The following is a 72,089-nucleotide window of genomic DNA, read 5'->3' on the forward strand; positions in this document are numbered from 1 at the left end:
TAGTCCCAGGTAATAACCAGACCGCTTTATGCGCAGGTGGTGGAAGCTCTGGTGGCTAGCCGGACTAATGAGTTTGCCGAACTAAAGCGGCAACTGGATGCAGCAGATGCCGACATCGAGCTTGTTAACAAGCGGCTTGACGAGGCACAGGGTAAGTAATGTTTTCTGGTGAATGTCACATAGTAAGGGCAGCGTGATGCCAGTATCTTTAATATGTTGTGACTGCAGACGGAGCTGCCGCGGTGGAGACCCTTCGGGCGGAGCTTGCCCGAGCCAAATAACAAACAAGGATTAGTAATGCGGCCGCTTTAAAGGCGGCCGAAGAGTTAAGAGCTGAAAAGGCTGCACATTGCGAGAGCAAAGGTTAAATGGCAAATATGGCTATAAAGTTAAAAGACACTGCCGACCGTTGCCAGTTCCTCGAAGAAGAAAACCGGGCGAGGGCGACGGACCTTGAGAAGGCCACAATGGCGACCAAGGACACCCGTTCTGCCATGAGAGAGAAGAAGGAGGAACTGCGTGAAGCCGGGGATATTGCGTCTGGGAAGCCCTTTATGCTGCGAAGGAAGTTCAGAGATCCGCGGTATGCCCCTCTGGATCGGCTATGGAGTTCGGCGGACGCATATATGGACTTGGCGGCGAGCGCCGTCGATGCGGCGGAATACTTCCGAGATCAAACAGATCGTGAAGTGGACAAGCTGTTCTGGTTGCAGTTTAACGTTCCAGAGCATCCGCTTCCATTGACTGATCAGCTAGCCGAATGGGCCAAACTCAATAGATTGTCCGGACTTGCCATGAGGTCCGTCGTAGATCATTTGTGGCCAGAAAAGCCGAAGCCGAACAGCTATTTCAGCTTAGTGCAGCAGTTCCTTGGTGCGGTGCCGTGCATCAATGCGATGAAAAGGTCGGCGTGTATAGAAGGCTCGCGGATGGCCTTTGCCCGTGTCAAAGCATACTGGGCGGAGATGGATGCTGCCACTGTTGCTACGCAGGGTTCAACCATAGGCCGAGTGGCTGCCGAGCACTATTTTGAAGAAGTTATTGAGGGTGCTCGTTTGATAGAGTCCCAGTGCTCGAAGAATATTATGTTTGAGTGACATGTATTCCCATTGTGAAAACAATGTTTATGAAATTTATTAAGGCTGTATTTATACTTTTGCCTGAAAGTGATATGATGCCTCCTGTGCGGCCGTTTATGTATATAACCTGAAAGATTGCAGTCGTCGGCTTCAACCCCCATGCATATAATGCGGAGGTGTTCGTAGAAGACGTGTGTTCACACTTAATCCAACGTCTTGATCCTATTAAGGAGGTGATAGCGCAGCGAACGAGACAACCGGACTATAATGCTTTAACACTTTCACTTAGCCATAGGAGTTTGACGGTGGGGCTACTATATAGCCCCTGGTGGCTCCGCACTCTCCCAAATTCGGAGTGCGTACATGCCTGGCCGGGAAACGACCCTTCATTAAGGCGGAGGAATTATAACATTCCAATAGGTCATCGAGTGGTTGACCAGTCTCACGCTATATCATGACAGTCAGTTTTCGGCTTTCTCTACTAAGGTGCTCGTCCGGATGAACCGGGGCACAATCGCAGTAGTTCTCCTGGTGCCGCCTTAGCCGATAGAGCGGAATGTAAGGCAGCAAAACACAGGAGCTGGGCAACCCCAACATTTGACCAAAGGCATGATTCAGAGCTGATGCATATAAGGCCAAATTCGCGACGCCGAACACTCCCTAAGGTATTTGGTCTTTATGGTATAAACCGGGCCTAAACAGTGCCCTTTGTAAGAAGCCCCTGGTGTCCAGGTACGTGCATTATTCTGACGTGGCCACATGCCAAGACGTCAGCATCCTTCTCAATAGTACTGAGAATCCGAGGGATGTGTATCAACAAGAGACAGTAAGAAAGGTTTAAAGCAGGGTCTTAATCTAAAAAGAATGCTTGGAACAGGTCCCTGCTGCACGTCTGCACCTGTGTCTCCGTTGTGCCGTATTCTGGACGGGTGTAGCACGATGGTCATCTGTAAAAGAGAGGAACTTAGGTGAAAAGTTGTTGTGCAAAAAGGTAGGTTTAAAGAAACCATGTACAGTTCAAGATGAGTAAAAATTGCCACTTGTCTGCGCGCGTTGAGCCCCTTGTATTTGTAATAGGGGTGTGGCCATCAAACCTGTATGAATTACATATAGCTGCGCCGAACTCGTCTAACCGTGTCCGTGGTCTTGACGACCTATCGAATGCTTTAGTTGGTGAGGCCGTTTTAGTGTGCGGCTGCCAAGGCCGCCGCACTCTCTTTGGCGCGCAGGGATCGCTCAATATTTCCATTTACTGTAATGATGCCACGTGGACCGGGCATCTTAAGAGTGGGGGAAGCCAATGCGGTATTGCATTAAAGCGAGCGAAAGCTTCGCGTCCAAGTAGTGCTTGATAGCCACTTTGGAATGGCGCAATGTGGAAGGTTAAATTTTCGCTACGGAAGTTATCGGGGAAGCTGAATATAACCTCTAGTAGCAGGGAGCCCGTGCAATGAGCCCCTGGGGCCTGGCGTTACTCCTTTAAAGGTAGTATTGCTGTGGCAAATTTTCGTTGGGTCTATCCCCATTTTGCGGACTGTATCCTGATATATCAGGTTTAGACTGCTGCCACCGTCCATCAGGACTCGTGTGAAGCGGTATCTGTCTATTATTGGATCTAATACCAAGGCAGCCCATCCTGCGCGCCGAATACTTGCCGAGTAATCCTGATGGTCGAAGGTGATCGGTTGAGACGGCCAGTGGCAGAACTCTGCGGTGATAGGCCCTTGGGCATATTTATCTGGCAGTGCCGCTTTGTTTCTCCCTTTTATCACGTGTAACACGTTTACTGTTTTGACTTCTAGTGGAAATTTCTTCTGTTCCCCAGTGCTTTGCTTGTGAGGCTCATCCTCATCTTCGCTTGGTGTATCCTACCCCTTATGTTCGGCGTTGAGCTTGCGAGACTGCTTGAAGACCCAACATTCTCTGTGGGTATGATTTGCAGGTTTATCGGGGGTGCTATGGATCTGACATATTTGGTCCAGAATTTTGTTTAGGCTGGACAGTTCATCTCTGGCGCCTTTAGAGGGCGGCTTTTGCTGACCTGGCCGAGAGCTTCTGAATCCGGCGTTTACCGCCGTGCTCTTCGGGCTGTCTTCTTTATTCCGGTGCTTATTATTTTTGCTGCGTCGTGATTTCCCGTTTCCATCTCTAACTTCGGATGTACTTGGGTCGCTGGTGCTGCATCGGGCTAGCCAGCTGTCCTCGCCCGCGCAAAAGCGGGTCATGAGGCTTGTTAATGCTGCCATTGTTCTCGGCTTTTCTTGGCTGAGGTGTCTGGCAAGCCATTCGTCTCGGACGCTGTGTTTAAAAGCTGCCAAGGTTTCGGCGTCCGGACAGTCGACTATTTGGTTCTTTTTAGTAAGAAACCTGTTCCAGAGCTTTCGGGCTGACTCTCCGGGCTTTTGAGTTATATGACTTAAATCGTCCGCATCAGGAGGTCGGACATAAGTCCCTTGAAAATTTGCCCGAAAAGCGTCTTCGAGCTCTTCCCAGCTTCCAATGGAGCTTTCGGGGATGCTTTTAAGCCAGTGCCGAGCTGGCCCTTTGAGTTTGAGGGGTAAATACTTAATGGCGTGCAGATCATCTCCTCGAGCCATATGGATATGGAGGATATAGTCTTCCATCCAGACCCCCGGGTCTGTTGTTCCGTCGTATGCCTCTATGTTTACGGGTTTGAATCCCTCTTGAAATTCATGGTCCAGCACCTCGTCGGTGAAACATAGGGGGTGTGCGGCACCCCAGTATCTGGGTGTACCGCGTTGTTCGGATGTTTGTTGTGTTGCATCGTATGCTGGAGCGCGCTTGCGTGGTCCATAGATGGATCTGGTTGCCACGTCCTTTTGATGTGAGCCCTCGCGTGGATCGCGTATTGGCTTATGTGTGGCGTTGTCTGACGCTCTATGTTGGCCGTGAGGTCGTCTATCCGGCCAGATGGCCATTTTAATTTTTGGTTGCGGGGGATCTAAGGCCTCCTCATCAAATTCAGGTAGCAACTTCCGCTTTGGGTAGCTCTTGGTGGGGCGATTACTACCGTACTTCGCTGTTGTGTTGACTACTTTACTCCATCTGATTCTGAGTGTGTCTTCCGCGGCCTTGAGCCTTTGCTTCTACTTTTTTAGACTCCTCGCGGTGGCAACAAGCCTTTGACGGGCATTCTGTTGCTCCGGATGTCTGTCCGGTGTGATGTTGTCTGGACTATTATCTTAGACAGAGTCGGGTTGTTTGGTTTGATTCTCCGTGTTGCCGTGGTCCGGCGATGGTTCACCCTGCTCTAACGCTGGGTCTATATTATCGTTGTTTCTACCGAGGCGGGATTTGGAGTGGCGCTTACGTCGCCGCTTTGACTGCTTCTCGAGGGGACAACCCTTCGTTGCGTCCTTCCGTTCCTCGTCGTCGTTTTCTTTTGGTGTGTCCACCATGTATACGTCATGTGATGAAGTGGGCGTCGAGTGCCCTGTGGGCAGTGGTTCCTGTTTGTCTCCTGCATCATCGTCCATACCGTTGATGTCTTCGGAGTCGAAGTCGAGCATGTCGGTTAAGTCATCGACAGTGACTACTAAGTGGGTGGTGGGTGGGCGGCGAATTTCTTCGTCATCCGCATCCCAATCCTGCCGGACATAGTTCGGCCAGGACTCTCCTGACAAGGAGAGAGACCTTAATGAGTTCAGTACGTCGCCGAAGGGCAAGTGCTGAAAAATATCCGCGGAGGTAAACTCCATGATCGGCGCCCAATCGGATTCAATAGGAACAGGCGCAGGCGGTTCGGAGTCCGTGGCTGAAGAAGGATCCGGCAGTTTGACAACACGGCTCTCGTGAAGGGTAAGGTCAATATTCGGCTCGATCGCCGCTAAGGATACGACCTCCGTGACGGGGTCTATCCACCCATCCATGGATGGCGCAATTGCCTCCGAATTGAGGCTCGAAGCAGCTGCTGGTGCGATCTCCTGAATATGGTCCGATGTAGAGCTAAATCGTACTCATCGTGACCGCGTGGCGACAAGGCAGGGGCTCGAATCCGTCGAAGATCAAGTCTCCGCGGATATCGGCCGTGTAATTTAAGCTTGCAAACCTGACCTGATGGCCAGGGGCATAGCTTTCGATCTGCTCCAGATGGCCAAGTGAGTTGGCCCGCAGTGCGAAGCCGCCGAACACAAAGATATGTCTGGGGAGAAAAGTCTCACCCTAGACTGCATCGCTATCGATGATAGAAGGAGCCATCAAGCCTAACGGCGACGACACAGAGGAACTCTCAATGAAAGCACCAATGTCGGTGTCAAAACCGGCGAATCTCGGGTAGGGGGTCCCGAACTGTGCGTCTAAGGCGGATGGTAACAGGAGGCAGGGGACACGATGTTTTACCCAGGTTCGGGCCCTCTTAATGGAGGTAAAACCCTACGTCCTGCTTGATTTATTCTTGATGATATGAGTATTACAAGAGTTGATCTACCATGAGATCGGAGAGGCTAAACCCTAGAAGCTAGCCTATGGTATGATTGTATGTTGTCCTACGGACTAAAACCCTCCAGTTTATATAGACACCGGAGAGGGTTAGGGTTACACAAGGTCAGTTACAAAGGAGGAGATATCCATATCCCTACTGCCTAGCTTGCCTTCCACGCCAAGTAGAGTCCCATCCGGACACGAGATGAAGTCTTCAATCTTGTATCTTCATAGTCCAACAGTCCGGCCAAAGGATATAGTCTGGCTGTCCGGAGACCCCCTAATCCAGGACTCCCTCAATAGCCTTAACATTCTAAAGGCATTCAAGCTGGTCAAGCAGACTCTTCGGCGTTTCTCTGAACCTAAGCGACAAGCCATGGGAGAGGAGCTAGCCAAGTTACCGGAGGCCGGATTCATTAGAGAAATAAAACATCGGGACTGGCTAGCAGACCCGGTGATGGTACCAAAGAAGGACAAATCCTGGCGCCTATGCGTCGACTTCAAGGACCTTAATAAGGCTTGCCCAAAGGATCCCTTCCCCCTCCCTCACATCGATCAAATTATCGACGCCACCGCAGGACACGACTCATTGTGCTTCCTCGACGCATACTCCGGTTACCACCAAATTAAGATGGCGGAGTCCGATCAAGACACAACGGCATTTATCACTCCATACAGCCCCTTCTGTTTTAACACAATGCCCTTCAGGCTCAAAAACGCCGGCGCAACGTATCAACGCATGATTCAGACATGTCTGGAAAAGCAGATCGGCAAAACAGTAGAGGCATACGTAGACGATGTGGTCGTTAAAACCAGACACGTCGACTCCTTAATAGACAACTTGAGGCTCAAGTTCGACAATCTCCGAACATACGACATTAAGCTCAATCCGGAAAAATGCATTTTCAGCGTGCCCGTCGGAAAGCTCCTGGGCTTCATCGTCTCCAGTAGAGGAATTGAAGCAAATCCGGCTAAAATCCGAGCTCTGTCGCAGTTGGCTATCCCAACTGACCTCAATAAAATCTAGAAGTTAACTGGATGGGTGGCGGCCTTACGCCGCTTTATCTCCCGATTAGGAGAAAATGCACTCCCCCTTTATCGCCTTCTTCGGCGCACCGAACATTTCGAGTGGACGGACGCAGCCATGATCGGATTGGAAGAAATAAAAGCCATCCTGGCCACCAACCCAATCTTGGCCGCGCCAAATGTCAGCGAACCAATGCTGTTATATATAGCGGCAAATCACCAAGTTGTAAGCGTAGTGCTCGTCGTCGAACGAGAGACGGACGGACATAAATTCCCACTTCAAAAGCCGGTATATTATGTATCCTCTGTCCTCACTCCATGCAAATCACGGCACCCACATTATCAAAAGATAGCATACGCGATATTCATGGCATCCCGGAAATTACGACACTACTTTCAAAAGTGTTCAATTACGGTGGCCTCAGAATTACCACTCAACGACATAATAAACAACCGCGATGCCACGGGCCAGATTGCCAAATGGGCTATCGAGCTCCTCCCGTTCGACATAACATATAGACCATGGCGAGCCATTAAGTCACAAGTACTGGCCGATTTCGTCGCCGAGTGGACAGAAGCCGAACTCCCTAAAGAGTACGACGCGTACTCCAATTGGATCATGCACTTTGACGGCTCTAAAAATTCTGGCTAGTCTGGGGGCTGGCGTCGTCCTGACGTCCCCCACCGGAGATACAGTCCAATACGTACTCCAAATACTATACACAGACTCCAACAACGCGGCCGAATACGAGGCCCTATTACATGGTCTCCGGATGGCAGTTTCCATGGGCATTCAACGCCTGGAGGTGCGTGGGGACTCGAACCTCGCAATATCTCAAAAAATAGAGACTTCGATGCCAAGGATCCGAAAATGGTGGCATATCGCAACGCCGTCCTCAAAATGTCAGCTCGGTTCGAGGGGCTTGAATTCCATCATGTGGCTCGGGAAAACAATCAGGCGGCGGATATCCTCGCCCGTATCGGCGCTAAGCGCGACCCTGTCCTACCTAACATCTTCTTGGAAAGGCTATTTAAGCCATCCGAGGTATGGGAAGGGGACATCGGTAACAATAGTCCGGACCCGGCCACAACACCAGATACCGAACACTCTGACACAATCAGAGGCTCTGCCATCAAAATAACACCTTCAGCCCACATGATAATGGCCGTCATCGCCCCGTGGACAGAACCATTCCTAGCCTACCTAACCAGGCAGGAACTACCCGAGGACCAAAATGAGGCACGCTGCATAGTGCGGCGATCTAAAGCCTACAAGGTCCACGAGGGAGAGCTTTATAAGAAAAGCACTACCGGAGTCCTTCAAAGATGCATCTCCGAAGAGGAAGGGCAGAAGCTTTTGGCAGAAATCCATGCTGGACTCGGCGACCACCACGCCGCAGCCCGGGCCCTTGTAAGCAAGGCCTTCCGTACAGGTTTCTATTGGCCGACGGCCCGAGGAGATGCACAAGATCTAGTCCAACATTGCGTCGGTCGCCAGCTTTTTGCAAACCAAAGCCATATGCCGCCTACCGCTCTCCAAACAATCCCCATTACTTGGCCCTTTGCGGTCTGGGGGCTTGATATGGTCGGACCCCTCAAAGGGGGAACCCATAAGAAAAAAAATACTTACTGGTCATGGTGGATAAATTCACCAAATGGATAGAAGTGAAACCCGTTAAAACGGCTGAATCCGGACCGGTGATAGATGATACGTCTCCAACGTATCTATAATTTTTGATTGTTCCATGCTACTATATTATCAACCTTGGATGTTTTATATGCATTTATATGCTATTTTATATGATTTTTGGGACTAACCTATCAACCTAGAGCCCAATGCCAATTTCTGTTTTTCCCTTGTTTTAGGGTTTCGAAGAAACGGAATATCAAATGGAGTCCCAACAGAATGAAACCTTCGAAAAAGTTATTTTTGGAAAGAAAGCAATACAGGAGACTTGGAGTGCATGTCAGGGGATCAACGAGGAAGCCACGAGGCAGGGGCGCCCACCCCCTGGGCGCGCCCTCCACCCTCGTGGGCCCCTTGTGGCTCCCCTAATGTATTTCTTCTGCCTATATATATCCATATACCCTTAAACTATCGAGGAGCACAATAGATCGGGAGTTCCGCCACCAGAAGCCTCCGTAGCCACCGAAAACCAATCTAGACCCATTCCGGCACCCTGCCGGAGGGGGGTATCCCTCTCCGATGGCCATTGTCATCATCCCGGTGCTCTCCATGATGAGGAGGGAGTAGTTCTCCCTCGGGGCTGAGGGTATGTACCAGTAGCATGTGTTTGAGCCCTCTCTCTCTCTCTCGTGTTCTTGAGGTGGTACGATCTTGATGTATCGCGAGCTTTGCTATTATAGTTGGATCTTATGATGTTTCTCCCCCTCTACTCTCTTGTAATGGATTGAGTTTTCCCTTTGAAGTTATCTTATCGGATTGAGTCTTTTAAGGATTTGAGAACACTTGATGTATGTCTTGCGTGGGATACCCGTCGTGACAATGGGGTATTCTATTGATCCACTTGATGTATGTTTTGGTGATCAACTTGCGGGTTCCGCCCATGAACCTATGCATAGGGGTTGGCACACATTTTCATATTGAGGTTCTATGTGTTGGTTGAATAGATGAATCTGAGATTGTGTGATGCATATCGTATAATCATACCCACAGATACTTGAGGTGACATTGGAGTATCTAGGTGACATTAGGGTTTTGGTTGATTTGTGTCTTAAGGTGTTATTCCAGTACGAACTCTAGGGTTGTTTGTGACACTTATAGGAATAGCCCAACAAGTTGATTGGAAAGAATAACTTTGAGGTGGTTTCATACCCTACCATAATCTCTTCGTTTGTTCTCCGCTATTAGTGACTCTGGAGTGACTCTTTGTTGCATGTTGAGGGATAGTTATATGACTCAATTATGTTATTATTGTTGAGGGAACTTGCACTAGCGAAAGTATGAACCCTAGGCCTTGTTTCAACGCATTGCAATACCATTTGTGCTCACTTTTATCATTAGTTACCTTGCTGTTTTTATATTTTCAGATTACAAAAACCTTTATCTACTATCCATATACCACTTGTATCACCATCTCTTCGCCGAACTAGTGCACCTATAAAATTTACCATTGTATTGGGTGTGTTGGGGACACAAGAGACTCTTTGTTATTTGGTTGCAGGGCTGCTTGAGAGAGACCATCTTCATCCTACGCCTCCTATGGATTGATAAACCTTAGGTCATCCACTTGAGGGAAATTTGCTACTGTCGTACAAACCTCTGCACTTGGAGGCCCAACAACGTCTACAAGAAGAAGGCTGTGTAGTAGACATCAAGCTCTTTTCTGGCGCTGTTGCCGGGGAGGTTAGCGCTTGAAGGTATATCTTTAGATCTTGCAATCGAGTTTTTTAGTTTCTTGTTTTATCACTAGTTTAGTTTATAAAAGAAAACTACAAAAAAATATGGAATTAAGTTTGCCTCATACGCTTCATATTTTTAATATCTTTCGTGAGTATGATGGAAAGGAAAATTGTGCTCAAATGCTAGAAGAAGAATGCATTAAAATGTTTGGCACTAAATCTTTGAATGATGAGCATGATTGCAATGTTGTTAGTATGAACTCCTTGAATATCCATATTACTAATGATGATTGCACTAGTTATGATGAAAATGTCTCCTATAAACATGTCAATTTTTGTGGAGTGCATTGGGTTTGCAAGTACACACCAATTAGGGAAGATAGATTTTGCAAGAGGCATAAGTACTTAGAAACTAAATTATTGCAAGAAAGGCTAGATGTTTGTGCTGAAAATATAAATTTTCTTGGACATACTTGTGAGCTTTGCAATGAACGTGGTCATTTAACCATCCGATGCAAATTGTTTCATGATCTAATCGTTTCCAAAAATTGTGATGACTTGATTTCTCTTGCACATCATAATGAACTTAGTTTGCTTATGGGTTACGAAGAAATGAAACGTATAACTAACTATCTTCTAGTATTTGCCCGTGATAAACTTATTGGCTTTGATCTAGAGGAAATTTATATGTATTGTGCGGTGAATTGTTTGAAAATCCTTATATTGCCAACTACATAAAGAAAAGAAAACAAATAGAAGATGAAGGGAATACTAATGAAAGGGAAGAGGCTTCCCAATACCCTCCTATTATTTCTTATGATGAATCAGGTAATGAGGAGGAGCCTCCTATTCAACCAATCTCATTAATAAGGAGCTCCAAAAAGAGGATTGAACCCACACATGATGTGGTGAAGAAGAAGAAAAGAAAAAGTTAGAGAGGTAAAAAGATATCTCTCCCAAATAATGCTGCTCCTATTACTATTGTGTCTCATGAAAATATAATTGTGGAAGATAATGATACTTCTTATGATCTTGAAAATCTTTTTGGCACTTGCTTGGAAGAATATGATAATTGCTATACTATTGGTGCTATCCATACTATCGATGATGAGAGTGATTATGCTTATTATATGAAAAGGCCCAAGCTTGGGGATGCTATGTTTGAAGAAGATGATGTTTTTGAGAATATATTTGCTGCAATTAATGTTTGTCCCAAGCTTGGGGATGCTACGTTTAATGAAGATGATATTTTTAGTCTCCCAAGTTTTGATATGCAAATTTATAATGATGATAGCATGCCTCCTACATATGATAATTATTGTGATGATACATATGCTATAAAAAGTAGTGACGATTATATTTATAAAACTTGTCATGATTATGATTACCCTTTTTCTGAACATTACTCTTTTAATGTGGAAACAATTTATAGTATTCGAGTCTCTTATGATACTCCCACTATACCGATTGAGAAGAATTTTGCTTATGTAGAGAGTAGTAAATTTTCTATGCTTGTAGATCATGAAAAGAATGCTTTAGGTGCTGGTTATATTGTTGAATTCATTCATGATGCTACTAAAAATTATTATGAGGGAGGAATATATGCTTGTAGAATTGCAATAATATCAAATTTCCTCCCTATGTGCTTAAAGTTTTAAAGTTATGCTTGTTTTACCTTCCTATCCTAGTTGATTATTGTTCCCATAAGTTGTTTGCTCAAAAAATCCCTATGCATAGGAAGTGGGTTAGACTTAAATGTGTTAGTCATATTCTTCATGATGCTCTCTTTATGTTTCAATCCTTATCTTTTATGTGAGCATCATTGAAATCATCGTGCCTAGCTAGGTGTAACGCCCTCGATGCGGCTATATCTCCCACGTGTCGAAGCACTACATAGAGGCATAACTGCATTGAAAGCAATGTCGCAAGTGAGGTAATCTTCACACAACCCATATAATACATAAGGGAAAGAGATACATAGTTGGCTTACAATCGCCACTTCACACAAATACATGAATAAAGCATTACATCATCCAAATACAATCAAGGTCCGACTACGAAACCAAAATAAAAGAAGAACCCCAAATGCGACAAAGGTCCCCGATCGACCCCAACTGGGCTCCACTACTGATCAACTAGAACGAAACAACACAAAGGACAAGATCTTCATCGAGCTCCTCCTGAGCTTGGTTGCGTCACCTGCTCGGTAACATCGGCACCTGCAAACTGGTTTTGGAAGTATCTGTGAGCCATGGGGACTCAGCAATCTCGCACCCTCGCGATCAAGACTATTTAAGCTTATGGGTAAGGTAAAGGTAAGAGGTGGAGCTGCAGCAATCGACTAGCATATATGGTGGCTAACATATACGCAAAAGAGAGCGAGAAGAGAAGGCAAAGCACGGTCGAGAAAGTATGATCAAGAAGTGATCCTATAACAAGCTACGTCAAGCATAACTCCAACAACCGTGTTCACTTCCCGGACCCCGCCGGAAAGAGACCATCATGGTTACACACGCGGTTGATTCATTTTAATTAAGGTCAAGTTCAGGTTTTCTACAACCGGACATTAACAAATTCCCATCTGCCCATAACCGCGGGCACGGCTTTCGAAAGTTCAAATCCCTGCAGGGGTGTCCCAACTTAGCCCACCACAAGCTCTCACGGTCAACGAAGGAATAGACCTCCTCCCGAGACAGTCCGATCAGACTCGGTATCCCGGTACAACAAGACATTTCGACAGGGTAAAACTAAACCAGCAACACCGCCCGAATGTGCCGACAAATCCCGATAGGAGCTGCACATATCTCGTTCTCAGGGCACACTCAGATGAGACTAGCTACGAGTAAAACCAACCCTCAAGTTTCCCCGAGGTGGCCCCGCAGGCAACTCAGTTCGGACCAACACTCAGAGGAGCACTGGCCCGGGGGGGTTAAAATAAAGATGACCCTTGAGTCCGTGAAACCCAAGGGAAAAAGAGGCTAGGTGGCGAATGGTAAAACCAATGTTGGGCATTGCTGGAAGAGCTTTACTTAGGGCGAACTGTCAAGGGGTTCCCATAATAGCCCAACCGCGTGAGGAACGCAAAATCCGGGAACATAACACCGATATGACGGAAACTAGGGCGGCAAGAGTGGAACAAAACACTAGGCATAAGATCGAGCCTTCCACCCTTTACCAAGTATATAGATGCATTAATTAAATAAGATATATTGTGATATCCCAACAAGTCAACATGTTCCAAAAGGAATGGTATCTCCATGTTCCAACAAGGAACAAACTTCAATCTTCACCTGCAACTAACAACGCTATAAGAGGGGCTGAGCAAAGCGGTAACATAGCCAAACAACGGTTTGCTAGGACAAGGTGGGTTAGAGGCTTGGTTCAACAATATAGGAGGCATGAAAAACAAGTGGTAGGTATCGCAGCATAGGCATAGCAAAAGAGCGAGCATCTAAGCAAGCAAAGATAGAAGTGATTTCGAGGGTATGGTCATCTTTCCTGAGATCCCGCGTGGAAGAAGAACGAGTCCATGAAGAAGACAAACGGATGTTGTCGAACGAATCCTCACAACACGACGTTACCGGATTACCGAGACGAAGTACACCGGAAATAAAGCAAGCAACATAGTAAACAACCACCACAACAACATGGCATGATGCACAACAAGTATGATGCATGTCCGGTTTAATAAGGCATGGCATGACAAAGTGCAACAAACAATACTACAAATTAAGTGGAGCTCAATATGCAACGGGTTGCATATTGACGGAACACCACGACAAGTTATTTAGTTCGATCTCGTTTATGTACAGAACAATATTAAATGTTGTTAAGCATGGCAAGAGGGTGAAGCAAAGTAAAACTACCTATCTAGTCAAGTTTAAATGAGGCCGGAAACAATGAACAACAATTCCGTTAAATCCCCATGTGCATATATTAGGTTTGGTCCTGTTCTGCCCTAAACCATATTTTATAGTTATTAAACATGTAAGATGATGCCACCATGTTAAACTAGGCAAAATTCTACCCCATTTACATATAAAGTTTATTAAAATCCGAGCTACGGTTAATTAGTTATGAATTAAAGCATTTTAACATGGCATAGGAGCAAATTTAAACGAACATCATTTTAGACATTTTAAACATGGATGGAAATGACATATTATGAAACTACACAAAATTCTAAGCAACTTTCATATATAAATCATTTTAATCCGGTGCATAGATGATGAGTTATAAAATGCATGAAGTTAAGGGTCTGAACTGTAAACATGCAGTTTCAGGATTAATAGAAAAAAACGTTCTGCGGAAAAAATATGTCCCGGGCCGAATCTGGCCTACCGGGCTGCAAAGGACAGTGGGCGCCGGGGGTGGCCTCGCGCTAGTGGGCTGAGGCCCAGTTGGTAGGGAGGAGGCCGGGCAGGCCGGCCCGCTTGCTGGATCGGGTCGAGGCAGACCCAGCGCGGCCAACGCGCTCGTGCGCTCGTGCGTGTACAGAAGAGACGCGGGGCGGGGGCGTCCTACTCGAGCAGAGGCGAAGCAGAGCAGGACGACAGGGGCGCAGCGGACACGATGCAGAGTAGCAGATGAACTCCGGCGAGCGGGCAAGGCGGAGGGAGAAGGGCGGAGACGAGGACCACTTGGGGCTCCGGCAGCGCCGGGAACACGCAGACGGGTGGATCCGGTCCGCTGGCGCCGGATCCGGGCAAACGGCAGCGCGGACAGAGGAGCTTGGGCGCGGTGGCGCTCAGCGAGGCCATGGCGCAGTCTCTTGTCGACAGAGAAAAAGAGAACAGAGAGAGATGAGAGAGGGGTAACGCAGGGAGGAAAAGGGGAAGGAGAAGAAGGGGGCGACGCTCATTTGGTTGGCTGCTGGGCATGAGCGAGGCCGAGAGGCGGCGGCAGGAGGGCTCCATGGGCGCCATGGCTAGGTGCTGCAGTCACCGACGCGGACGGCAGACGCACGACGGCGCAGCAGGGGCACGGCGAGAACGGCGTGGGAATGGAGGCAGCGCAGCAGGGGCACGGCGGGAACGCGTAGGCCGGCGGAGACTTCCATGGCGCCGGTGTGCTCCTGTGAAGAGCAAAGAGAGAGACGAGGTGAGGGGAGAACCAGAGAGAGAAAAAGAAAGACAGAGGGAGAGAGAGGAACAAGGAGGGTCCACGGCAAGCAATTCCTGCTGGTGCTCGGCGTCGAGGCTCGCTGGGGCAGAGAAGGAGCTCCTCTCCTTTGGACTTGAGCGAAGCAAGGAGGAAGACTCATCGGGAGGGAGAAGAGCTCGGGCGCGGGGCTGCATGGATGGATTGGATCTGGGTGTGGGTGCGGCTCTGGTTGGCTGGGCGATGGGATCGAGGGAGATTGAGTGAGGGGATCCCGAGAGGATTGGAAGTGGCGGGGGGCGACGGGACACCTCTCCTAGATTTTAGGGTTTGATCCGATTTGGGTAGGGGTTGGTCTATATATAGGGACAAAAAGATTAGGTTTGGATCCTCCGACAAAATCGGACGGTATCGGATAAATAGGCTAGGGAGCCCAATGAAGAAAACGGAGACGTTTTGTAGATGTCTGGGGATGATCCGGATCCAACGGTGACGACTGCTCGGGTCGGGTCCGGGACAATTTTCGGACGCGTGCACGAGGGGTCGGTTGGAACTTGTGGGCTGTGCAGAAGGGCTCGAGCTGAGAGAAGAGAAGAGAGAGAGGCCCGGCGACTGTTTTCGGAGACCGAAAACATCCGACGAAAAGACCGGCTATACTGCCGCTATAGTTATCCGTTGGGGCGTCAAACGGACTCCGAACGCGATGAAGCTTGGCAGGCGGTCTACCAACAACAAAACAACACCGCACGCCAACTTTCATCCCATTCCGAGAACATTTTCCAGCCACTTATAAAATAATATTTCGGACATGCCGCGGGCGCGTGTAAGTGTGTCTGGGCTCAGGACGGACAACGGACGGAACGAGGAGACCGAGACGGATGCAAGTTTCGAAAACATGATGATGCAATGCGGATGATCACATTACAAGATGCAACACGCAAGCAAAAGACAAGGCAACAACAGTGAATAACTGGAGGACACCTGGCACATCGGACTCGGGGCGTTACACTAGGGGCGTTAAACGATAGCGCTTGTTGGGAGGCAACCCAATTTTATTTTTGTTCCTTGCTTTTTGATACTGTTTAGTAATAAATAATTCATCTAGCCTCTGTTTATATGTGTTTTATGCTTTTAGTTAGTGTTTGTGCCAAGTAGAACCGTTGGGAAGACTTGGGGAAAGTCTTTTTGATCTTGCTGTAAAAAAACAGAAACTTTAGCGCTCACGAGAATTGCTGCCAGTTTTTATTGGAGAGTGCTATTGATTTAATTATTTTTTAAGATGATTAATATACAAATTACTCAGGTCTACCAATTTATTTTATAATTTTATGAGTTCCAGAAGTATACGTTTGATACAGATTACTACAGGCTGTTCTGTTTTTGACAGATTCTGTTTTCTATGTGTTGTTTGCTTATTTTGATGAATCTATGAGTAGTATCGAAGGGTATGAACCACGGAGAAGTTGGAATACAGTATATATTACACCAATATGAATTTAGAATGAGTTAATTACAGTACCTTATGATGGTGATTTGCTTTCTTATACTAACGGAGCTTACGAGTTTTCTATTAAGTTTTGTGTTGTGAAGTTTTCAAGTTTTGGGTAAAGATTTGATGGACTATGGAATAAGGAGTGGCAAGAGCCTAAGCTTGGGGATGCCCAAGGCACCCCAAGGTAATATTCAAGGACAACCAAAAGCCTAAGCTTGGGGATGCCCCGGAAGGCATCCCCTCTTTCGTCTTCGTTCATCGGTAACTTTACTTGGAGCTATATTTTTATTCGCCGCATGATATGTGTTTTGCTTGGAGCATCATTTTATTTTATTTAGCTTTGATTTCTGTTTGAATAAAACACCATGATCTGAAATTCTTAAATGTTAGAGAGTCTTCACATAATTGCAAAATTATTCGACTACTCATTGAGCTTCACTTATATCTTTCGGAGTAGTTTGTTGTTGCTCTAGTGCTTCACTTATATCTTTTTAGAGCATGTTGGTGGTTTTATTTTGTAGAAATAGATGAACTCTCATGCTTCACTTATATTATTTTGATAGTCTTTAGAACAACATGACAATTTTCTTTTTAGGCATAATAAAAACTTTCATATAAGTGCATTGAATACTAAGAGAAGTTTGATACTTGATGATTGTTTTGAGATATGGAGATAGTGATATTAAAGTTGTACTAGTTGAGTAGTTGTGAATTTGAGAAATACTTGTGTTGAAGTTTGCAAGTCCCGTAGCATGCACGTATGGTAAACGTTGTGTAACAAATTTGAAACATGAGGTGTTATTTGATTGTCTTCCTTATGAGTGGCGGTCGGGGACGAGCGATGGTATTTTCCTACCAATCTATCCCCCCTAGGAGCATGCGAGTAATACTTGGTTTTTGATGACTTGTAGATTTTTGCAATAAGTATGTGAGTTCTTTATGACTAATGTTGAGTCCATGGATTATATGCACTCTCACCCTTCCATCATTGCTAGCCTCTTCGGTACCGTGCATTGCCCTTTCTCATCTTGAGAGTTGGTGCAAACTTCGCCGGTGCATCCAAACCCCGTGATATGATACGCTCTATCACACATACACCTCCTGATATCTTCCTCAAAACAGCCACCATACCTACCTATTATGGCATTTCCATAGCCATTCTGAGATATGTTGCCATGCAACTTTCCACCGTTCCGTTTATTATGACACGCATCATCATTGTCATATTGCTTTGCATGATCATGTAGTTGACATCGTATTTGTGGCAAATCCACCATGCATAATTTATCATACATGTCACTCTTGATTCATTGCCCATCCCGGTACACCGCCGGAGGCATTCATATAGAGTCATACTTTGTTCTAGTATCGAGCTGTAATCTTTGAGTTGTAAATAAATAGAAGTGTGATGATCATCATTAATAGAGCATTGTCCAAAAGGCCAAATAAATAAAGGCCAACTAAAAAAGGAAAGGCCAACTAAAAAATAAAAATTAATAAAAATAAAAGGGACAATGCTACTATCCTTTTTCCACACTTGTGCTTCAAAGTAGCACCATGATCTTCATGATAGAGAGTCTCTTGTTTTGTCACTTTCATATACTAGTGGGAAATTTTCATTATAGAACTTGGCTTGTATATTCCAACAATGGGCCTCCTCAAGTGCCCTAGGTTTTAGTAAGCAAGCAAGTTGGATGCACACCCACTTAGTTTCTATTGTTGAGCTTTCATATATTTATAGCTCTAGTGCATCCGTTGCATGGAAAACCCTACTCCTTGCATTGACATCAATTCATGGGCATCTCCCTAGCCTGTTGATTAGCCTCGTTGATGTGAGACTTTCTCCTTTTTGTCTTCTCCACATAACCCCCATCATTATACTCTATTCCACCCATAGTGCTATATCCATGGCTCACGCTCATGTATTGCGTGAAAATTGAAAAAAAAGTTTGAGATTACTAAAGTATGAAACAATTGCTTGGCTTGTCATCGGGGTTGTGCATGCTAGAGCATTCTTGTGTGACGAAAATGGAGCATGACCAAACTATATGATTTTGTAGGGATGAACTTCCTTTGGCCATGTTATTTTGAGAAGACATGATTGCTTAGTTAGTAAGCTTGAAGTATTATTATTTTTATGTCAATATTAAACTTTTGTCTTGAATCTTATGGATCTGAACATTCATACCAAAATGAAGATAATTACTTAGAGAAATATGTTAGGTAGCATTCCACATCAAAAATTCTGTTTTTATCATTTACCTACTCGAGGACGAGCAGGAATTAAGCTTGGGGATGCTGATACGTCTCCAACATATCTATAATTTTTGATTGTTCCATGCTATTATATTATCAACCTTGGATGTTTTATATGCATTTATATGCTATTTTATATGATTTTTGGGACTAACCTATTAACCTAGAGCCCAATGCCAGTTTCTGTTTTCTCCTTGTTTTAGGGTTTTGAAAAAAAGGAATATCAAACGGAGTCCAAACGGAATGAAACCTTCGAAAAAGTTAGTTTTGGAAAGAAAGCAATACAGGAGACTTGGAGTGCACGTCAGGGGATCAACGAGGAAGCCACGAGGCAGGGGGCACGCCCTCCACCCTCGTGGGCCCCTCGTGGCTCCCCTGATGTATTTCTTCCGCCTATATATATCGAGGAGCACAATAGATCGGGAGTTCCGCCGCCAGAAGCCTCCGTAGCCACCGAAAACCAATCTAGACCCGTTCTGGCACCCTGCCGGAGGGGGGTATCCCTCTCCGGTGGCCATCTTCATCATCTCGGTGCTCTCCATGACGAGGAGGGAGTAGTTCTCCCTCGGGGCTGAGGGTATCTACCAGTAGCTATGTGTTTGATCTCTCTCTCTCTCTCATGTTCTTGAGGTGGTACGATCTTGATGTATCGCGAGCTTTGCTATTATAGTTGGATCTTATGATGTTTCTCCCCCTCTACTCTCTTGTAATGGATTGAGTTTTCCCTTTGAAGTTATCTTATCAGATTGAGTCTTTAAGGATTTGAGAACACTTGATGTATGTCTTGCGTGGGATACCCATGGTGACAATGGGGTATTCTATTGATCCACTTGATGTATGTTTTGGTGATCAATTTGCGGGTTCCGCCTATGAACCTATGCATAGGGGTTGGCACACATTTTCGTCTTGACTCTCCGGTAGAAACTTTGGGGCACTCTTTGAGATTCTATGTGTTGGTTGAATAGATGAATCTGAGATTGTGTGATGCATATCGTATAATCATACCCACAGATACTTGAGGTGACATTGGAGTATCTAGGTGACATTAGGGTTTTGGTTGATTTGTGTTTTAAGGTGTTATTCTAGTATGAACTCTAGGGCTGTTTGTGACACTTATAGGAATAGCCCAACAGATTGATTGGAAAGAATAACTTTGAGGTGGTTTCGTAACCGACCATAATCTCTTCGTTTGTTCTCCGCTATTAGTGACTCTGGAGTGACTCTTTGTTGCATGTTGAGGGATAGTTATATGACCCAATTATGTTATTATTGTTGAGGGAACTTGCACTAGCGAAAGTATGAACCCTAGGCCTTGTTTCAACGCATTGCAATACCGTTTGTGCTCACTTTTATCATTAGTTACCTTGCTGTTTTTATATTTTCAGATTACAAAAACTTTATCTACTATCCATATACCACTTGTATCACCATCTCTTCGCTGAACTAGTGCACCTATACAATTTACCATTGTATTGGGTGTGTTGGGGACACAAGAGACTCTTTGTTATTTGGTTGCAAGGCTGCTTGAGAGAGACCATCTTCATCCTACACCTCCTACGGATTGATAAACCTTAGGTCATCCACTTGAGGGAAATTTGCTACTGTCCTACAAACCTCTACACTTGGAGGACCAGCAACGTCTACAAGAAGAAGGTTGTGTAGTAGACATCAATAGACTTCATATATGGGGTTGTACACCGTTATGGCATCCCCCACAGCATCATCACTGACAACGGCACGAACTTTACAGCCGACGAGGTAAAACTTTGGTGCAGCAACATGGGCATCAAGCTCGATTATGCTTCTCTCTATCACCCACAAACTAACGGTCAAGTCGAGCGAGCAAATGGTCTTATCATGAGCGGCATCAAACCTAGATTAGTGCGGTCCTTAAAGGAATCAAACACGCACTGGGTAGAGGAGCTCGACTTCGTACTATGGGGGCTGCAGACCACGCCGAATCGCACTACCGGATACACGCCGTTTTTATGGTGTACGGCGCAGAGGCGGTTCTACCTTGCGACATAATTCATGACTCACCTCGAGTGCGCATTTACGAAGAAAAAGAGGCCGAGCTCGATCGGCAGGACATTTTGGACACCCGGAGGAGGAGCGCGGTGTGGCAAAAGCCCGTTCCGCATTCTATCAGCAACAGGCTCGAAGGTATCAAATCAGAGAAGTACGGGCCAAAACCTATAACGTTGGCGAACTAGTTCTACGCCTGCCGAAGAAGAAAAAGAACAAGCTCAATGGGAAGGTCCCTTCATTATTGACCAGGTTCTGACTGGTGGAGCGTACCGTCTGCAGGATGCATCGGACAATCGACTCAAGCCAAACCCATGGAACACAGCCAGACTCCGAAGATTCTACGCCTAGTGCCGGACTCTATGTTCGTCTCCTTACCCCCGTCAATTTTTTGCATATTCGTTATATGTATTTTCTCTCTTTCTCTCTTATTTTTTCTTCTCCTCAAGGCCTTAAAAGGCTAACTTGTGTCTTGACTACACAATCTTGACGCGCTAACTGTGCTCATTATACCTGGGGGCTTCTTATACAGAAGCTTAATATAACTATTTTTCTGGGCTTTATGCCCCACACATGTGTTATTCTTCCACATGTACCTTTTTTCGCCATTATATGCATCGATATGACTTAAGTTTTGGCCAAGTTGGGTTTCTTGGCTCTTGTATTTATGCCCTACGTTTCCGTTAATTCGGCTAGGGCATAAGGGGAGCACCTCTGCGATTGTTACTGCCGGGTCAGCCGGATGTGTACCTTAGACTAGGTGAAGCCGAAAGCTAGCGTTCTTAAGGGAATATTCGGTCGATGAACAAAAGATGACTTCTATTTATTTTGATACATGCCCCCAGATGTTTATAGCCTGTGTCTCTTTTCGCAGTTCGGACATGCACATTAGGGCATGCGTACCCAGGGAAAGGAACCCTTAACAGAACTATTCTCCCTGGAAGATGTTTCTTACTATCCATGTAATATAACATAGCTAGTTGGGTGCTTTTCTGTTCAAGCACTTATGACCCCTACGCCTGGTTTCCACGCATACCCCGGTTTTTACATAACCGAGCGGGTATTCGGATACACTCCGGACTATCGGGTCCAGAGGTCGAAGCGAAAAGGTCCGCCATGACACATGATTTACAATCTGGCTAGGGACATTATATATGTCACTTAAAGTACACAGTCACTAAGACTGACTAAATTCTTCTTCTATACCATCCAACAGGTTGTCTAGCCTACAATCCTGTTGGAAATACTTTGCGGCTAATTCTACTTGGTCATACACCAAACTGACGGGGATCTCTTTCCCATCGGGCCCCACAGGTCCGACCTCTACCATGTGGTTTGGGTCAGCTTTGGTATATCGCGTCTTCACCATGGCCTAGGCTTCCCTTGCACCATGTCGGCAGGCTACTATCTTCCATAATCGGAAGCGCCGCTGCGCTCCCTTGAGCTTCTCTATAAGCTCCCCCATGCCTCCTGGCGGGGAGGCGGATGGCCACAAGGCTTGGGCAATACCCTGCATCACCTGCCGAACTTGTTTGTGCAGTTGTGAGAGCTCTGGTAGAAGATCACCCGTAGACCCGGGCATCTCCTCCGCGGGACGACCCGTCAGCATACCTGCAGACATAACTCTATTAGCCGGTTTCTTCGCCGAACTCTTTCAAAAGTTCATTCAAACACTTACTGAAAATGCCGCGTCGAAGCCGCTTATTCTTCTTCACGGAGTCCGCAAGCTCGGCTCGGACATCTTTCAGTTCCACGCCCAGCTGGATATTGGCGTCCTGGAGATCATTTTTCTCCTGCCTGACCCGCGTAAGCACGCGCTCGGCAGCATTTAGCTGTCGATTAGCACGTTGCGCATTCCCCGGCACGGCCTCCGGATTCACTCCGGAGTCATCCGCAACATCTATTGTTAGATTTGCATGCATGTCGCATACTATATGGTACATGTCATTCTTTGCAATGGAAACAAGTGTTACCAGAGGGGGCCTTCTCGGACTCCTTCAACGCGGCAACCGCGGCCCGTAGCTGGGCTTTGCACTCTTCCAGCTCTTGAGACAATTGGGTATTCTTCTCTATAAGAACCTGCACAAATAATGATCCTTAAATCAGTTGTGTCAACTGTTTCAAGTCTCAGGGGCTACTGATATATATAATCGTCAGATTTTCTTACCCGTATATCCTTTACATACTGGTTCATGGCTCTGGCAAGACCGTTTTGAGCAGCACGGATGTACGCGTCTCCTTAGTTGAAGGCATCGAACGCCTCTTGGGAGAAACAAGCGTCACGGAGTACGGCCCGGCGACGCCTGTGATTCATGGCACTCTCAACTTCGGAATTTGTAGCGGATAGTCTATCCGCATCCTCTGTAGGAGGAGCATCCGATGTTCGCCCCGTGTTAGCTTTTGCCTCTATGTCCGGCCCTGGAGCCCGACTGGTGGAGGTGTGATCGGCAACCTCTTCGGATATAGTCCGGCGAGCGTTTTTCCTACTAGGAAACATGGACGTCATTATATTTTAAGAAAGACGACAACCACAGAGCGAGGTTCTGTATCATACCTCTGTGCCGGCGTCTCGGTCCTGACCGCCTTCCTTTTTAGCCTACCCGGCTTCGGTGTCCCTTGTTGGCGAGTCACTGCGGGTTCGGCATGGCGTCCCGAGGGCCTTCCCTGTAAGACACCATATGTGTACGGTAGGTGAAGTGCATAAAAGGGATCCTTCTCGGAAGTTGGGACTCCGGTTTTTCTTACATGCGATGTAGGGAGTAGCCCAGGATAGTCGCCTATGATGGCCACCATGGCATCATCGCAGCTCAATTGATAGAATGTCCTGTCGATCAACTCCACAAATATGTCCGGATCCTCTTCGAGTCCGGGGTCGAGGGACCGGTCAGGGTCCTCCGGTTGTGGAGGTGGGCTGTTGACCTCCCTTACAGCTTTTCGCAGTTCCTGCCATGAAACGGCAAGGTGAGTATTTATGACGAAGAATGTGGGAAGGTTGGGAGTAAAAAGTGACAGCTCACCCAGCTTGGAGGGTTGTACATGGAGAATCCATCCCGTGGCTTAATACGGATGAACTCCTCTTCCTCTCCCTTGTACAAATCGGACATAATTTTTGCTAGAGCAGCAACTGAGTCCGGTCCCTTACGCCCGCAGCGGGTGGCATCATCTTCCCCGTTAAAGTGCCACATGGGGTGCCCTCGATATTGAAGTGGCTGCACCCCCCGCATTATACATATTGACATAACCTCGATTATTGTCAGTCCTGATTGAGCCAGCACTTTTATTCGGCCCATCAGGTAAAGGACTTCTCCGTTATCTTCCTCCTGAGGGCTCCGTGGGCGCCAGCTTCGGCGTTTCTTCAAAGGGGCATTGTCGAACTCGGGAAGACCCATTCGAATAGGATCTAGAAGGGGGACATCCTCCATGTAAAACTACTCCGAAGGCCAGTCTTCGGACGTCTTCTTCGGGGTACCGGACAGGTATCCGGTCCCGGCGATGTGCCATATTTCGGCTCCGCCCACTTGATATATTGACCCCTTCTGTGTACGGGGCACAAGGCAGAATAGCCTATTCCACAGCTCGAAATGAGCTTCACAGCCCAAAAACAGCTCACAAAGGGCAACATAACCAGCGATGTGTAATATGGAAGCGGGGGTGAAATTATGCAACTGGAGGCCATAAAACTCCAGGAGCCCGCGGAGGAACGGATGGATTGGAAATCCAAGCCCCCTTAGTAAATAAGGGACAAGGCATACCCGCTCCCCCTTGGAGGGATTGGGGAAGCTCTCTGCTTGCTCCCTGCCATTATAGGTGGCGAGCCCGGCTCGAACAGGGACCATATACGCTGGAGGGAGAAATCCGTGGGTCTGTAACTCTACTAATTGGCTATGCGGGATGGAACACTTCTCCCAATCACCGGGCTTAGGGATACGAGAGCGAGAGGAGGAGCTGCGATGGCCGGCCATGTTGGAATGGATTTTTCCGAGCACGCTCCGATGGATACTCGCCGTGGGAGGATGGTGTGGTCTGGATCTAAGAATCCCCGTCTCTTTAATAGACATTTTACTTACATGGCTAGGGTGGCAAATGTAAAAATGCCCTGACTCCTCGCATTCGCTCGACACGTGGAAGATAGCCCTTATTGGACGCGAAAGCCAAGAAGTGCAACATTTATGGGGAGTCGGACACTACTCAGCAGATATTCAGAATTTGGAGAAGAACCCACCTTGCAATGCCGAAGACAATCTGCGCGCTGGACTCATAGTCATTGAAGCCTGGTTCGGGGGCTACTGAGGGAGTCCTGGATTAGGGGGTCTCCGGACAGCCGGACTATATCCTTTGGCCGGACTGTTGGACTATGAAGATATAAGATTGAAGACTTCGTCTCGTGTCCGGATGGGACTCTCCTTGGCGTGAAAGGCAAGCTTGGCAATACGGATATATAGATCTCCTTCCTTGTAACCGACCCTGTGTAACCCTAGCCCCCTCCGGTGTCTATATAAACCGGAGGGTTTAGTCCGTAGGACGACAACAATCATATCATAGGCTAGCTTCTAGGGTTTAGCCTCTACGATCTCGTGGTAGATCAAATCTTGTAATACTCATATCATCAAGATCAATCAAGCAGGAAGTAGGGTATTACCTCCATCGAGAGGGCCCGAACCTGGGTAAACATCGTGTCCTCCGTCTCCTGTTACCATCCGCCTTAGACGCACAGCTTGGGACCCCCTACCCGAGATCCGCCGGTTTTGACACCGACACCCTGATTGGTACGATTAGCCGTCTATACCACTTTTTTAAGTATAATCGCCCCACTTTGTTACGATTTCAGAATAGTTACATCATGTACCAGTAGAGGGGAACCGGATCCTTTAACATTGAGAAGGAATGTTAGAGAAGCTACAGTACCCTAACTTTCCTTCTTTCTCTTCAAATGATTATGGCTAAAATGATTTAAATTAATTTGCAAATTGATAATCTACCGTATATATTTATAGTAATTACATGCAAACAAATTGATGATGAAATAAAATAAAATTTAAATTATTTATATCTACAGTAAATACCAACACTAAACAACCTATTAACTATCACCGTCCCTAACTTTTCTTCTTTATTTTACACTAGGCTAACACTGTAGCACTGTGACATTCCTTTCAATGTTAAGAGGATCCGGTTCCCAGTAGAGGGATGATAGTCGAGTAGACCACTTGGCAAGCAGTGAAGTGCATCACCACAAAAGGGGGACCTTCTTCACATGCATCCTCCAACCTTGCCTCTGCATCAAGCTTCCGGCAGGACCATCTCCACTGTGTATTGAATCCTGCCAGCCGGCCACAGATCTGTTCCGATCTGCGAACCACACGAGCGACCCCTGTCCACAAAAAGCTTGCGGTCTGTCGACACCGCATCGTGTATCTCGTCAGTGCAGAATTTCCATGCTCGCCGAGATTTATTACCACGTTACAGCTCGTATCCGTTGAAACTGAATCAACATCCAAATTTACCACATTGATCTTCATGCAAAGTGCTGAATGGTCTGATGATTAACATTGTGCAGACTACACAGCTAGCACACCATGACCAGAACGACAGTGCAAAATTGCTGGTTCTGCAATTTAATGGGTTAACGGCCCGGACACAACATGCATGTCTAATCATTGAAGAACCCAGAGCGCATGGCATCTCGATCATATATTCCCTGCGCTCGCTGCCACTCTTCTTCGTTAACCTCCCACTATCCACTCACGTTTCAAGCATCGAGTGAGAAACAGCATCGTCGACGTCCATCGACCTCTTCGTGCATGAGAAACGGCATGGCCGCTCCTAGGTTCAGGCCGATCGAGGAGTGCGCCACGGAAGGGCGGTCGCGGCAGACGGTCGCCGCCGACCTCGACGGCACGCTGCTCCTGTCCCGGAGCGCGTTCCCCTACTACCTCCTCATCGCGCTCGAGGCCGGCGGCCTCCTGCGCGCGCTCGCCCTCCTCGCGTCCGTGCCGCTGGTGTACCTCACCTACATCTCCGTGTCCGAGCCGCTGGCGGTGCGCACGTTCGTGTACATCGCCGTGGCTGGCCTGAGGGTTAGCGACGTCGAGGCGGTGGCGCGGTCGGTGCTCCCCAGGTTCTACGCCGGCGACGTGCACCCGGAGGGGTGGCGGGTGTTCCGCTCGTTCGGCAGGAGGTGCATCGTCACGGCGAGCCCCCGGGTGATGGTGGAGCCGTTCGCCAGGGCGTTCCTCGGCGCCGACAGGGTCATCGGGACGGAGCTGGAGGTGGACGGGTCCGGGCGGGCGACGGGGTTCGTCGCGCAGCCCGGCGTGCTCGTCGGCGAGCACAAGAGGCAGGCGGTGACGAGGGAGTTCGGCGACGCGCTGCCGGACGTCGGCATGGGGGACAGGGAGAGTGACTTCGACTTCATGTCCATCTGCAAGGTATGCTCAAGTGCTCGACTACTCCATGTTCAGTTAATTGACAACCTTCTCTACACACATTTCTCGCGTGTACAGTTATCGAAAAGTAGGCCGTCAGCCCTGATTTTTGTTGGCGTACATTTGACCACCAATACATTAGTGCAGTGCAGTACATTGCTTCCCCATCTACATCGTAGTCTGCAATTTTGCCGTCCTAGATAGCAATGTTGCAACTCTGGTGCAGTTCGACCCATTATACTCAAGGATTGGCCACTTGTCGACATATCACATATTCCATAACGGGATTACTAAATCTCTGTCGACTGATACATAACTAAGTCTAGGTCGATGTTATATTCGTGAGACCTTATGTGGAGATTCATGCGAAGCGATATATTTTTTTAAAAAAACTTCCATTCCATTTATATATTCTTCCACTTGACTGAGACTTGGTTAAGTTTTAATCGACTGGGATCTAGCCACACCCATTCCAGAATGCTCTTGTTAGTTGCATCAAAGCTGCATTTATAGGAACCCTTATAACGACATTTGATGGGATCTATACTCTCAAAAGCCCTCGAGTAAGATATTTGAATATAATAGTAAAACAAACACGACCACATATGAATAAACACACTATATGCATTGAAGTCACACAAATTTATTTGTAGAGAACATGTCTCTATTTTCTTTGTTAGAATTGGAAGCAAAACAAATTTAGATAAGGATTACTCTAGTCCCAAATATTCATTAAAAAATCCAATGAAAAATATAATTTTAAATCCGAACGTATCTTCCACAATTGACAACCAAAAAAATATAGAATAAGTACGTGTTTTAATATTTATCAATGCGGTTAAATGAGTAGTCTTGAAAATTGGTAAAGTATTTAAGGGTCTCAATGAAAAAAAATATACATTTGGTAGTACGATAACTTTTGAAGTAAAAAGGATTAGTACAAACAAAAAATTGTTGTGTCATCTCGAACACTATTATCTAATAAAAGTGGTGGAAACCACTAAGACACCTAAAAATATTGCAAACACATATGTACAATCGCAAGCAAAGACCCTGTTTATTTAGGTTTTGTTATTGCACAAAAAATGCAAGCAATTTACTTGTAATAGAATAATAGCTTCATTGATATAAGCATTCACATAAAATCTGAATTGTCAACTCACGGTAGTTTTTCATGTATAAAAATATTTACACTAACAAAAACTTAAATGTTTTTCTCATGACTAAACCACCCAAGTTGGTTATTCTTTTTGAGAAATTTGATTTTCTTATTAAAACTTAGTAAAAAATTGGGAAAAAATCATAATTTCAGATGAGTTCAAGAATATTCTCAAACTCTCCTAGGGTATGTATGAGCCTAGATTGAATTGGCAGAGTCTCTTCAATTTTATTTTAAAAAATTATATCCAACTTTGGCTGAAGGTTCTACAACTATTGTAAACTTTAAATTGGATGGTCATAATTATCTCAAAATATCCAAAAGTATTTGGCGGACATGGTTTATAGTGCGAGAATATTTTGATTTTCTAATATAGTTTGTATCTCAATTTGGATAAAAAAAGGCAGGGCAACCAATGGCATGTGAGGGTGCAGTTGGAACTGGGACAAATTGGTCGGACCCAGTTGCATGTCGATTGTGGACTTTCAAATTGGACAAAATATGTTAGCAGTTGCGTATCGAGGATGGACTTGCAACTGGGACAAAAAAGACGAACCACTCAATTGCATGTTAGAGATGGAGATGCAACTGGGGAAAAATGGCTAGCCCCCACCCACCCAACCCCAATTGCTTGTCGAGGGTGGAACTGCAATTTGGACAAAATTGGTTAGGGCCCAATTGCGTATGTAGGGTGGATTAGCAACTAGGACAAAAAATGTGCCCTCCAATTGCATGTCGGGGGTGTGAAGGTGCAACTGGGACAAAAAGAGTTGCCCCCTCCACTGCATGTCGAGGGTTGACTTGCAACAGGACAAAAATGGAGTTTGAGTCTAGGTGCATATCGACGGTGGACTTTCAATTAAAAAAGGCGGGCCCCGAATTGCATGTCGGGAGTGGAGTCGCTACTGAGACAAAAAAATGGCAGGCCGCCCCAATTGCATGTCGGAGGTGGATTTGCAATTAGGACAAAAAGGGTGGGGCCCCGAGTTGCATGTCAAGGATGGACTTGTAACTTGGACAAAAAATGGGTGAGGCACTAGTTGCATGTCGAGCGTAAACTTGCAACTAGGACCCCCAAACTGCATGTTGGGGGTGAAGTGGCAACTGGGGACAAAAACGAGTCGGCCTCCTAGTTGCATATCGAGGGTGTACTTGCAAGTTGCTACTAAAAAAGGGACCTGCTTGCATGTTGGGGATGGCATTACAACTGGGACAAAAATGGTTCCCGTCCCCAACCAAAAAAAGGTTGTGTGCCGAGGGTGGACTTATGATCAGGACAATAAAAAAGGCTTTCCTGAGTTGCATGTCAGCGTGGACTTGCAACTAGGATAAAAATGGATCGGACTGACTTGCGTATCGAGGATGGATTTGCAACTAGGACAAAAAAGGTCTATGAATAAAAACCACAAAATCCAAAGATGAAAATAGGGCAAAAGGGATACAAATGGATCTGAGGTCACTCGTCACATCATCATTCACTGCCATCTTTTTCGTCGCGAGAAAAAAAAAATCAAACCCCTCAGTCGACTCCCTCCTTCCTACTCGCGTCGGCTCTACTCCAAGGCAAAGGGCAATGAAAGAGAGATAGTGACAAATAAAACTAAGGAGGCAGCAACCATCTCATATTTTCAACTTGTACAACACATTCTTAAAAGAAATGGGCCCTCGAGGCCGTGTCATGAAGACAACCTAACAAAAGACACATGCACGAACGGGCCAACAAGTGGACACTGGACCTACGATGAGACATGGAAGTACAGGACGTACGTGACAAAACAACCTACGATCAAGATTTGTACAACATTTAAAACGAACAGGTCAAACGTCGGGAATTAGATGAGACCTTGCTAAATCTATTTAAAAAATAATGAATTTAAAACAAATAAATAAGAAGGAAAAGGAAAAATAAAAAATAAATAAGGAAAAGGAGAAATTAAAAAACCAATATTTTATAGAAAAAAGTTATGAATTGAAAACAATTGAACTTAAAAGAAAGTTCAAAAAATCAAAGCAAATAAATTAAAAACAATAAGGAAAAGTGGAAAAGGAAAAGGAAAAGGAAAGTAACACAACTCTGACTTGTACTCCCTCTGTAAACTAATATAAGAGTGTTTAGATTACTACTTTAGTATTCTAAACGCTCTTATATTAGTTTATGGAGGTAGTATATTTCTACCCCCACCCCATAGGGGAAAACAATGAAAAAGGCCCACTCTTTGATTGCATTGCATGAGACAAAAATATGTCCTTTTAGCCATTTTTTGTCAAGTTATATTTGAGCAAATAAAAAAGAAAAATTTAGAAAAACAATGCACTGCTGAGTTGCTGAAGTTTGAAACTCCTCCCTTACATATATGCATAAACTGTATGCTAGCGTCGTTGCGGGCAGTGTGAAAAACAAAATCGATACACCATTTACTGAGCATAAAAGAAAAAATTACAAAAATGTATTGTTCAGTTTGTCTCATCCAAAATGCACACTTTTTCGATTAGTCCTATCCTCTCAAAACACAAAACTAGAGTCATCAGTAAAAAGATATGAATAAAGTTCGAAGCCCTCAACACAGAGGCAAACATGGCCCAACAAAAAGCTGAAAAACACTAACAAAGCACCGAAAATACTAATTGAGGAGTACTTTTTTCAAGAGTCACTTACACCACCGGTGCTCAAACTTGGCGCGAAAAGTCACTTTAGTGCTAAAACTTGCGAAGTACATTGAACCGATGCAACAACTTGGCTTAGACATGCAAATACGGTGCAAAATGCAACTGAATACGCCCACGGGGCTCACCAAGCGTGACAGCATGGCATGGGTCCACTGTCAGCGACCCAAGTTGAAGACTTTTGGCCCGCTTCTTTCCAAAAACACCCTCAACATTTTTCTACTCACAATAAAGCCAGTGACATAGGTAAAAATAATTAGTTGTCTCAGCATCCTACGTACATTATATGACAAAAAAAAATTTGGTCAACCGCGGACTCAATCCGAGGACCTGCGGTACAGGGCGTGCGCAACTAGCCACAGCCTTGGGAATTTGTTGTCTCATATGAATACATATCTTTTATACAATTTTCCTTAAAGAATGTAAATTAAGATTTTTGACACGTACAAGTTTAAAAAGATGGCTTAAGAACTCAAACTAGCGACCACATAAAGACCTGTAACCGATCCTTCCACTCCAATTAGAAAATTTTCATGTAATTTCATAAAATACTCAATTATTAATTTTATACTATACATATAATTAAATTAAGAAATACACAAATATTTGTATAACTCATTTAAACAAGTTTGTATATATTCAAATAAATGCTCATATAAGTAAAAAAAATCACAGTTTTACTAAAACTAGTCATCCTTTAGAAAACAATTATGTTGGTTCAAGAAGTTGTTTTAATAAAGATTGTGTGTTTTCTAAAAAAGCATGTATTAACACACAAATAGAAAAAATATATACAGGTGTGTTATATCGGCGTGTTATAAATATTATATACATAACAATGAAATAACTTACTTAAAATTGTCACGTATTATTTTGAAATATTCATGTACTTAGTTTATGAATTATAAAAAATGTTTGTATAATTAACGAATACAAATATTTCTTAAATTATAATTCATAAATATTATTTTTCAATTATTGAAACGTTTAAATAATTATACACATAATTTTATAACTCATAGGTATGTCCTTTAAAATAATGTTAGTATAATAAAAAAATATTCATAATGCAGAAAATAAAATGTTGATACGAATATTCAATAGTGTTAATACTTAAGTTATGTAAAAAAAAATAGGTCACAAGTGAAAATTATACAGAAGTTGATGGTTATAAATATTTAGTAAATGTTTGTATTCAATATTTTGTATAATTTAAATATGAGCCACGAATGTACAAAAATGTTCGTATTCCTTAAACATTTTGAATGATTTTATTTACTAACCATAAATTTTCATGTATAATATTTATAGCATAGTAATATTTGAACATTATTTTATTACTTACTACATGTATTTTGCAAATATCTTGAAAACAATTATCGCGTACAAAATGAGCCACACTAACTGCAGTCCATGCCGAGTGAGCGTCATTGTTATAAGATATTTAGGCTAGCTATCCAATATATCCGAGGAAAATGTTGGGGCTGCAGTGGCTAGTACCTTCAGTGTGCACGTTGCAGTTCTCATGTTTACACGGAGCAGGACGAATTTTTGTGATTATTTACAATTTATACTACTGACTGGGGGCCCCAGCTCGCTGGCGCTTTCTTGTGAAAAAAAATAACAGGGCACACGCCCGGCATCTTGCGTCCTAACAATGGACCCATGCCACCCTGTCACGTCTAGTCAGCCCTGTGGGTGTATTCAATTGCATTTTGTACCGTATTTGCATAAGGAAGCCAAGTTGTTGCATCGATGTGGAAGTAAAACCGTGCTTTTCACGAAAGGAAAAAAAATGTGACATAGTCTAATGTATTTGTAGAAATACAGGGGCAGAGCTGCCTATGCATTGAGCATGCAACATTCTCTTGGACCTCCATGACATGATGTGCATATGGGCTAAAGTTTTTTAGAGACAGCATACTGTATATGACTCTTTTTATAACCAAGAAACATATATGGCTAAGACGCCCCCATGCATGCAGGAAGGGTACATCGTGACTCGGAGTAAGTACAGCCCGGTGCCAAAGAACCAGCTGGAGGGCCCCGTCATCCTCCACGACGGCCGCCTCGTCCAGCGCCCGACCGACATCAACGCCCTGCTCACCTTCCTGTGGTTGCCGATCGGCTTCGCCCTGGCGCTCCTCCGCGTGCACGTCAAGCCGCTCCTCCCCGACCGCGTCGCCTTCTACGCCTACAAGCTCATGGGCGTCAAGCTCGCCGTGCGCGGCAACCCGCCGCCGCCGGCCACGAAGGGCCGGCCGGGCGTCCTCTTCGTGTGCAACCACCGCACCGCTCTCGACCCGACCATGGTCTCCGTCGCGCTGGGCCGCACGGTGACACGCGTCACGCACAACAGCGCCTCCGGCGTCCTGACGGACCACACCTCGCCGGTCAAGGCCGTCGCGCTGTCCGGGGAGCGCGACGGGGACGCGGCCCGCATCCGGCGGCTGCTGGAGGAGGGCGACCTCGTCGTGTTCCCCGAGGGCACGGCGTGCCGCGAGCCGTTACTGCTGCGGTTCGGCGCGCTCTTCCTGGAGCTCACGGACCGCATCGTGCCCGTGGCCATCGCCACCAAGGAGAGCATGTTACACGGCTCGACGGTCCGCGGGATGAAGACCATGGACCCCTACTTCTTCTTCATGAACCCGCGGCCGACGTACGAGATCACGTTCCTCGACCAGCTGCCAAGGGAGCTCACCTGCGGCGATGGCAAGTCGCCGGTCGAGGTGGCGAACTACGTCCAGAAGTTACTGGCCCGGGTGCTCGGGTTCGAGTGCACGAGCATCACGCGCGAGGAGAAGTACGGGGATCGTCGGAGCCGCGTGGCGTCCAACGACGACGGACCTGGAGAAGCCAACAGCGTAAGCACTTGAGCTAGGGGTATATATGAATGCATTCTCGATTTTTTATGTGTTAATAATGGCCATTCATCGTTTCCAATTGTTGTCATGTGTTCTAATTTTCTGTTTCAAGTTGTACAGTAACCCTTAGCAAGATCAGAGCCGCGAAGCTACCCAACCATGGTGTGTTTGACTTGTCGTGGATGTCTTGCTAGTTGCTATTTTCTTTTAGGGCATATTTGGTTCTAGGCAAAGTAGATTGAGATTGAATCCTTCGGTATAGCATTATTTACATTTTGGGTTCAAATGAATAGAGTAAAGGAAAAGCGAAGAAATATTCCTTCGATATCATTTGATCTCACTTTTAAATGAAGAACACAGTAATTTAACAATCCACTTTGACCTTTTTTGGGGGGCACAATAGCTAAATGTCAGCCGACTGACTTTAGCTTTTGTCGTGACTCGATTTTCAGAAGGGCAAAGAAGTTTGCATGAGGGAGGCCGGAGGGAAGGAAGGAGCTCCGCCGGAGGGCTGCCCCATCATCTATCTTAGGGTGGGGGTTGGAGGCGGCAGCACGATGGTGGTCGGGAGCGGTAGCACGGGACGGTGCAAGTTCGCCGGCGAAAATCTCCGTCGGTGCCGGGGCTAGGGGGGAGGGGGCGGCGACACGGTGGTGGGCCGCGGTTGGTGAAGGGCGGTGCGGCGAGGCTATGCGTGAGCGCCATCGTTTGCGGGTGGCGGGAGCAGGTGGTTAGGCCGGCGACGGCGGGGCGGTGGAGAAGAAGGAAGCGGGATGTTGAAGAAGGAAGTTGGTCCATTCATTTTCGCATCCAATGGTTGGTAAAATCGACTGACCCAAAAGAAAATTCAGGCGGTTGTCGAAGGAAGGGGGGCATTTCAGCCCACGCTTTTCTCCACCCACCGCCGCTTACGATTCCGGCCATACCAGCCGTCGGGATCACGACGGTGGGCCACCACACACCCGAGATTGTCCTTCACCACTTCCTCCTTCCTCGGCCAGCGGGAAAGTTGCAGATCGGCGGTTGTTTGTCGTGGCCGCCGGATTTGGCGTTTCCGACCACCGACGGCTGCGCCAAACCATGGATTGGTCGGGGAGCACCCCGCACAACCCCGACAAAGCCCTAACGATGTATGCGGGTACTGGCTCATCCTCTAGCCGTCATCGTCGGTTTGCCGGCTAGGACTCGGCCGGCGCTCGCGCAGCGGCTCGCCGATGCCGCTCATACAGTGTGACTACTGCACACAGATAGTGCTGCGCCTAACGTCTAGCACGCCGCAACACCCCAGATAGGTATTCTTCAAATGCGAAAACGACGGAGTATGTTCTTGTTTTCATTCAGCTTTGTCAACCTATTCGGTTCAATTTCGATAGCTTATTGACATGGTCATGTGGGTAGGAAGGTGGACGCTCATTTTGGTATTGGGAAAAAGAATACATCAATTTATTGATAGGAATAAACTTAATATATGTTCGTGCGCTCGGTGGTAGAATTGAGGCTAATAATGCGACTGCATGTGCAATTAAAGAAGAAGCTAGAGGGGAAGCACCGTCTTCTTTTTTTGAATCAAAAAAGAAGAATGAAGAATGCCAGATTAAGAATCTGCAGATTAACAATGAAGGCATGAAAAAGATGTTGGTCCAACTAATAAGAGCAATTATGGAAATTGGATATCTTCTAGATGCTTAGTTGTGATTCTTGTTTTTTTGTATTACTATTCTACCAAAGATTTGGTGAATTATTATGTATCCAATGTCTTTGATAAAATAAAGAAGCAAAAAAATGTATATTCACGCTCGAAATTGAAATGCAAATTACTGATTTACGGGCCGGCGCAGGCGGCGGACGAGCAGACCCTGCAAAACGGACCGTAAAAAAGGACATTGCTGCCGCCCGTACTGGTCCCCAAAACCGTTTTTTCACTAACTGTAAATGCATTTTGCGGGTCAGCTAGAGATGCTCTTGGTCGTGAAGGTGGTTCATGCCAAAGTTTCGAAATGAGCGCCTCTTCGGCTAGAGATACTTAACTTCATTAATAATAAAATCATAACAATGTCTTCGAAGAAATAAACAGTGGTTTTGGCCCTCTTCGGCGCGACTTGAGCGCTGGTCACTCCTGGATATACAGGGTAGCCGACCAGTCCATGATATTTCTTGATATCGTGCAATCATACAAATCCATTACGTATCTGCTGCGCAACATGTGTTACATACATACATGCATGTGACATGTCCAGGTGACCACATCGTCCACAGGTCGCCATGTCACATCTTATGCGCTGGTACTGTAGTGGTACAACACACAGGGCGGCCAGATGCGGTGCACTGCATCAAGGTGAAGGTGCATGGGACACGAACTGCAGGAACTCGTCGTCGCACAGGAGGCGGCCCATGGTGTCCGGGGCGAGGCACACCTCCACGTCCACGCTGCCGTCCCCGGCCTGCCCCGGGAACGCCGACATCTTGCCGTCGAACTTGTTCGCCCGCCCGCTCCGCACCGCGAGCGCCCTGCCCCAGCCGAAGTCGTTGCCGTCGTACATCGGGAACCGCGGCGAGCTGCCCATGGTGAGCGCCGCGCCGTCGGGGTTCCCCAGCGGGAAGCACCGGGGCGCCGCCTCCCAGTCCGCCGCGGCCTTCCGGATGGCGCCGTCCTCGTGCGCCACCACGGTCGCGTGCAGCCTGGCCGCCGCCCACCCGAGGTCGTGGGACGCCAGCTCCGCCACCGTCGCCGTCGTCGCCACGCTCTGGATCGCGTTGCCGAAGTAGACCGGGGAGATCTTCGGGCGCAGGCGGTGCCGGCAGTTCACCGCCATGCGGAACGTTGTCTTCGCGTCGGCGGCCAGCTGCAGCCGCGCCCGCGTCACGGCCCTCCACATGTGCGCGCACATCGACTGGAAGGAGGAGATCTCCCCGCAGCCTCCCTGGACCTTCAGATCATGCACGAGCTTGCCTTTAACCTCGTCGTCTTCGTTGCTTTTTCTGCAGCGGTTGGCCGCCGCCTTCAGGCCGCGAATCGACGCGGCGCTGAAGTGGATGACTCGCTCACGGAGGGGCGCCGATGCGTCGAACGTCACCGCGGGGCCGTCGCGTCCGGAGAAGCGGAGGACAGCCGTGGAGCCGCCGAAGAAGTTGCGGCTGAAGTCCGGCGGCTGGACTGGCTCGCCACGGCACAGCCCAGCCCACGTGTTGAAGAAGTGCCAGAATGAGGTGCCGTCCACGACGGAGTGGTTGGCGACGAGGCCGACGAAGACAGCGCCGTCGCCGAGCACGGTGACCTGAAACGACGTGAGCGGGCGGCGGTGGCCTTCGTAGCTGACGGTGCGGTCCATCGGGAACAGATCCTTCGTCAGCCTGGTGGGCACGTCGGCGTCGCGCACGAGGAAGTCGGCGAGCGACAGAGCGGGCGCCACGGCATGGTAGAACTCGACGGCAGCGCCGTCGTTGCACCGGATGACGATGCGGTCGTCGGGGAGCGTGACGAGCCGTCCCGCGAGCGCCGGGAAGACGCCGAGCGCGCGGGAGAGCGACAGCGCGAGCGACGACACGAGGCGGGCGTTCGGCATGCCCGCGGGCGGGAAGAAGAGCCCCTTCTGAATGTAGTGGCACGACAGCATGGGCATGTCGGAGACGGACAGCCTGAGGTCTCCGACCGGCGGCGCGCCCTCCGGAAGAACCAGCTGCTTGGAGACGACGGTGATGCTCGGCGCCGGCGCGCCCGCGCAAACCATTTGGTTCAGCACGGCCATGGACGCAGGCGCCGGTGCGGCCTCCACCACGACGTCGGCGGAGATCGGCGGAGCCATACTGTGTGTAGTGGCTGCTGCGCGCGCTCTCGGTGATGGCGTCACACAGGATGGCGTTGGGCATCGCTCGGTGGTCGACACGTTATATAGACACGGAGCTGGGTCTGGGTTCATGCATCTGGCCTTCTCCTGTTCATCTTGTACATTGTTGCGAGGTGACCGTGGGCTGTGGCTCCCAGGTACACTTTGAGTGGATGTGCTGATAAGAAGTTGTGCTTCCTGGCCAGAGAAAGCAGAGAACCATAGAATAGACGAGGGGCCGCCCTTGGATAAAAATCCAACGGTTCACAACCCTGAAAATATATTAGTTTCAATCGACTTTCTCCGAACCCTGGACCATCCCTCTGATAAACATTCTCTTATAAATTCTGTCGTCGTGAGGACGGGCGTTGACCTATTGGCTGGGCAGCTGAGGTAGCTGCCAGCCCGCCCGGGTTCAAGCCTTGGCTCTAAGACGCGCTCGCAGAATTTCTTTTATAAAAAAAAGACCAATAAAGATTAGCTTTTGGGTTGGTCTTATTTTTAGAAAAAAAACGTCGTCGTCAAAACTAGCAACAACGTCACCCCTCATCCAAACTGGTCAACCATACGCACCAACGTGTTTCTCATGAGACCTCATTTCTTCTCCACCAAAATCGTCTGAAAACATAAAAAAATATCTTCAGTTGACGAGGAATAGGAAAACCGAGAGGATAATTTACCACTGGCTCAAACGATGCAGCATTTACCAAACCTGTCGCTCTCACAAAGAAAAAGGCATTGCAAAGTCACATTTGAGCGCACGTTTGCATAGGTGGGATTCTGCCCAGATATTTGCGGATTGGCATAGAAATTCACAGTAGTGTACGTATTCTCTCTGATCCTCAACGTGGGTAGTCTTGGACAGTGATGTGCACCTGGAAAGTGGCACCTTTTTCTTGCGGGGACTGGAAAGTGGCACTTTGACAGGGAATTACATTAAAACGTGTTGCTTGAAATAAAACAAATGTGTTTTTTTTTGCGGGAATAAAACAAATGTGTTATTATAAAATAAAATTTTCTATTCTAAGTTAACATAGAAATTACCATTTACATGTTGATAATTTCTAGTGGCGTTTTTTTCAGCAGAATTTAGTACGTAATTAAAGAAATTGTAGTCTGTGCACAACTAGATCGACTTAGGAATAACTATTTCCAGTGCTATGTAGAATCCAATAGAAAACTACATCTGATGATGAATCTATTCCTATCAATTATGTTGATGGTTCTAATATTAATTGTGTTAACTAATTACTTGATCAGGCAAATTGTAAACCATGTTTTCTCCAACCAGAACAAATTTCTCTGGTTGAGGGGAATCAGGCCTCTGTGTAACAAGTTCATTTTTTTTCTTAAAAGAGAAAACGGGTTTATAATTAGTGGACATATGTTGAAAGCAATGGTTATAGGTGGATCATTAGTTAAATCAAATGTTGCCGAACAAGCAAGTGGAAGGACTTGAAGAACAGTAAAAGCCATATATGATGGTCCATAGTTGGTAGTGCCATATATTCGAGAGTTAGACACTGATGCTACTACATGAAAAATACATTATGTGTTATCCCAAAAGAACACGAGCAAGGTTCAAATTCTCACAGTTCCCACTATTCTCTGCGTTTGCAACACTATCCTTGTTTGCCATTGCAGCATCACACCGCTCCATCATCTACACGCTCGTCTCTCCACACCATTTGCACATCTGCTCCTCGACTTTGCATCCTGCGTTCTCAAGCATAAGAGGTGATGTAAAGCACATACTATGTCACAACTTTACATAACCAACAACACAATCATGAACATTTTTTTTCTTAGGACATAGGTAGCATGAGTAAGGGCATGTACAATGGTGGCATATGGTTACATATGCCCCATGACAAAAAGTAATTTGAGGCATCTATATTTATTTTTTTTCTCCCAACGCAATCTACCACTAGTGACCTCATTAAAAAATAGAAAATAAAGACTCACACATGCATCTCTACTTTTTACTCCAACCTTTTCAGCTTTTGTCACCGGACCATATTTTTTCTCTTCAAGTACCCGCCTCCTGAAGAGGATCCCGCTTCCCTATCCGAACCTACTTTACATCATATCCGATCCTACATGGCATGCGAGGCATCACCTTGAGGCTATGCATTGTACATGCCCTAACACTATACCACTTGGTCAAGAATCCATCGAGGAACAAAGGAGTAGTGAAGCAATACTTTCAACCAACCCATCATAGTCCCCACTTGCCCTTCCACCCCTCTTCATCTTCCTAAACCAATTGATGCTTAGCTCTTCTGCTTTCTTCCCTCGCATTGCCTCTTTTTTCTTTTTTCCTTTTCTTGTACAAAAAAGCACTCATCACCCTTGTAAGAGATTGTTCGGATGTGCAATCGCCTGTCTTTTTCAAGTCTTTCCTCGACATCAGCCGCACATTCGACATGCATCTTTTTCACAAAAAGAATGGTTAGATCTGCATGAGAGGACGCAGAAAACTATATTTATCCAGAGGAAAGTGTAAACCATCCACAAAATCATTCAAATGGTCAAAAAAAAGGAGCACAAATCTTAGAACAACCAACAACTAATAAGATTACGTAACTCAATCACATATTCTATCACTGAATAGCCATCCAGCCTGGTTGTCTAAATCTCGCATAACCATCTCAAGTTTGACATGAAGTTTTAGGACCTTGTTTTGTTTGGGCATCAGATTCGGCTGAATCGGCTATGGATTTGATGCGCTGGCCAAACTGATTTGACAGGATCGGAATCAGGTTTGGTACTGAAGTACACCGAGACATTGCTTTAGCTCAATACACTAAAAATAACCCAAATAAGATTTTTCACTCATTTTTTAAATCTTATTTGAAAGAGTTGTTTGTTTCAGATTCAGCTAATCTGAATTTGGTCCTCAAGGCCCGGTCATTGATTGGTCATAGAAATACAACAGATACAAACTCTTTAAATGGACCTTAAACGTGCAGTGTAGCCTGACCGGCACACCTCATATCTAATTCAAATGTAGATTCTCTAAAGCTGAAAAAAAACCCTGCCTTGGACTGCGCCCTTTGTTCGTACCCGTGCCGTGTGAGGCATGTGATGCATCGCCAAGTGCACCTCTTTGGCATGTGCGTGCAGGGCCAATCCCGGCTTGTCCTCCTGTCTCCAAACATTTTCATCTCACCAGCGCAGATCTCGATACAATGTACGCAGTACACATCACGATCCGGTCGCCACATGACATGCCGGGGCACACACGTGTCACACAAGCTTTCTGATTGCGCGCACAGCAACAGCGGCGGGACCCGCCTGCGCCTCGGCCCTTGGAGCGGAACCAGATGATCCCCAGCGACTGCTGGCGACGCGGTACGAGCTCCGGTCGACCGTCCCTCGTGCGGCCTGTCCCCGTGGCCCACCGCACCGCCGCAACGCGCCAGGCCATCGAATCCCCCCGGCGGTGCGCCGTCGCTGTCGCGGGGTGGCCGTGCCATTATTAGACGGAGCACCCGGGCGTGCGCGCGCGCGGCTGAGGTTCGCGGAGGCTGCGGAGGGGAGCAGCCGATGGCCCCCGGCGGCCCGGGGGCGTCGTGGCGCGTCGCCAGCCGCAGCCAAGCGGATGGGGGAGGGGCGGCCGGTGAGACAGTGTGGGTGCGCCGTTGGCCTCGGCGGGCCGAGGCATGGAGCTGCATGCCGCTCTGCCCGCCCCGCCGTACGTAGCGAGGCGACGACGGGGCCGGCGACGCGCCTGGGCAGGACGTCGGCCGGGAGCAGAACGAACAAGACAGTCGAAGCCATGCCCCCTAGCGCGAAAAACAGGAACTTGGGTAGGTGTGGTAGGGCCTGTCGTGTGATTTATAATTCTTTATTATTTATAATCCAGTTGGAACGTGAGCTAAATATGTTGAAAGTTCCGTCTATATCGAAGTTGATTGAGATCTTTATAGGGGTCCGGGGTGAACATCAGCTCTAGCAGATTCCCTAATATAAGTAATAATAAGGACCTTAAAACAAATTTAAGCTTTGGAGCTTAATGCTTTTTTCAGATCCTAAAAATTTAACAATTATATTTTTCACCTCCTATTTTTCTTTTCGAGGGGGTAAATGGAGTGTATTACTCAAGAGCAAAGAAATTCATCCCTACACAAATTAGAAATGTTCTGGGCCCGAGTGGAGCCAAACCACACGGTCCTTCGTCCTTCCCAAATTAGCCAACACATGACTATTTTATTCTACTTTCTTGAGTTATGAGTAATCCTACACTCCCGCTCAAACAAAAGCCTCTTAACCTCCGTGAGCACCATGGCATATTGGGAACGATCTTGCCCCGAAGCATTGATCAGTTGAACAGCTTGCAAACCATCACACTCCAAGATAATAGTAATTCTATTAATTGGTCTGCAAGTGCCCAACCCGCCATGCACGCAGCAAGCTATGCATGCTAAATATGAAAGAAGTTCCGTCTGTATCGAAGTTCATTGAGATCTTTATAGGGGTCCGGGGTGAACATCAACCCCACCAGATTCCCTAATATAAGCATAAGGATTTTAAAACAAATTAAGCTTTGGAGCTTAATGCTTTTTTTCAGATCCTAAAATTGTAATCATTATATTTTTCATCTCACATTTTTCCCTTTTGAGGGGGTAAAAGGAATGTAATACTCAAGAGCAAAGAAATTCATCCCTACACAAACTAGGTGATCATTACATCTCCTATTTTTCTTTTTGAGGGGGTAAATGGAGTGTATTACTAAAGAGCAAATGAATTCGGTCATCTCAATTTGAACAAAGTACAGACCAGAAATACTAACAGGTGCACAGTGATTATCAACAACGTCCCCACACCTCCCGGGTCGTCCCGCTCGAGCGACCACGGGGGTGAACCAATCTCGCTGCCGCAGGCAGCCCACCAGACTCCTCGTCTAGCCGCCGCCTGAGGCCTTGCCGACGAAGCCTGCACGGGTTTGAGGATGGCGGCGGCGAGGCGTTCTCTCTCTCCCGGCTTGGATCCCATTGGTGGCGTCTCACTGAAGGCCTCTGGCGGATCAACATGGCAACTACAGCAGGGCTGCGGCACCCTCCCGCGAGCGGCTGCTTGGCGTTGGTCATGCTGTGAGGCTCGATGCATGATGTGGAGGTGCGTGCTCGACGCAGGGTTGCTCCGTCCAGGTGTGGCTCCTTCTTCGGGCGGCAAGGTCCCGATCTGATCCCTGGAGGGAGTAGCGGAGCGGTGGCCACCCTCTGGGTCGGCTGGGGTTGGACCAGCGGAGTGAGTGGGCAAGAGTGCAAGACCAGGTGGTCGCGGCCGTCGCCGGGTTCAGGTCGGGTCCCTTTGGATCCGGCGCTTGGACGCTGTTGGCCGTGCTGGATGGTGGTGTTCATCACTAGCCATGCCTGATCGATGGATTCGGCGCCTGGATGATTGACTACAGTTGTTCTTCATGATCCTCCTTCCTTGTGGGTTGAGCACCATGGCACTTTCATCTCTGCAGGTTTTGGTTCACGCTCGCTGCCGGATCTAGAGCAGCAGACGCAGATTTGGTGGTATGGGATGGTTCGGCCCGACGTCGACGACGTCCCTCGACGTTGTTACCCTCCCTCGAGGCGAAGTCAAGGTCCATCCTATCCACCTCTGAACCTCTTCCGGACGAAAGTCCAAAATTCGTATGGATGGGCGGCGGCGGCCTGCATCGTACCCTGCATGGAGGCGCCGTCTTGGGAAGCTCAAGTGTTCAGGGAAGAGTTGTTGTGGGTGGTGGGCTCCGCGTAGCTCTAGCAATGCGACGGTGTGGAGGTTGGCAGGAGGAGCGGCGTTGTATCTACCGCGTCGACCGTCGATGACGACGAGTATTGGCAACATGCTGGATCTCGACGACAGATGTATCTGGATGAACGAGCGCAGGGCAGTGTTGACCGCCTCGAACTTTAATTTCACAGTACATTCGAGCATATAAACTTTGTTCGAACTTCAATTTCACATGAATATAATTCAAACTCTTTACATGTCCATATCACAAAAATAAATAGCATTTCAAATCCTAATTGTAAAAATTTAAATTCAAAATCAAACATAACAGAGGGTTCAAAGTTCAAACATAACACATGATCCACATAAAACATGAATAAGCACAACAAAACTATTGCCCATATGATGGTGGTTGGGGGAGGGGCGCCAACGGGGTCGGTTGTTGACCGCCTCGTCGCTAGATGTTTGACGCCGTTGGGTCTGCTCGGTTGGCCTTGGGTTGCTCGGTTGGCGTGTTCTAGGTGGGGTGGGGCTGGCATTAGGGGCCCGTTTGGGATTAGGCCTGGGAAAAAAGGTTGCCTGGATACAGCCTGAGAGGATGCAAAATTTTGTGTGGCGAGGCTTGCCTCCTGGACGTGTATTTGGTTCCTATCCATAGCCTGGCTCATGTGACTTGAGTATTTAAAATATTTTCAACGAGGATACAGTACAACTCCCAGGCCTTAATTACCTCCAGGCCGCTGCGGCAGCCCGCCAGGCGCATAGAAAGAGACGCCTGGACCAGGCTAAATCTGGCTGCCTGGGCTAATATTTTTTTTTTTTGCTGAGTGTACCAGGCTAATCACATATTCCCTTCGTTCGAAAATATTTTTCATTAAAATGGATAAAAATAGATGTATTTAGATTAAAAATACGTCTAGATACATCCTCTTGCATTCATTTTGATAACAAGTATTTTCCGAACGGAGAAAGTACGAGGGACAACCAGGCCAGGCAGGATTCGTTTTTACGAGGACATGAAGCAAACAACTCTCAGGCAGAATCCGGAGCATCCAGGTCAGGCATGCGGTGGCATGGAACTATGGAAGGAAGCCAAATACCCCCTAGGTCCCTTTGTCGGCCTGCATGGCTGGCATGGCTTCCCGGCAGGTGTATTCTGTGTAATCTATCTGCCGGTTCGGCTTTAGCGGCAGGTGGGAGGAGAGGAGCACGGACAAAAGAAGAGGTCGAAATAGAAATTGATGTAAGATGGAACTTTATGTCTTTCTTACGAGTAGTACTTACTGATGTTCACACATTTAAAAATTGTTAAAAATTTAAAAGAATAATGTAATTTAATTATTTAAATGTCTTCGCACATTTCGAAAATGTTAAAGTATTTTTTATTAAAACCAGATATTATTTTCAAAAATATTTGTTGAAAGAGTGAAAATTGGAAAGATGAAAAGAACAGAACAACATAATTAAGACAAAAAATAAAAAAGGGATTATAAAAGAGAATCAATATGTAAAATGGAAGACTTAATGAAAAGGAAAAGGGAGATAAAAGAAAATTAGTAAAAAAGGAAAACGGAAAACCGGAGCAAAATTCAGAAATAGACCAAAGACCGAACGACACAACCAACACTAACAAAACAGAGAAAACGCCGACAAGCTGCTCGTCAGTGCCTGCAGCGCTGCTTTGCGTCGATGGCGCTCACCTGCCTGCTTCTTGGGCCGGCCCAAAAAGTTCCTGGCTCGCTATTCACTAGTCGTGGTTGACCGGTCAAGTGTTGACTTATTAAAAGAGGCAAAAATCAAAAAATATCACGAATTCAAAAAAATTCATGGATTTGAAAAAGAATCGAAAATTCAAAATGTTCACGGATATAGAAAATTACGTGTACTTAAAACTCATGGATTTGCAAAAAAAATTAAGGATTTTGCTGAAAAAGTACGTGAATTTGAAATATGTCCATTAAATTGAAAAGGTTCCATTGATTTTGAAAAAAGAAGTTCAGAGATTTGAAAAAAAATCATTGATTTTGAAAGATATTGAACTTTGAGGAAAAAGTTTTGGATTTGAATTTTTTATCGAATTTGAAAAAAAACATTAATTTGAAAAGTTCCAAATTTGAGAAAAAGCTTCAAATTTGCATAAAATCCATGCATTTTAAAAATAAGGAAAAATAAGAAGGAACAAGAAAAAAGAAAAAAAAAGAAATAAGAACCGTCCGAAAACCGACCAGCGAACCGGGAAAAACAGTTTGGAAGCTTCCCAAAACCACCGGGAGCTTTCACGGATTGAAGAAAGAAGAAATGGAAGAAAAGAAGTAATTTGGCACAAACGTTAAGTCCTCGTCGGTCAATGTCATTCCCTAAGAACGAAGAGGTCTTGAAATCAAATCGCCATGCCCGTAACCTTTTTTGAAGTTTAGCAGGAAAGGAAAAGATGGTAAATGGGCCGAGCCAACACAGAGGGGTGTGTGCTCCCGTTTGCGAATAACAAAGTAATAGGCATTGAGGGTGCCGAATAGGACTTCGCGAAAACGCCGCCCTTCCTGCGCTACAAACTGGGCGGGCACATCCGTGCACTTGTGGGCCATTCCTCGCTATTGCCGCCAGCATTGAGCGCCATTTAACATGTTGCCTTCTGGACTTGCAAAATCAATATCTCGCTTATAATGAGTAGATCTGCAGTCTCGCTTGAAGCTTTTCCCCCGATCTGTAGCTACTGGGCAGGCCCATTTTCTTCTCTGCGTCGAGGGAGCGAAGTGACTTCTCCTGGTTGAGGTTTGATCCCTTTTTTAGTATTTCTTTTGGTTTTATATGTTTCTTCGTTCGTTTTCTATGTTTTTCTAGTTTTCTTTCTTTCTTTCACAGTTTCAATGGTTTTCTTTTCTTTCATTTTTCTTCCTTTTTCTCTTTGTATATGTCGGTTTCACTGTTGTTTTTTCAATTTTCTTTGTTTCTTTCTTGGTTTTCATCAGCTTTTTTGTTTTTCTTCATTTCTTTCTCAGATTTCTCGGTTTTCCTTCTCTTGCATTGATTTTTGTTTATTTTTGTTTTTATTGGTTCGTTTGGTTTTCTTTGTTTCTTCACCCTTTTATCGATTTACGTTTTATTAAACACATGCCAAAATTTTCTCATACGCATTCAAAAAATGTCGCATACATTAGAAACATTTTTTATTTACACGTTAACATTTTGAAATACATTTTTTAAAGGTATACATTCTTTATCTACGCATACCAATAGAAACTGAACATTTGCCTAAAAGAAAGAAAAAGAAAAAAGGAACTGAACATTGTGCTTGCTGTTGAGAAGCATTGTTGATGGTGTTTCCTTTGAATATGCTTAGTGGGGTGTTATGAAAGGCCACGTATTCCATGCACAAAGCAGTATGAGTTGTGTGTTTGCATTTATAACTATACTGCTTACGAGAATTTCCCTTCTCTCGTTCCATGCTGAATACATTTTGGGATGATAAAGTAGGAACTTAGGTATGTGATGCTCAATTTTGTAGATGCATTTGCTTATATATAAGTCAGATGCTCATAAACATTGACATGCCTATCCATTCACAAAGTTCGCAAGGCAACCCTGCAGCAAAGACCATACTCATATCCATTTCTTGATAAATTCTTCTAGTTCCAGAATCCAGTTTGGGAGTACTCTACGATTGGTTTATTTGGTCACATCGAGAATGTATGCACATGTATGCTACCTTCATGTTGGTATATAGGGAGCTTTAAGTAGCATGCGGTAAGAGAAGTTTCGCATTACAAATTTTTGCGTGATTTCCTTGAAGAAATCTGTATGCCGCTTTCGCACAACTTAATAAACTTCTTGTATGTACTCTAGATGTATAAAATTTGAGAATGGCACGACGCTGGATTTCAACTTTTTTATAGTATAAACTTCTTGGTTATGCTTCGAACTTAACAAAAACTTGTCATCTGTCACAAAAACAAGTTGGACTTTGATGAACCTGTGCGTGCTAGCGCAATTAGTTTCCTATAAGTAGATTATGTATCTGGTTGGGCCTTGATGGATTTTGTTGGCCGAAACATTGCCCCACCAGCAGCAGAACTGATGGCGATTTGGAAGGGACTGGTGCAAGTTGGGGAGGCCTGGTCCAAAACACTGTTGTAATGGTCCCTGGCTTCATCTGCAGCACTGTAGTAGAGTGAAGCCGACCGTTGAATCAGATTTGCCGGCGAGGAGCGGCTGGCTACCATTCGTCCTGAGAATAGTTTTCCGAAGCAATCTCCTAGAAATAGCAGGTGCGCAGTTTCTGTTTAGAGGCTTGAAATTCATAGTAACACTTTGCTAGAACAGTAATAATTCAGGCTAGAGCTGGAGTGAAAGCTCACAGGCGCGGACATGTGGGCACTGCGATCTGGTGCGTGGTCCAGTCATAATTCCCCTTCAGATCTTTGCAAGAAATGAGATTTCTACTATGCCATAGCTAGCCATCTGTTAACGGGGCCACTGGAGTTGATGAGCACCAGGAGATATTTAGCGACTTGCAACCAACGGACGAATACCTCTTTGTTAATTTCCACCTTTTAACCTCACCCACACATGGGCAGGATGATTGCAGTATATTCTACTTACCTTTGCTATTTCTGTGCTAGTTTATTTCGTCCACAGCTAGTTATACTTTCGTTTGCTTAAATCTGTTGGCTGGGCAACTGAGGTTGCTGCCAGGCCACCCGAGTTCGAGTCCCGACTCGGACGCACGGTGCTCGCGGAGTTTCTCCTATAAAAAAAATGCCAACAAGAATTAGCCCTTGGATTGGTCTCATTTTTTATTTATTTTAAAATCTGTGGGAGCCGCCCGGCCCATAACCATGTTGTCTTACACAAATTTTAATTTGAAACGGATCGTTTTACACAAATTATTTCTCTATAGTATCCATCTTACAAGCTACCCTCTCTGTAAAGAAATGTAAAAGTGTTTACCCTAATGCAGTGATTTAAACACTTGATATTTTGTACGGAGGACCTTATATTTAGGAATGGAGGTAGTAAGTACTTATAGTCATAGAACCAAGAATCTTGATCACTTTCAGATTAAAAAAAAGTACGTAAAATGTGGAATGACAGTATGCCAGCTCTGTTATGGAAAACTTTGTCAAGGGTAGGGGAGCAAGAGAAGGCGCCACTTCTTCTTTCTTTTTCTTTTTTTTTATGGTAAAGAGAAGGCGCCACTTTGTAACTGGTAGGAGCAGGTTATTTTTGCTCGTGCGTGTTCCCCACTGCCACTGGGTGTGTGTGTGGTTGCGTGCATGTGCCCATTATTGGGCCTTCCTCTAGCACGCACCCAGGTGCAGCTCCCCCAGTCTCAACCGGCGCCTAGAATAATTGGATGGTCCTACATTTTCCGTTGCGAAATTGTAGGTAGTGCCTCTGAACACGTGACACATCCGTGTCGTGCGCGGTCTTGCAAGGCATACCGGCCATGTCTCTTTCTACGGGAGCGGATACGTACTCAAAATGCCGAGTTACACGTCGACGACACTCTACTTCTGGTAATACATACTACGTGTTGAACGGTTGCAGTTGGAGCTGGAAGAGCGGTCGGCCCCCAACGGTGATGCAGGGCTGGCCTGGCTACCTGCTGCTGATTCCAACGAGTCAGTGGTGGCGGTCGGTCGCCAACGGTGATGCAACGCCGGCCGGTCGGCAGCTGCTCGTCAGCCGGTCTGCAGCCCGGCCCGGTTGGTCTGCTGTGACGGAGCTTATTAGCCCCGCGGGCCAGCGCAGTGTGGCGATAACGATGCCCCTCCGGCTGTGGCTGGGGCATCCCGTCCCATGACGTCGCCTCAGCGAGATCAGTTGTTGCCGGGTTCCTATCTAACTCAACTCAGCAGCTCATCTTGACCAGTCTATGGCTTCCCAGCAGCAGCAGCTTAGAGCAACTCTAACGGGATGATTCATTTCGTCCACGGGCTTCCGTTTGAATCGGCGTGAACACAAAAGTCGGCCCAATGCGTCAATCCAAACGGACGCGTGTCCGCTTTTCGTCCGCTACGACCCATTTTCGTTCTTTTTTTTTGAGCCGGATTTACGTCGGCGCGGACACGATACGGACGCGCTCGCCTTCTCCCCCTATCCCGATGGTCGGTGGCACATTGACCATCCTCTCCCATGCCAACAAGCCCTCGTTAGCCTCCTTCATCGCCACCGCCGCCGCCCACACCGACCATTTATCCCATGGCTCTGCCAGCTGCCTGCGCCACAACATCTCTGCTGCTACGTCGCCACCTCCCACGTCGCCCGCCACCGTCGTCTTGCCTTCGGGAAACGAAAGCTAACCACCCTCGCTCCCATCGACACAGCCGTGACCGCGACCAAGAAGCTTCCTCGCCGCCCCGTCCAAATCCTCACCAGCACGCTCGTCGGACGTCGGCATGCTCATCAGACGCCGCCAGGGCAGATAGCTGGTCCGAGGACGACGCGAGTCCCTTCGCCGACCGTCTCCTTCGTCGACGCCTGCAAACTGTTCGACAGTTTGCCAAGATACAAAATGGACTCCGCCGACGAGTTTTTTTTCCACAGTTTTCTTTGCAACTCTGACGATTCCTCGTCCGATGATGAGGAGGAGAACTTGGCTGCCGTGTTGGTCCATCACCACCTCAATAGCCAGCGCCCGTCGTTCCGTGGCACCTTCCGGCGTTGAATCGCAACCGGGAGAGTGGACATTTCCTTCTTTGGAAGGACTACTTTGACACAACAAACCCGTTGTTCAAACATTAGAAATTCCGCCGCCGTTTTCGTATGAGTAGTCATCTTTTCAACCGTATTAGAGAGGGAGTGGTCGACTATAATGACTATTTCGAGTGCAAAGAGGATGTCGTTGAAAAAATTTGTTTCTCCTCTTATAAAAAATGCACTGCCGCCATCCGAATGCTTGCATACGGAGTGCCCAGTGAACTCTTTGATGAGTACGTCCGTATGAGCGAGTCTACATGCCTAGACTCCATGTATAAGTTCTGCAAGGCTGTTATTGCTGTGTTTGGCCCTGAGTATTTGAGAGAGCCGACTCCTGAAGATACAACCCATTTGTTGGCGATGAATGCCAGCAGGGGCTTCCCAGGGATGCTTAGCAGTATAGATTACATGCACTGGGAGTGGAAGAACTACCCTTCTGCTTGACAAGGGGAGTATAAGGGCCATGTCAGGGCATGCACTGTCATACTTGAGGCCGTTGCATCTCCATATTCTGGATCTGACACTCTTTCTTTGGCATGGCTGGATCACACAATGATATCAACGTGCTTCAGCGCTCACCGGTGTTTGTTAGGCTTGCCGAAGGCAACAGCCCACCGGTGAACTTTACTACCAACGGCCACAACTACGACAAAGGGTACTACCTGGATGACAGTATCTATCCCCAGTGGACCACTATTGTGAAGACAATCCCCAACCCTGTCGGAGAGAAGAGGAAAAGATTTACACAAAAGCAAGAGAGTGCTAGGAAGGACGTCGAGCGTGCCTTTGGTGTTTTGTAATCTCGATGGGGCATCGTTCGGTATCCTGGTAATACTTGGAGCACGCAGAAACTATCGGAGGTGATGACTGCTTGTGTTATCATGCACAATATGATTGTAGAAGATGAGCGCCCGGAACGTTTGTACGATCAAGTGTTTCAGTTTCAGGGTGAGAATGTTGTGCGTGAGCATGAAGGAACGGCAACGTTTGAACAGTTCACCCAATTTCATCGTGACATGCGTGGTTAGAAAACCCATATGCAACCATAAAATAATTTGGTTGAGCATATGTGGGCTTATGTTGGCAATCAATAGATATATCTTTTTTTATTCGACTTGCAAAACTATGTGAGACATTTTTTCTTTTATTCGGCTTGTAAAACTGTGCTATTTTATTCCGTTGAAACTATGTTATTTATTTGGTCCTCGACTATATGTATGAATGCAAAAGTTGTATGTGAAAACAATGCAAAAAAATGAGGTATTTATTGGAAAAAGGACGGCGAGCCGGTCAAACCGGCACATATGGATCGACGTGTTGGACGGCCGATCTAAACCGACAAAAAAGAAAAAGAAAAAACGCGCGTTAGAGTTGCTCTTGCATGCACTGAGCAAAACTAGCATCGCCCAATTCAAGGCATTTCTCGTGGGTCTCCTGCTGCCATGGCTGCACGCACGAGAGCATCCAGGATTTGTGATGTCTGGTGGGGGTTAAACTACTCTTGGCCCCCTGCCGGGAAACTGCACCTGCCGCGCCCGGTCATTACGTTCACCAACAATTCCGTCTGCCACCACCGTTGCCTACGGTGGTCGGTTCGGGAGCGCATTTGTTTACTGCCCTTGGCATCGATGTGGTCAAGTGCCAATTAGTACGCCAGAAACCAGACTGAGCTTTCGCTCGCTCCGAGTGCGGGGTTAGCTCGACCTACTTAACTTAGGGCCGATGATCATCCTCCTCCTACCAGTAGGCTCTTTCTACCGAATCTAGCGATGGATGCTCGCGCCTTTCCCTTCATTTTGGAAAACGGAGCGAGTGGCCACCCCCACCCTTTTTTATACGCGAGAGCGTGCCCAGCTGAAGTAGACCGGCGAAAAGATCAGCGATTGTGCGCCAAAAGCATTGCCGCAGCTTCTTTAAGCAGACGAACAAGCTACTACTACCACTCCTAGTAGTGCATAAATGAACATGCTCGTCGAATTTTGGTAACGCCGGCTGATAAGTGGCCCCGAACCAACGGATCCCAGTGATCCTGAGTGTACTTGTGTGCAGTGAGTGGTGCACGCTGACGCGGAGTCTTAATATGCTGCTAACTCGTGTGTTTAATTTTATTTAATCTAGTAATTTTTTCAAAGGAACCGGTTGGAATTCTGATCGCCGCCGGTGCATCTTTTCGCTGCTTTCGCAGTATCGGGGGCAGCAAATCTCTCTCCGTGGGTGCGGGTGGTCCGGGCGCGGGAAAGGAGGACGGAATCTCGAATCGCCGGGCGCAGGCACGCAGACGCAGCGGCCCTCTCCGCCTCCAGTCCGCAGTCCGGTAGCCCCCCGGCGGCTCAATCATACGCCCAGTTGCAGCGCGCGCCCCAGGAATCGGAATACCGGTGCGCGCAAAAGGGGCCCCCGGAGAGGGACGCCGACACACGATGCGGCCGGCCCCTCCCCCTCGACCTTCCTTCCGGAAAGGCGAAAGCGGCCGGGCGTGGAACTGTCGATGCGGCCACCGACGCCAGCTCCGGCCAATGGCAGCCCGGCAACGCCGAGCACACTCACCGCCACTCCGGTGCTCCGCCGTATTGTATGCTCCCCAGGGACAGAGGAAAAGGGGGGAGGAGGCGGGCAAAGCCAAAGCAAAGGAAAGGCCGCGCCCACCTTGCTTGCGTCGGATTGCATGCATCTTCCCGCCGCCCACTTGCGCTGCAAGTTGCACTCTTGTGTGGCAACTGTCCTACTAGAGTGATTCCATGGGCCGGAGCCGATGCTCGCTATAGCTAGCTAGCTAGGCTGCACTGTACCGTGCCACGGTGGTGGTGCTGTAATGAGCATCGCGACAGTGACGGTGTAGTATAGGGCCAGAAATATTCATATTTTCACGTTTCGAAAAATTCTGCAAAAATTACAGATACACATGGAGGCATGGTGTAAATGCGTGTAGATTTTCAAGACGGAATACGCTGAAATGAGGGCTGTGTAAAAGGAAAAACAAATCTGGGGCTTTTGAGCACATGGTACTATTCATCCTCAAAGCCCGTGAATTTGTTTTCTTTTTGGTACAAATCACATTTCAAGATATTTCATCTTGAAATTTTAAGCGCATATACATTTCATCCTTGTATTCTTGCATATATTTTTTAGACTTTTTTTAAACAAGGAAGTTTGAATATTGCATTGTTCAAAAAAAAAAGTTCTCCACGGAGCCCCGTCACTAACACGCCCCGCTCATTAGTTTTGTGGTATGCGAGCTACATAAAACCGGCTCCCGTAGAAAGAAGACATCCGACGACCATTAGAAGTAGAGAGGGGCTAAATACTAATAATGGTTGATGCGACGGGAGTGACATATTATATCTGCTAGAGCCGAGTCAGAAGCAACAAAACCAATGAAACAAGCAACTAATCCCACATTAGAAGTCAACATTGCTTGTAAATCTTAGTGACGGAGCCAGGAATCATGAAGGGGGCAATTTTTCCAGGAATTAGAAGGGTATCTTTGCACAATTTACCCCAGGGAGGGGGAGGGGGGCATTGGCCCCCTGGCCCCGTCTCTGGTAAATCTCTTATATGTATGTATGGATGTCTACAACAAAAGTTGATGTAGATGCCGAGGTGTCAACCTTCTTTTCGATGAAGCGGGGGCTTACTTGTGCTCCTCCTTCGTTCAGGGCATGCTTTTCTTGTGCTCTTGGTACGAGCGCGTCCGCCGTTGCTGCCCATCCTGTAGCAGGAGCGCTTGACCGCCAGGTCATATAAGTTGATGTAGATGTCAGGGCTCGTTACTGGTAAATCTCTAATATGTATGGCCATGTGCATAAGTTGATGCAGATGCCGGGGTTCCAACCTCCTTTTCGAAAGAAAAAACCGTGTCTCACCATGCCCGAATGTTATCGACGCCGACTCCTACTCCACGGAGAAGAAGAGACGTACACATTCCGCGAAAAAGAAGAAGAAACGTAGACAGGAGAGCTTGCTCGGGTGAGAACATTCTTGCTCTTGTGCATCGCCGATGACGAGGAGATGCCGCGGCCACTGAAATGAAGCGCCGGAAGGGCGTGCGTGCGCCACCGGTGGGCCTTTCCAAGTGGATCCGCGGGAATGTCTGCTCCTGTGCGAAAACGAAATGGATCCGATCCGGATTCCGAGCAACTTTTTGCGTTCCTTGCGATGATCGGTGCGTCTCCGTGGACTTCCGGCACGGAGGAGGACGAGGCGATCTCCGCTCTGTTGCGCCCTGCTGCTGCTCCTGGCCCCCTTTGGGTTGGGTGGCTCACGCACCGCGCGCCAGCCACACCACCGTCAGCATCGGTCGCAACCTCCGTCTCAGCCAAGCTAAACCGGCGGCAACGAGCCCTTCTCCTCCTCCGATTGGCCGAGGAGGAATCACTTGTCGAGGGCCGAGCACGGGCGTTGTTTAGTCCCGATCTCTGACACGACCAAGTCTCAGCCAAGCTACTACTAGCACGCACGATGGAATGCTTCCAACTTGAAATTTCCAGCCGGAGAGGAGCCAATAAACATGGAGAGTCGTAGTACGATATTGATCCGCCTCAGGCCTCGCTCCCTCAAAAACGACAGGGAACAGCACAAGAAAACCACGGTAATCATAATCATAATCGTAATCATAACCATTAATTAATATAGCAGGGGTCAATGAGAGGGTGACCAATGCTAACACACCCAAATCGAAAGATCAACACCATACGGTATGCTGCTGCTACCCAAATACGTACTCTACTGCATGCATGACACTAATAACGGACCAAATACATCAAAAGTACAGTAAATAAAAAAAGAAAAACTCGGCACTACGGTACTCCTGTGCTAGTGTGCTTCCCATGGCTCGGGAGTAGCAAATAATAGAGAGGAATATTGCTAATTATTTCACCGTGGTCGTGGTGTTATGTACACGGAGGCCAAACGCGGAAGAAATGCCGTCTCCATCCTGCTCTCATGCTCCCTCTCCGTCCGTCCGTCCGTCCGTCCAGTGTGCTCCTGCGTGGATGATCTCTGCTGGCTGGCTGGGACCAAGAGCACGTGCGACGCTGGGTGGCTCTCCTTCCTCGTGCACGCCCGAGGACGACGCAGCTTTCTCCGACGGCGGCTGGGCTGCGGCTGCTCCAAGGAACAGTGGTCAACCGAGAGGCTGGAGCTGGCCGCATTGATGCATCTGCATCAGAGCAGAGTCGCCGTGGTAGCCGTTATTGCTGGCCTCCAGCTTCACGCTGCCGTAGAGGTGGGCCGGCATGAAGTGGTGGTGCCCGCCCAGAGGCGGCGGCGGCTTGCTGTCGGCGAGCGCGCCGAACTGCTCCGGGGCGGAGGAGGTGGCGGTGAGCGCGGAGGGCGGCGAGGGCGAGGGGTTGGTGTTGCTGGCGTGGTCGTCGTCGGGAATGTTGACGGTGGTGATGTCGTGGATGCTGGAGCGGCGCTTGTCCTTGCCGCCGGAGTTGAGCCGGATGAAGTACTTCTGCGCGTGGCTGGCCACCTGCGTCGGCGTCCGGCTCGTCACGTAGTTGCGCGAGATGTTCCGCCAGTCCCCGCGCCCGTACTTCTTCAGGCCCATCAAGAAGAGCCTGCGGTGAACAGAACGAGATTCAAGGCTGTGTGGTGTACATGTGTGGGTGTGGGTTAGGCAATCGAGATTCAGGGCTTACTTGTGCTCCTCCTCCGTCCAGGGCACGCCCTTCTTGCGCTCCTGGTCCGCGCCGCGCCCGCGCTTGCCGTTGCCGCCCGCCGCCATGTAGCAGGAGCGCTTGAACGCCAGGTCGCCGCCGCCGTCCCAGTCGAGGGTGAACCCGGAGGCCGGGGCGTTGGCGTTGTAGTGGGGGAAGGGGACGAGGCCGGCCTCGATGAAGCAGACGTCGTTCTCGAGGTCGTCGTACTGCCGCATGACGTCGGCCACCGTCTTGCCGGGCAGCAGCGCCGCCACCCGCTCCCACCGGTCCGGCGCGTCCCCGTCGACCCGCGCGAGCGCCTCCTCGAACTGCTTGTTCTCCGCCGGCGACCACGCCCCGCCGCCGACGCCGCCGGTGCCCCGCTGGTCCTGCAGGAACCAGCCGCCCGCTTGGCCGGCGAAGTAGGGCGCCGGCGGCACCGGCAGCACCTCCATCCACGACTCCTGCTTCATCATCTCCCTCTCTCTCTCTCTCTCTCTCTCTCTCTCTCTCAGCCGACCAAGATTCCGCCCACCGTTGTCAGGCAAACCCACGGGAGGAGCGGAGGAGAAGAGAAGAGAAGAGAGGGGGAGTGGCAGTGGCAGGGGAGGCGGTATTTATGCGGTGGCGGCGGTATCGATCCGGGGCCGGCAGATGCCGAAGTGGGTCGAGGGAGGCAGAGAGGAGATGATTCGGCCTCCACCGCGGGAGGGGAGGGGAGGGGGGCGCGCTTAAAGAAGGAAGAGGCTCGGTGATTGGGCCTTGGTGGAGTTTGCGGTCTCTCGACCAAACAAAAGCCTCCTGATCTCCCACCCCCCCTCGCCCCTCGCTTTCTGTGTCCGCGACCGCGAGCGAGCGAGCTTCGGGGAGAGGGAGAGACAGAGGGCGCAGAGAGAGGCAGAGAGGAGGAGGAGGAGGAGGAGGCGGGTGCTTCGGCCGCGTGCGTGCGCGTGCTGTGCTGTGCTGTGCTGTGCGGGTGCAGGCGACGTCGCCTTTCTTTATTGGCCGTTGCTTGCCGCTTTTCCCAAGGCTGGGGCTGGAGCTGGAGCTCGACTCGTCTCGTCCTAGCGGTAGCAGCGGCATTTATTATTCCGCGCTCCGCTTGTCCGGAAACGCACTTTCTTCCATTTAGGGTAGGTCCACGCCCCTCGTTTCTGTGGCGCTCAGCAAACTCATTTTTTTTTTGCCACGGTGAGAAACCGTTTCCCTCCCTCCCAGTAACAATTCCTCGTGTTTTCCACACATCCTCCCTTCCTCTCTCGTTTCTTCACTCTTTTCTTCTTCCTGGTGGCGCCTTCCACTGTTGCTGGTTTTGTACCGTGTTGGTATTCATGTGGACCGTGGGTGAGAAACTCATTGCGTTGATTTTTTTAACACGGTACAGACGCAAGCACTCATGTACACGCGTATACACTCATCCCGATAAACGCACACACGCACACCCTATCTATACGAGCGCATTCGAAAGACTGAGCCAGCATATCACTTTGAAATGTACACAGTAATCGATTGAAACGTATCCTCCCACTGAATGCGCATCGCCGAAAATTCTAAAATAAGTTTAAAAATAAATGCAAGTATCATGATTTGAATTCTAAGGAACTTGAGATATCACGGTCTCTTTAGCCATCTAATTATAGATTGGTCCGCCACATTGACCATCTTTGTTGATATCCGAATTCGCTCGTCAGCGCCACGTATGCTCTGGGTATCTTTGTAGCCCATAATAAACGTGATAACCAAGCGTGGATCGTTTTGGTTCGAACATCGGAATCACGTTCCGATTTAAAAAATTGGCGTTGCTGTCTCCAATCAAGGCAACGTGGCTCACCCTTGATTAGGTAGCTAAACCTGTCACTGTATATCGCGTCAATTTCATTTTAGGCAGATCCAAGCGAGAGCTTCTATAAAAGCTATATATACTTTGAACCCGCAAAAGGAAAAACAATATACTTTGTCTTTAAGCTGAAGTATTTGCTACGTTTAGTTTTTGTCCCAACCTTCAAAACCAAACACGATTGCTGACCCTTCAAAATTGATATTGTGTTACCTCTGCCAAAATACAACAGTGGACATGGATGCACACGACCGATTTGAGAAAAAGAAAAGTCAAATGTTTCTGAATTTTTTTGGAAACAAACATGATCTAGCGTTATGCGTGTGTGTAAAGTATCACAACGGCTGCGAACAAGGCTCTGTAGAAGCCACCCCCTTCCTCTCTCTCGCGACTGCGTCGCCCCCCGCGGGCGGTCGGCCGCGCACCTTTCTCTCCTGTCTCCAGCCCCTCTCTCCCCCTCATCCCCGCCGCCGTCGCTGGCGCCCGCGGTCGGCCTGGCCCTGGGGTCACTGGTGGCGGCAGCCCTCCTGCACTTCCCCTCCTGGTGGCTCCGGCGCGGGGCAGAGTTGCACCGGGGGGTGCTCCTAGGCGGCGGCGGCCCAGCTGGCGGCGGGGTTCCTTGTCGCAGAGCGGGCGGGCGGCTGGGCGGCGGCGCCGTCGTTGGCGGCAGGGTGGCGCTGTGGCTCGTCCTGGGGGCGGCGCTCGGCCCAGATCTAGGCCCTACGGGGCCCATCTGGACCTGGGCGGGCTGGCGGCGGGGCTGGTTGGCGGCATAATTCCCGGGATGCAGGGGAGCAGCGTTGCGTCAAGGGGGCTGGCGGCTCCGACGCCAGCTTGCTGCAGCACGGCCGACGGGGCTTAGCGGGCCCGTTTCGGGTCTGGCCGGGCCAGGGGTGGCCTGGCATGCCCCGCTACCATGTCCGGTCGGCTACCGCGATAGTGCCGGAGGCACGTCTTCTCGCACGACGGCGGTGGAGGTGGTTCCCTTCCGCTCGGCCTTGGTGCTGCTGCTCTCGTCGCGTGGCGCTTCTCTCCGGTCTTCTCGGTCTCGTGGTGGTGCTCGTAGTGAGACGGCGTGGGCGGCGGCGCAACCGCGGTGGCGCATTGGGTGGTTATTTGGTTTGTTGGCTCCGGATGGGCGGTGGTGTTTGGTGTGCGGGAGAAATCCTTGCCGGTTCGTCCCGCACCGATGCCGTGACACCGGCGGGTGCCATCATTCCTTCTTAAAGGGCGTCGGTGGTAGCCATCCCCTACTTTCCTCCGCATACCGGGGGAAATTCCAGAACTTATCCGGGCAGCAGCGTCGTCGGCGTCGCATACCTTCTTGGAGGTGCTGCTTGGTATGCGGCACTCGGAGCCTTGGGCTGTGGTGGGGTGTTTTCGGAGGGCGCAGCGGTGGCGGGCCCTTCTGCGCTTTGTCGAGCTGCCGTTGTTGGCATTATGTTTCTTCTTCTTTTTTGTCTTTGGGCTTGTTGTGCTGCTCGCCCCAGCTTTAGATGTATCTATGTTGGCTGGTTGCTTTGGAATACAAAGCGGGGGGAAATCCTTTTTCAGTAAAGTATCACAATAAACTGATAACGATATAATATAAAGGTTACTATTTACACTTTTTGTACATGCTATTTTGTCTTTTTTGCCAGAATTTCCACATGATGCATTTTGTCACGAAACTTTTGTTTAGACGTGGAACTATTGTTTTTGTAAAACTATTTGCATTATTGGGTTATTTGCATAGTCATAGGGCCTCCAGTCGGACGAGATGCAGCCGCGCATTGGGCGCACGACCGGCACATCGAGGAAAACCTTCGGACGCCGCCTCATTTCCGTACCCAAACGGATAAAATTCGAACAAAACCGACATTTGTTTGGGGTTGTGCATTGGAGTTGGCCTAAATCATGTTTGCTATTAAAAATCCCAAAATATTTGATTTTTTCAACAACAACAAAAACATCATCATCAATAACAACAAAGCCTTTAGTTCTAAACCCATCAGATCTCGCGACCAACTCATGTTCTGTCACATGGATAGCAAGCTTCCACGCAATCCTGTCCAGGGGAGTTCTTTAGTGATATTCCAGTCCTTCAAATCTGTCTTTAGGGACTCCTTGCATGTGAAGTTTGGTATGCTCCGACCTCTCTTGACATTATCAGCACGCTTAAGCCGTTCGCTATGCACTAGAGCTTCTGGAGAACTGCGTTGAATACGCCCAAGACATCTCAGAACATGTTGGACAAACTTCTTTACAATATGTGCTACCCAACTCTATCCCCTATATCATCAATTCAGATCCTATCCCTCCTTGTGGCCACCCATCCATCTCAACATGTGCATTTCCGCTACACCAACTGTTGAACTTGTCGCCTTTTAGTCAGCGAAAACTCAACACCATACAACATTGTGGGTCAAATCGTCGTCCTATAGAACCTGCCTGTTAGCTTTTGTGGCACTATCTTGTCACAAAGAATCCCAGAAACTCGATGCCACTTCATCCATCTGACTTTGATTCGATGGCTCACATGTTCATCGATATCACCATCTTTCTGCAGCATTGACCCCAAATATCGAAAGGTGTCCTTCTGAGGTACCACATGCCCATCAAATCTCACCTCCTCCTCCTCCTCCTCATGCCCAGTAGTACCAAAACCGCACCTCATGCACTAGGTTTTAGTTCTACTAAGCTTAAAACCTTTTGACTCAAAGGTTTGTCTCCATAGCACTAACTTTGTATTGACCCATGTCTGACTATCATTAACTATCACCACAACATTCACAAAGAGCATACACCATGGGACATCCCCCATTTATATATATCCCTTGTGACCTCATCGATGGCTGTCGGTTTTTCCGCTAAGGGCTGGCATGATATCCTTTACTGACGGGACATGACACTGGTGGGGCCACCACTAGTAGAAAATAGGGCTTTGGTTGAGGCCAGGATAAGGGCATTAATCCCGGTTCACTCACGAACCGGGACCAAAGGGTGCACCAGTCCCGGTTTGTGAGGCCAGGGCGCCGGCCGGGCCTCGCGGGCCATTGGTCCCGGTTCGTCTGACCCCTTTGGTCCCGTTTCTAGACACGAACCAGGACCAGTGGGCCTCGCTCCTGGCCTAGCTCCTTTAGTCCCGGTCTATGGCTGGAACTGGGACCAAATGTTGTCCTTTAGTCCCGGTTTTAACCACAAACCGAGACCAATTCAGATCCGATCCCTCCTTGTGGCCACCCATCCATCTCAACATGTGCATTTTCGATAGAGGCAAAGGTGTCCCGTCTTTTGATGAGAAAGTAATTATCGTTTCGGTGGAGTAGACTTTGAGGACCCAACTACGAACGTGCAAGGATGTCGCGCCTTAGCAATCGCTAAACCAACTCTCCGAGGTTATTGACCACGCCGGAGCATGATCAACCTGACCACGAGGGTCTATTTCCTGCAAGCAAATGAAGAACAAGTAAGAAACTGAGATTGCAATCTGGATATTGCGAATATAAGATGAAAACTTTATTGATCAAGGTGGGTTTATGTGACATCTTGGTCTGGTCGTTGAGCACAAACGAAGTACGCAAAGTTGCAACTATGGCAAACTTTTAATCTAAACAAAACCCAAAGTCTAAACGGTGCCCTAAGGGTTGTATATTTGGAGGAAGAGGGGCAAATTTCGTGGCCCTTGGAGGAGGGGTCCAAAACAACCCAAACTCTTGTTTCCCCACACATACGGACTCTAAAAACAGCCTATAATCAAGTACTTCGAAATTACAAGGTCCTAGCCCAATAATAAGGTGACGCAGCACCTAGAATAGCCTCTGGCCGAAATTTATGACGTGTCATCTTGTATATTTCGTCCAAGGCTTCATGCACTCATTATGGTGGCTTCAAAGTCCTGGAATCATCACTTATAAGTCTGTTCTTGTTCCCCTTGCGCATGCCATCATCTCCATGCTTGAACTTGCTCCAAGGTTCATATTTCTTGTCCAAGCTAGACCCTTCATTTGTAAGCAAAACAAATGTATCCAATTTAGGCATCATCATATTCTCACGAACATTAGAATCGTTACCAAGAAACAAAAGTACCTGGTAATTCAATTGGCGTGCGCGAGCTCTAGTAATTGGTCCAGTATGTATAGCAGTAGGGGCTGTGGGTGTAACAATGGTATTGATGTCGTCATCAGCCTCCCTTTCTTGAAATGAAGTCGTCCTCGACGGAAGCTCGTCTTTCTCACCCAAATAAGGCTTCAATTCTGCAATGTTAAAAGTGGGACTAACCCCAAAATCTACAGGCAGCTCAAGTTTATATGCATTATCATTTATTTTCTCTAACACCTTAAAAGGACCATCATCACATGGCATTACTTTGATTTGTGCAAAGTAGAAAATATATCCTTACACAAATGTAACCAAACAAGATCGCTAGGTGCAAACACAACATGTTTTCTACCTTTATCTTCAGCAAGTTTATATTTAGCATTCATACGCTCAATGTTTTCCTTAGTTAACTCATGCATTTTTAAGATTAATTCAGCACTTTCTTAGCATCAAAATTAACCTTCTCCGAAGATGGAAGAGGGAATAAATCAATAGGTGCACGAGGTAGGAAACCATACACAATTTCAAAAGGCACATCTTAGTAGTAGAATGCAACGAACGATTATAAGCAAATTCAATATGAGGCAAGCATTCTTCTCACATTTTCTTGTTATTCTTAAAAACAGCCCTAAGCATAGTAGACAATGTTCTATTGACTACTTCAGTTTGTCCATCGGTTTGGGGGTGACATGTAGTACTAAAAAGCAGTTTAGTCCCCAACTTAGCCCATAAACATCTCCAAAAGTCGCTAAGAAATTTAGTATCATGATCTGAAACAATAGTATTTGGCACACCATGCACGTGAATAATTTCACGAAAGAACAAATCATCAACATTAGAAGCAGCATCGCTTTTTATGACATGGTATAAAGTGTGCCATTTTCGAGAATCTATCCACGACAACAAATATGCTATCCTTCCCCCTCTTTGTTCGAGGTAAACCCAAAACAAAGTCCATAGATATATCCTCCCATGGAACACAAGGTACAGACAAATGCATATATAAACCATGAGGATTGAGTCGTGACTTAGCTTTTTGACATGTAGTGCAGCGAGCAACAAAGCGCTCAACATCCCGTCTCATCTTTGGCCAAAAGAAATGTGTAGCAAGTACATCCTCCGTCTTCTTCACGCCAAAATATCTCATTAATCCTCCTCCATGCGCCTCCTGCAAAAATAAAAGACGAACGGAGCTAGCTGGAATGCATAGCTTGTTAGCACGAAACACAAATCCATCATTAACGACGAACTTGTTCCATGTTCTCCCTTCTTTATAATTCAGTAATACATCTTTAAATCCAGCATCATGCACATATTGATCTTTGATGGTCTACAAACCAAATTTTTTAAAGTCAAGTTGTGAAAGCATAGTATAACGACGAGACAATGCATCAGCAATAACATTTTCTTTACCCTTCTTGTGTTTAATGACATAAGGGAAAGTCTCAATGAATTCAACCCCTTTAGCATGTGTACGGTTCAATTTTGCTTGACTTTTAATATATTTCAAAGATTCATGATCAGAATGTATAATAAATTCTTTGGGCCATAAATAATGTTGACATGTTTCTAAGGTCCGAACAAGAGCATATAATTATTTATCATAAGTAGAATAGTTCAAACTAGGCCCACTCAATTTTTCAGAAAAGTATGCAACAGGTTTGCCATCAGCATCACATTCAAGCTGAAAAGTCTTATTAAAATCTGGAAGTTGGAGTAAAGGAGAATGTGTCAACTTATCTTTCAATACCGTGAAGGCTTCTTCCTGTGCGATACCCCAAACAAAAGGCACATCCTTCTTTGTAAGCTCATTGAGAGGTGCAGCAATGGTGCTAAAATCTCTCACAAAACGCCTATAGAAACCGGCGAGGCCAAGAAAACTCCACACTTGTGTGACCGTTTTGGGCTGCGGCCAACTCTCAATAGCTTCAATCTTGGCATTATCAACTTCAATTCCCTGTGGAGTAACAACATAGCCAATAAAAGACACTCGATCGGTGCAAAAGGTGCACTTCCCAAGGTTACCAAACAAACGTGCATCACGTAGAGCAATAAAACAACACGTAAATGTTCCTCCAAAGATCTGCTATAAATCAGTATATCATCAAAATAGACTACCACAAATCGTCCAATGAAAGCACGTAAAACTTCGTTCATTAATCTCATGAAATTACTAGGTGCATTAGTTAAACCAAAAGGCATGACTAAGCATTCATATAATCCAAACTTAGTTTTAAATGTTGTTTTCCATTCATCTCCCAATTTCATACGAATTTGATGGTATCCACTACGCAAATCAACTTTGGAGAATATTGTAGAGCCACTCAATTCATCAAGCATATCATCTAGCCTAGAAATAGGATGACGATAACGAATAGTAATATTATTAATGCCTCTACAATCAACACACATACGCCATGTATCATCCTTTTTTGGCACTAGAATAATAGGAACAATACAAGGACTAAGGGATTCATGTATATAACCTTTGTCGAGCAGCTCCTGTACTTGACGCATAATCTCCTTCGTCTCCTCTGGATTGGTACAGTATGGTGCACGGTTAGGTAGCGATGCACCGGGAATTAAGCCAATCTGATGCTCAATCCCTCGAATAGGTGGTAATCCCGGTGGCACGTCTTGTGGAAAGACATCATCAAACTCCTGCAAAATATTAGTGACAGCAAGAGGCAAAGAGGAAGGCACGTCCTCGAATGAAAATAATGCCTCTTTGCACACAAAAGCATAGCAAACAGATTTGCTGAAATCTTGATAATCAATATCAGATTTGGTGGCAAGTAAACATCCATTTTTCAATTTAATTTCGGAAGCAACATGAGATGATGGTTTGTTATTAGGCTTCATTTATTGCTCAAATTCTTTTGCCACAATTTGATTTTCACTTTTATTTTGCTCATGTTTTGCTTTACTAGCTCGATTAATATCATCTTTCAAAATAGAATCAGGAGTCATAGAAAGCAAATTAATATGTTTATCCTTATGAGCAAGAGTATACTGATTGTCTCTACCATGGTGTACATAATTTTTATCGAATTGTCATGTTTACCAAGTAATAAGGAATATGCTTGCATGGGTACCACATCACAATCAACATAATCAGCATGTGCAGAGATACTAAAATGCAGATGAACAATATGTGTTACCTTAACCTTGCCGCTGTTGTTGAACCATTGGATATAGTAAGGATGTGTATGTGGTCTTGTGGTGAGAGATATCTTCTCCACCATCTCCATGCTAGCCAAGTTGCTGCAGCTCCCTCCATCTATGATGACGCGAACAGAACGTTCCTTCACAACTCCCTTTGTATGGAACAAATTATGCCTCTGGTTTTTGCTCAGCTTTTGTAACCTACACACTCAAAACACGTTGAACAACTAAACATTCATAGAACAACATTCATACCTGTCAGCATCTTCAGGAGCCATGTATTGCGTCTCATGATCAGAATCATCTCCACCGTGTTCTTCACTTGTAATAAGAGCCAAAGTCTCCTCATCATAGTCACTAGCGGACTCATACCCACCATCCTCAGTAACAATCATCACACATTTAGATGGGCATTCTCTCGCATAATGACCTCCACCCTTGCATCGACGACAAATAATATAATGTGTTTGCCCTATCGATGCCATGGATGAAGAAGAGGTCTGTGCAGAACCGGAAGGTGTACTCCTGGCAGATGGTGGCGATGGTGCCTGTTTTCTTGTATCTCGGTTGGAATTGGCGGCTAAAGTCAGTGGTGCTGCAGTAGGACGTGTGAGGTAGAGGATTCACACGGTGTCCATGATGAAGATCGACCTGCAGAAAAGTTAGTTCGCTCCAATGCCTGTCGATCCTGCACTTCACGTTCAGCTTTGCAAGAAAGATGGAATAAACGAGTGATATTATTATACTCATATTCTAGAATGGTCTGAATCTCTTTATTTAATCCATCCATAAAACATGCAAGGATAGCTTCATTATCCTCAACAATACCGGACCTAATCATTCCAGTTTGTAATTCCTGATAGTATTCTTCTACAAATTTTTTTGCTTGTCTTAAACGCTACAATTTTTGAAGTAATTCACGTTGATAATATGGTGGAACCCAACGAGTGTGCATAGCAGTTTTCAAAGCAGCCCAAGCAGCTGGAATAGGATATAATCTAGAATGTTCAGACCACCAAACACATGCAAAACTAGTGAAAGCACAAACATCAGCAGGAACACGTCTATCCTTAGGATATTGTAAACATGTAAAACGTTGTTTAGTTTCTAACTCCCTAGTAAGATATATATCAGGAACATATCTACCCTCAAATGGTGGAATATTCAATTTTAGTTTAGGAAGATGGTCATGATCTCGTATCTCAGGTGGTGGTGCAGCCCTACCATTGCGATGATATGCATGAGGGCAACCTGGTGGTGGTGCTGGTGGTTGCACGTAGTTCTGATTTTGATCAACCTCATCCTCGTAATGGTCCTCCACCTCTACAATAGCAGCAGGAGCTATAGAAGCATCAACAGTAGGGACAACAACACCAGAATTTTGACCAGGCTCAAGGGGAGGGCACAGTGCTCGTCCCACTTGATTTGGAAGGCGATGTTGTTGTTGTTGTTGTTGTTGTTGTTGCTGCTGCTGCTGTAGAGGTGCGACAGGTGCAGCGGGCGGTGGTTGTGGAAGACGCATGAGTACTTCATCGAACTTTGCATCCAACTTGGTGTCAATTGTCTTCTCAACGTCATCAATCCTCTCTAGTGCCTTTCGGAAGGTGGCCACGACGTCTTCCACCTGTTGACTCAACATTTGCTGAAATTTATCATGGAGCTCCTTCTTCGTCATGTTTTCCCAATCAATCTCGTCGGCTTGTGGTCCTGCCATGGTTAGCAGCAATAGGAACACACAAGAATATGATCCTACAGACTACTAGAAGCGACAGTGTAACACCCACGATGCGGCTATATCTCCCACGTGTTGGAGCACGACTTAGAGGCATAACCGCATTGTAGGCATGTCGCAAGAGGGGCAATCTTTACACATCTCATGTACTGAATAAGAAAGAGACACAGAGTTGGCTTACAATCGTCACTTCACACAATACATAAATATAGCATTACATCATCCAGAATACAATCAAGGTCCGACTACGGAACCAAAATAAAGACAACCCCAAATGCGATAGATCCCCGATCGCCCCAACTGGGCTCCACTACTGATCGTCTGGAAAGGAAACATAGTAACGTCCTGAATCCTCGTCAAACTCCCATTTGAGTTCGGTCGCATCCCTTGGAATGGCATCATCAGCACCTGCATCTGGTTTTGGAAGTAATCTGTGAGTCACGGGGAGTCAGCAATCTCACACCCTCGCGATCAAGACTATTTAAGCTCATGGGTAGGAAAAAGGTAGCGAGGTGGAGCTGCAGCAAGCACTAGCATATATGGTGGCTAACATACGCAAATGAGAGCGAGAAGAGGAGCAAAGCATGGTCGATAAACTATGATCAAGAAGTGATCCTATAACTACTTATGTTCAAGCATAACACGAGACCGTGTGCTCTTCCCGGACTCCGCCGAAAAGAGACCATCACAGCTACACACGCGGTTGATGCATTTTATTAAGTTAAGTGTCAAGTTTTCTACAATCGGACATTAACAAATTCCCATCTGCCCATAACCGTGGGCACGACTTTCGAAAGTTCAAAACCCTGCAGGGGTGTCCCAACTTAGCCCATCACCAGCTCTCACGGTTAACGAAGGATATTCCTTCTCCCAGGACGACCCGATAAGACTCGGAATCCCGGTTACAAGACATTTCGACAATGGTAAAACAAGACCAGCAAGACCACCCGCTGTGCCGACAAATCCTGATAGGAGCTGCACATATCTCATTCTCAAGGCACACCGGATAAGCTAAGCGTACGGTAGCCAACATAACCCAAGTTGCCAAGGGACGGCCCCGCACGGTGCTCTAGGTTGGACCAACACTTAGAGAAGCACTGACCCGGGGGGGGGGGGGGTTAAAATAAAGATGACCCTTGAGTCCGCGAAACCCAAGGGAAATGGCTTAGGTGGCAAATGGTAAAACCAAGGTCGGGCCTTGCTGGAGGAGTTTTATTCAAGGCGAATTGTCAAGGGGTTCCCATTATAACCCAACCGCGTAAGGAACGCAAAATCGAGGAACATAACACTGGTATGACGGAAACTAGGGCGGCAAGAGTGGAACAAAACACCAGGCATAAGGCCGAGCCTTCCACCCTTTACCAAGTATATAGATGCATTAAAGTAGACAAGGTATAATAATTATATCCCAACAATAATCTTGTTCCAACAAGGAACAAACTCCAATCTTCACCTGCAACTAGCAACACTATAAGAGGGGCTGAGCAAAGCGGTAACATAGCCAAACAATGGTTTGCTAGGACAAGGTGGGTTAGATGTTTGACATGGCAATATGGGAGGCATGATATAGCAAGTGGTAGGTATCACGGCATAGGCATAGCAATAGAGCGAGCAACTAGCAAGCAAAGATAGAAGTGATTTCGAGGGTATGGTCATCTTGCCTGCAAAGATCTCCGAGTTGACGTAAGCTTGATCCTCGTAAGCGTACTCAACAGGTTCCTCGATCACGTAATTGTCTCCCGGATCTACCCAAGGCAAGAACACAAGCAAAAGAAAACACAATCAACCACGGTGCAATGCGCAAGCAACATGATGTAAAACATGGCATGATATGCGGGATGTGAAATGCAATGCATATGCGTGCTCCGGAAGAAATAGATTGAAACCGGCCTCAACTTGGCAAACCAAGAGTGCCGCTGAAATATGGGTTGATTTCGGTCGAAATCGATATAAAGATCACCGGAATCGGATGCACAGTTTGCAAATGGCAAGCAAAACAATAATGGCCCAATTCTGCGATTAACAGCACGATGCCATCTAGAATGCAGCAAGAAACTAAGCTGCTGCACTCTAACATAGCAACAAAGCACATGGCTGGGATCTACTCAAGATGCTTGACAAAAGATGAACACTGAGCTATGGCTAAATCACACAATAGCAAGTTCAAACAAGCATGGCAAAAGTGCAAAAGATATCAGCTTCACAGTCTTAGTGAAAATAACATGTCAGGATTTAACATCAGGAAGCAATGTTTAGAGCAAGATAACCACATGCTATAGGAACAGAACATAGCAAAGCAAGGCATGGCATGAAACTACTCAAAGCATATAACAAAAGTCCCTTACTGGCCATAAGACAAAAGGGGACAGAAGACATGATGGCACCCATGTAAACATTGCAAGTTTCGTTAACAGATTCAGACTTAGTAGAAAAGCTGGACATGGCATAAACATAGTTACGTAGGCATGTTTACGAGCTCGATGCACTCACCACAAGGCATTGTATGACAAACTAAGCATACACCCAGCAAGAAGACATGATCAAGAAGCTAAACATGGCAAGAACAACCTCATATCATGCATGGATCAACTACAACAACCTTGGCAAAATTGATTAACACGTAAACAATCTTCTAGTAACATTTTATAGCAAAAGTAGAGCAAGATTGAGTCATGCTAGGGTACTCCATAATTGCAAACAAACACATGGATGGATAGAGCATAACCATATGCCAAAATCATCCTTACTGAACATACTCAAAAGAAGCATGGATCACTCTGTAGTAACATGAATACATGGCATAAAAATAACATCAGGGAAATGACAATGAAAATCTAAGTCCCTGAAATCAGCAATAACATGAGAGCTACTTTACATGCTTGTTTCACTCATCAAAGTGCACAAAGAGACATGACATAAATACTAGCATGTAGCAGGCAAGAAAATGAAACTAACCATGGGACAAACACCTACATAGCATGATTGAAATAAATCACACAAAAATGAGAAAACAACCTCATGATGCAAAAAGCCATGCTCATGAGCTTGCTCAAATGAAAAAACCAATGCTACCACTGGATTGGTGGGATTTTTCTACCCCAAAAACATATATAATATGTTAGGGTTGCTGTAGAGAAATCCCTACAAATGCTCTAAGATGCAAACTGCCTAAAAAGGAAATAGGCAGAAAAGTTAGCCTAAAACGGAAACGTCCCGATCTAGACTTACCAGATAAGGAAAGGCCCGAAACAGAAAAGACCCAAAATGGAAATCTGCCTGATTGGGTTTAAAACAGGGGTGTGCAGATGACATGTGGGCTCGTGGGTCCATGTGTTAGGTGAGTGTGTGTGGGTGCGTATGAGAGACTAGCAAGTGGGCCTGGCGGGACGTGAGGCTGACCGGTGGGTCCGGCTTGGGCCCACAGGGTGGTGACGCACGAGCGCGGGAGCAGGGGGAAATAGAGGAGGGGTCGGCGGTGACCGAGCGCGGCGGCGGCCTCGTCGGAGTTGCTCCGGTGGCCCTACGACATGGCGGAGAGGCGCAAAAAGGATCGCGGGAAGATCCCGCGTTCTCGGGTGCCACTAGCCACACCGGACGACGACGGATTCGACGCCGGCGAAGAGCTACAGAGGCGGCGAGGAGCGCGGAGGAACGAGGCGAGGCAATGGACTAACGGGACCGCAAGAGCTCGACTCAGACACGCGCGGCACGAGGAATCTCCTAGACATGACAAAAACGGCGAAGGGTGCCCGGAGCATCTCGTTTGCGCGAGGTCCGACGGCGGCGCGATCGGGCGCGAGCACCTAACGGCGACGGAGCGCACAAAACAAGGGGAAAAGGGGAAGGGGAAGGAGCGCAATCTCACCACGAACATGACGGGGTGCTCGGCTTGGCGTGGAGTGGACGGAGACGGCGGTAAGGCGCAACGAACAGCCGTGGTGACCGGAGTTGAAGATGAGGAAGAAGACGACACAACGACGGGTCTCGGCTCCACGTAGTCGACGTCGTGGACGTAGATGACGGCGGGGAAGATGAAGGACACGGCAGGCGAGGCCAGAGTCGACGATGAGCACGCCGGCGACGAGGACGCGCTCTCAGATGCGCACGGGAACGGCTGAAACTGATGGATCCGGAGTGTTTGGTGGCCTGGCGGTGGCAGGGAGAGGGAGAGGGAACCCTAGGGGATTAGGTAGGGCAAGGAGGGAGAGCTAAAAGGGCCCAGGGCAACGAGGCGAAGCTCGCACGCTCTCGTGCTCGCGGTCCCCATGGCGACGACGAGAGGAGAGGGAAAAGGTGGGTGCACGCTACAGGGAGGCACCGACAGGTGGGGCTGAGGCGGCCACGTGGCAAGAGGCTAGCGGGGGTGTGCGAGCGAACGGGTGAGAAAAGGAGGGAGAGGGGGCCGAGCGGGCTGGCTGGCGCACTGGGCTCGCTGGCGCGGGGCTAGCTGGGCCTGCCTGAGAGGCCAAGGCCCAGTTGGGTGCTGCTGTTGCGGCTCTGCTTCTCTTCCTTTTCTAATTTTCTTCAGACAGAAAAAACAAAAGGAAAATCACAGGGGAATTGGGGAGGAGTTTGAGTAATATAAAAATATCCTCATGATCCTGAATTTGTGTAGCATTTAATAAATTGCTTTGGTAATTTTTAAAGGTAGAAAAATATTCGAAGTGTGAATAAAATTCAAACTTGATGCATTTTTGAACCCAACCAAAACAATTCTAAAAGAGGTGAAATTTGGCAGGGGGTTCAAGGCATGGTGCTAGAATTTTGGGAAAAAGATGAGCATTAAAGGAAGGAGGGTAGAGGTGCACTTGCCAAAGAAAGAAAAGAGGGGAAGATGTGGTGATGAGTGAAGGGGAAAGATGATGCTTGGATTTCTAGGATCATGCCACAAAGCAACATGCTAAGATGAAGATGCACATGATGATGCCATGATGCAACAAGATGAACATGATATGAAATGCATGACAAGAATAAAACAAAACAAAGGAAAAAACCCAACCACGAGGGAATATCATAACTTAGATCCGGAAATGGCAAGAGTTGGAATACCAATATGGCAAGTTACATACGGGGCGTTACAGACAGTGTGTCACAAATCTGTCAAGCAAATCTCAAATTTTTACCAGTTCTTACCCAACAGCAGGTGGTGATCGGCAACCATTGTAGTCAAAACTTGAAGGAAATATGCCCTAGAGGCAATAATAAAGTTGTTATGTATATTTCCTTATATCATGATAAATGTTTATTATTCATGCTAGAATTGTATTAACCGGAAACTTAGTAGATGTGTGAATACATAGACAAACAGAGTGTCACTAGTATGCCTCTACTTGACTAGCTCGTTAATCAAAGATGGTTAAGTTTCCTAGCCATAGACAAGAGTTGTCATTTGATTAACGGGATCACATCATTAGAGAATAATGTGATTGACTTGACCCATCCGTTTTCTTAGCACTTGATCTTTTAAGTTTACTGCTATTGCTTTCT

At 47.1% G+C, this 72,089-nt stretch overlaps 3 protein-coding genes across 3 annotated transcripts; 1 reads left to right on the forward strand and 2 right to left on the reverse strand.

Moving 5' to 3' along the window:
* Positions 1-26,443: 26,443 nt before the first annotated feature.
* LOC125520211 (glycerol-3-phosphate 2-O-acyltransferase 6) lies at positions 26,444-34,246 on the forward strand. Its single transcript, XM_048685061.2, has 2 exons — positions 26,444-27,209; positions 33,015-34,246. Exons 1-2 carry the CDS (start codon positions 26,457-26,459, stop codon positions 33,903-33,905), a joined length of 1,644 nt encoding a protein of 547 aa, XP_048541018.2. The 5' UTR covers positions 26,444-26,456; the 3' UTR covers positions 33,906-34,246.
* A 1,777-nt stretch (positions 34,247-36,023) lies between these two features.
* Positions 36,024-37,941, reverse strand: LOC125520222 (putative acetyltransferase At3g50280). The gene has a single exon (XM_048685069.2). The coding sequence runs from the start codon at positions 37,808-37,810 to the stop codon at positions 36,224-36,226; it is 1,587 nt and encodes a 528-aa protein (XP_048541026.1). The 5' UTR covers positions 37,811-37,941; the 3' UTR covers positions 36,024-36,223.
* Positions 37,942-54,741: 16,800 nt separating this feature from the next.
* Positions 54,742-56,763, reverse strand: LOC125520225 (transcription factor DIVARICATA). Its single transcript, XM_048685083.2, has 2 exons — positions 55,789-56,763; positions 54,742-55,707 (listed from the first exon to the last, which is right to left on the reverse strand). The coding sequence occupies exons 1-2, from the start codon at positions 56,262-56,264 to the stop codon at positions 55,269-55,271; spliced, it is 915 nt and encodes a 304-aa protein (XP_048541040.1). The 5' UTR covers positions 56,265-56,763; the 3' UTR covers positions 54,742-55,268.
* Positions 56,764-72,089: the final 15,326 nt, after the last annotated feature.

The sequence above is a fragment of the Triticum urartu genome, chromosome 1A (genome assembly GCF_056163025.1).
Source record: "Triticum urartu cultivar PI428250 chromosome 1A, HENAU_Tu73, whole genome shotgun sequence".
In the NCBI taxonomy this organism is placed as follows: Eukaryota; Viridiplantae; Streptophyta; class Magnoliopsida; order Poales; family Poaceae; genus Triticum; species Triticum urartu.

What these genes read in the sequence shown, in the direction of transcription:
- LOC125520211 (XM_048685061.2), top strand. Translation starts at nt 26,457, where the DNA reads ATGGCATCTCGATCATATATTCCCTGCGCTCGCTGCCACTCTTCTTCG. An exon ending in ACTTCATGTCCATCTGCAAG is followed by an intron (nt 27,210 to 33,014) that starts GTATGCTCAAGT and finishes CCATGCATGCAG; the next exon opens with GAAGGGTACATCGTGACTCG.
- LOC125520222 (XM_048685069.2), bottom strand. Translation starts at nt 37,810, where the DNA reads ATGAACCCAGACCCAGCTCCGTGTCTATATAACGTGTCGACCACCGAG.
- LOC125520225 (XM_048685083.2), bottom strand. Translation starts at nt 56,264, where the DNA reads ATGATGAAGCAGGAGTCGTGGATGGAGGTGCTGCCGGTGCCGCCGGCG. An exon ending in TGGACGGAGGAGGAGCACAA is followed by an intron (nt 55,708 to 55,788) that starts GTAAGCCCTGAA and finishes TGTTCACCGCAG; the next exon opens with GCTCTTCTTGATGGGCCTGA.